Source organism: Protomyctophum parallelum (genome assembly GCF_964188405.1).
Source record: "Protomyctophum parallelum genome assembly, chromosome: 7".
NCBI lineage: Eukaryota > Metazoa > Chordata > Actinopteri > Myctophiformes > Myctophidae > Protomyctophum > Protomyctophum parallelum.
The window spans coordinates 47,647,327-47,719,415 of NC_139705.1; the positions used below are offsets into that span (position 1 = coordinate 47,647,327).

Consider the following 72,089-nt stretch of genomic DNA (forward strand, 5'->3'; position numbering starts at 1 on the left):
GGTTCCTTTTGTACACTTGATTCTACTCACTGACTGTTGTATGTCTAATCTCTACGGGTCAGTCAGTTTTAGTGTCGTCATAAGTATGACACACAGGACATTGCAAGTGAAATGTGTGGTTAATCCAATCATGTCACATCATGTGACAGCCAATAAAGTATTATATTCATGTAACTAAATAACTATGGCTCGCAGAATGATACATTTATCATATTTATTTTTGTGATTTTTAGAGAATAAGGCATCTCGTGTTCAAGAGGGTTTAGGTCCTCAATCACAACACAAAACAACAATTCAACAACATAGGCGTAGAACAAAACATAACAAGCCATTAAGGCTCTTCCACCACGAAATGAAAACATATCTTGAGGTAATTGCTTATCCCCCCAAATCACGAAGGCTAATGGGACTTATGGGCAGTTCCCGTTACTGCACTCACTGGGCAGTATAATTTAATAGCCAACACAAGGGAGTAGTGCCTACTAATTACTAAAGTGAAAAGTAATGTCTAATGATTATGTCCCCTGTTCTATAGCCTTATATAATATTAGCCTCGATACCCAGGCTTTCAGTTCCGTCGGCACAAAAAAGGAAGTCTTATATTAACCTACTAACTAGCATAAACTAAACACATGCGCACACACACACACACACACACACACACACACACACACAGGCATAACCATGTTCACATGACAGTCATGTTTCAGGGCTAACACGGGCAGAGCAGATCAAATCAAATGCATACACACACCTCTGAACTTGCTTTCCCATTCCTGCAGCTCTTGGCGGTGCAGGTAGTCGCACACATCGTCCACTCCCCAGCCCATGAAGTCCGCGTCCTGCGGGACAGAGGACACCCGCTTCACCGGCGTCTGGAAGCCGTCAGACGGCGCTCCTTCTCCGTCGGCGGATCGCTGACGTTTCCCTTTCCGACTGTCCATGGATGTTGTCGGTTACAGTTTCGTGTCCCAAGTTAACAACGTCAAAGTCAAGCGGTTTACCCGGCTCCCACGCGGTTCTTCAACGCCAGATATCGTTCGTTAACGTCGTTTACTAAACTATTTGGCTTCTAAAGCACCACCATACACCCTCACTCACACACTGACGGAAAGGAACTGTCCGAAACTGAATTTTCGCTGCTGGAAAATGCCGGGTTTTGTTTCGCTTGCGTCACGTAAGGGCGGCCCCTCGTGTTGAGCCGAAGATCGCAGATCCACAAGCTCGCAACGAGTCGTGGATGCCAGAGGAGAGCCTTGTGGATGCGACGCGCTGTGAGCTTGAAGATCTGCTATTTTTGATCAGGGCCGGCGTTTGCTAACTGTTACGTCGACTGTAAAGCCTGGTGACGCGAGGTTACGTCGACTGGGGGCGGTAACTGTCTGCTACACAGCTCGTTTATGGTGCAGGTCTGCAGGAATAAACACCAAAAAGAAACACAAAATAATTTGAATAAACAGCTAAATAACTAAACACACTATTTCCAGTTTTTCCACCTCTACAGAACCATTCTATCCAGTGCCGGTTCTAGGAGTCAAGTGGCCCTATGCAAGATTATTTTGTGTGCCCCCTGCCATGCACTATGGGAGTATGGGGGTGTAAGGCCCCTGTGCTCCAGGAGAAAAAAATGTATTGTTAGATTTTCCCCGATATAGACTGAGTTGATAGACGTCACTTGTACAAGTAAAAAGGTTTATTTATAATCCAGCAGTCCAACAAAGGTACAATCCAAAAGGTCATGCAATAAGCATAGATCGGCCGTGAGGCAACCTGCGATCTGGTTGACTCCCGTCCTCAGTTTCTCGTCAGGCTATACACTCTCAGGTCTGGCTATGAGCCAAGCTCTTCGCACGCTACGGTCCTCTGTTCTCCCGCCGGCTTGTTTATCAACCCCTCATCCTGGCTCGATCGGCACCGAATGTCAGTTTTGGCGAGACTCGCGGGTGTCAAGCCGCCGATATTCGTGTGAAGGAGCCGTTAATCTTATGTTGCAAAATAACAACAACACCCCAATTATCTGAATCGTGCGTCATATTTTGCAACATCTCCAATGCTCAGATGGTTACGGTTAGGGTTATTGGCTGGCATTATTACTTTTGTGTTCCCGGCCCGAGGCTAGTAAAGGATCACATCTGCTCCTCTTTCCACAAGCTGTAATTTATTGATTACAGCTCTGCCATTAAAACCATAAGACTCCCCCACCAGGCTGGCTAACAAACTGGCAGACCTGGAACAAGACCCTACAGTGTATTATAGAGACTAACATGGGAGTGGATTTTCACTCCTGTCCTGTCCCACTCTCACAGAAAGAATCCTGTCCTGTCCCAATCCTGCAGGGCCAGAGTTTAAAAAAAATCCCATCCTGTCCCACTCCTGTAGAATGACTCCTGATCCCATCCCACTCCCACTTGAAATTACTCCCGCTCCCATCCCTCTCCTGTTTAAGTTAGTCATTAGAAAAGGCAATTGATTTTGTGTTATATGGCATTTTGTGCTAATAGTGGAGGGCCAAAAGCCCCAAAAGTTGACTATACCCCTCCACGAGGTATAACAAAACGGGCAGGGGCGTCACTACCGTGACGCAGACAACGCGATTGCGTGGGGGCCCATGACGCCTGAGGGCACACCCACGTCGGGAGAAAAAAAAAAAAAAGAGGTGGCAAATTTAAAAAATAAAAATAAACGAGGCGGCCGGGCCCCTTAACAATATATTGTTAACTGAGGTTGATTTTACGTCGCAAACCATTGTAGAAAAATACAATCACGACTTAATTCCCCATTCAACTTATCATTCCGTGAGTGCCTGAGAGACAGCATTAGTTAACGTGAAGACCATCCGAGAGCTCACAAAACTGCTTATTGTGGAGAACAGCAGCATTAGTGCTAGTTTTGGCTCATACTTCAGTTACTCAGCACATAGGCAATAAAAAATATATCTGAAAGAGATAGTTCCAAGAAAATTCTTTGTCATTTTTTACCTGCTGTTTGTTTTTACATCATACTTTCACAAATTGTCTGCAGGTAGTGTGCCTACATCCCAGAACAATCAGAATGCCAATATTTTGTTCTATTGTGAATCAGCAGCCTTTTATATAAGGCCTTAACACATTCTGACCTGAGATCAGATTCATACGAGGTTTCCACTGGACACACATTGGTCTGATTGACCCATTCTGACCTGAGATCAGATTCTAAAAAATGTCAGTCGTTCTTCGATTTTTTTCAAAAATAGCAGATCTACAAGCTCATATGGCGCGATACGAGCTTGTAGATCTGCTATTTTTCAATAGCTAAAGCATAACATGATGCTGACACCAAAATGGGTGCCCGGTCAGAATGGGTTAAATAGGCGGAAATAGCTAAAAGTTAACTTTACTGAGCAACATTCACTTGGAATTTTGGTCCTACTATTTATCAATAAAATGTGACTTTGTTTTTTCATATCTTTAAGATGTCCTCTTCATGAAATGGATGGTCAGACGTTTTACGTTTACTGCAAAAGTCATTAAATAAAAAATAAAGACCTCATCAGTACATCATTCATTCCATATGTTGATCTTGATCTGAGTGTGTGTGCGAGGACATACACATCTCAAAATCAAACCAAAACAGTATTCATGTATATGAGGCAACCACTTCATATACATGTAAACACATATGTATGTGAGCAGGAGTGGACCTGGTGAGACGTAGGAGGGGCCCGGACAGGAGACAACCCACAGAGTCTAGTCCTTCCATGGGTAGCAAGACCACTCGCCCTTGGCGAATCGCCTAGACCACTCGCCCAGGCGATTCGCCAAAACGTCAAGTCCACTCGGACCAAGCAGAAGGCCATTCGCCCCGGGGCGAGATGACTTCCCCTTTTGGCGACAAGTCTTCACTTTTTATTATTTATTTTTTATTTTTTACAAATATTCCATTATTGGTTCAAAAGGATAAAATGTAAAGGTTTTGTCATTAAGATAATTCATGATACAGTAATTCATGTCAATATTGTCTTCTTCAGAAGCCATATATGTAACATTTGTGTACCGTTTGTGTGTGTTTTCCCCCTATAGTTATTACGGTGTTTCTGGAATTAAACATTCTAAATTATTTTCTCATGTTTAACAGTATTTTGCGCAATTTATGTCCCCGTTATTTATTTGGTTGCAAAACAGTTCATTAAGTCAGGTTTAGTTCATTAAGTCGTTTTAGTTCAGTATGTATATTCTCTTTTTAGTGATATAGAACAGTGATGATGTAAAAATGTACAAACTTGCTCTGTGCAGTCAGACACATATCAGACGATCCGAATTAACATCTGTTTATTTCCTGTGCCTCAGGAATGTTGTACTTTCTGTTAAAGGATCACATCTGCTCCTCTTTCCACAAGCTGTAATTTATTGATTACAGCTCTGCCATTAAAACCATAAGACTCCCCCACCAGGCTGGCTAACAAACTGGCAGACCTGGAACAAGACCCTACAGTGTATTATAGAGACTAACATGGGAGTGGATTTTCACTCCTGTCCTGTCCCACTCTCATAGAAAGAATCCTGTCCTGTCCCAATCCTGCAGGGCCAGAGTTAAAAACAAATCCCATCCTGTCCCACTCCTGTAGAATGACTCCTGATCCCATCCCACTTCCACTTGAAATTACTCCCACTCCCATCCCTCTCCTGTTTAAGTTAGTTATTAGAAAAGGCAATTGATTTTGTGTTATATGGCATTTTGTGCTAATAGTGGAGAGCCAAAAGCCCCAAAAGTTGACTATACCCCTCCACGAGGTATAACAAAACGGGACATAGTTTTTTCATATCTTTAGGATGTCCCCTTCATGAAATGGATTGTCCCGAGATTTACTTTTACTGCAAAAGGTTTGAAATTGATCCATGAAGTTACTCACCACATAGGCAATAAAAAATATATCTGAAAGAGATAGTTCCAAGAAAATTCTCTGTCATTTTTTACCTGCTGTTTGTTTTTACATCATACTTTCACAAATTGTCTACAGGTAGTGTGCCTACATCCCAGAACAATCAGAATGCCAATATTTTGTTCTATTGTGAATCTGCAGCCTTTTATATAAGGCCTTAAATAGGCGGAAATAGCTAAAAGTTAACTTTACTGAGCAACATTCACTTGGAATTTTGGTCCTACTATTTATCAACAAAATGTGACTTTGTTTTTTCATATCTTTAAGATGTCCTTTTCATGAAATGGATGGTCAGACGTTTTACGTTTACTGCAAAAGTCATTAAATCGGATAAATCCATACATGATGTGATCCCCACTGCAAAAAACACCTACCCTGAAAGTGGGTCAATTCCAATGACACAGGCCAAGTTATTGTGAAACATACTAGTTGGATATTTCTGAATTGAAATGGCACAAGGGACCCCCACAAAAAGACCACCCCAAAATGGTGCCCTTTTATGGGGTTTGGGCAGCTTCCCCCTCAGTGCTCTCTGCCCCTAAAGCAACCAGGATGCCAATATTTGGTTCTGTTGTGAATAAGCAACCTTTTATATACTGCCACCCTTAGATCTATATGGAGCTGACCTGTTCTGACATTCTATATGTTGATCTGACCTCATCAGTACATCATTCATTCCATATGTTGATCTTGATCTGAGTGTGTGTGCGAGGACATACACATCTCAAAATCAAACCAAAACAGTATTCATGTATATGAGGCAACCACTTCATATACATGTAAACACATATGTACGTGAGCAGGAGTGGACCTGGTGAGACGTAGGAGGGGCCCGGACAGGAGACAACCCACAGAGTCTAGTCCTTCCATGCACCAGCCCAGCCCTGGCAGAGTAGTTCTGGAGTAGTTCCAACGGATTGAGGGTAGCTACTGGGACGTAAGTCGGGACTTGACTTGAATCCCTGCTGATTCACAATTCAAGCCTATTTTAACATAATGTTCTGGTTGCTTTGGGGTGTAGGGTAGACGCTACTGTCTACAGACACCTGTAGACACTGGGGACACTGTATGCACATTTTTTTGGTGCAGAAAGTTAATTGAAGAATTGCATGACTTTTGCAGTAAAAATTAAATAGATTGATGGTTGATACTGTATAGTTAGATGCTTTTGGCTATTTCTGCCTCTAATAAGGCCTTATATTAAAGCCCACTGATTCACTATAGAACCAAATATTGGCATTTAGGTTGCTTTAGGATGTACCTGACTAGACCATTTGTGAAAGCATGACATAAAAACAACCATGCAGCAGGTAGAAAATGACAGAGGACTTTCTTGGATCTCCCTCTTTGGATAGGCGTTTTTTCATTATGTGGTGAGTCACTTCATGGATTAATTTCATGACTTTTGCAGTAAAAGTAAAACTTGGGACAATCCATTTAATGAAGGGGACACCCCAAAGATATGAAAAAACTATATCCCATTTAGTTCTACCCCTGATAAAGAGTACATAGGACAAGTGAATGTTGCTCAGAAAAGCTATTTCCACCTATTTAATACCTTATATAAAAGGCTGCTGATTCACAATAGAACCAAATATTGGCATTCTGATTGTTCTGGGATGTAGGCACACTACCTGTAGATCATCTGTGCAAGTATGATGTAAAAACAATCAGCAGGTAGAAAATGACAGAGGATTAAATTGGAACTACCTCTTTTAGGATAAGCGTTTTTTGCCTATGTGGTGAGTAACTTCATGGATTAATTTCATGACTTTTGCAGTAAAAGTAAAATCACTGACCATCCATTTCATGAAGAGGACAAGTCAAAATGCTGAAAAACACTGTCAGGCTTTGTACTACCCCTTATAGAAGATATCACCAGGATTACAAGGGAGCATTCCTCAGAAATGTAATTTCCGCCTATAGAAAGTCCTATATAAAAGGCTGCTGAATCAACATAGAAACAAATATTTGCATTCTGATTGCTGTAGGTTGTAGGGACACTACCTGTAGACAATCTGTGCAAGTATGATGTAAAAACAAGCAACAGGTAGAAAATGGCAAAGGATTTTCTTGGAACTCCATCTTTCAGAGTAGGTGTTTTTTGCCTATGTGGTGAGTAACTTCATGGATCAATTTCATGAACTTTGCAGTAAAAGTAAATCTCGGGACAATTTATTTCATGAAGGGGACATCCTAAAGATATGAAAAAACTATGTCCCGTTTTGTTATACCTCAGGGAGGGGTACCTCGAAAACTAAGCCTCTTTTTGAGGGTTTGGCCCTCCACTATAAACCCTCCACTATAAATGGCAACAGGAATAGTTAATGTGTGGTTAATATAACGCCTTAATCTATTTTAAACAACACAAATCCTCAAAGGCCCAACACATAACAGGGTTTTTGCACCATTTTGAAAGTAAAATTTAAGTATGGAGGGGGACCGGCAGAGGACCACTGTGGCCATGCCAGTCAGACCGAGGATGGTTCTGTAGTCTGTACACAGTGGGGAACTCTATGTGTTGTTGGTGTTGAACAGACCTGTGAAGATGAATATCCTTCGGGACAATAAAGATTATTATTATTATTATTTAATAATATTGGAAAATTGGAATTAAATAATAATTTTGCTTAAGCTAATATCAGCTTTTCATCTTTTAGTGGCGCCTCAATGTGTTTTTCATGTCAAGGACACCCAAAATGATATGTATTTGGCTGCAGACCCCCATCTCCCACTCTCTTGGTACCCAAAGACGCTTTACAGAACAGACAGTACAGACATTTTTATTAGAAAAACTAGTTAAAAGGTTAAAAGGTTAAAAACTAGAATAAAGGGGGGAAAAGGACAAACAAGAAGGGTTTGTGTGTGTGGGGGGGGGGGGGGGGGGGGGGATTATGTAGAGAAAGCCAGTTTGAAAAGGTGGGTTTTGAGCGTGCTTTTGAACATTTCGAAGGTGGGGGCAGCTCTGATGTGAGTTGGGAGTGAGTTCCAAGGAGAAGGGGTGGTCACTGCAAAAGCCCTGTCTCCCCAAGTTCGTTTGTTGGACTTGTGGAGTTCCAGTTGGTTGGCAGTGCTTGACCTGAGGGAGCAAGAGGGGACATGGTGTTTGACGAGTTCAGAGAGGTAGAGGGGGGCCTGGTTGTTGAGGGATATATATACAGTATATATATATATATATATATATATATATATATATATATATATATATATATATATATATATATTCAAATTTATTTAAAGATTAAAGTTTTCACAAATATATATATATAGATATATATTCTTTTTTTTACCAGATCTACAAGCTTATTTTTGAATAGCCAAAGTATAGAATATGGTTAAAGTGGTTAAAATGATTTTGATGCTATATTAACTACTTTTTCTGGATTGGAATCCCCACTTTGAGAATCAATGCCAGGCCCAGGCATGGTCATGGACTCTATAAAAGGGGTCCTCGAGGTTGCTCGAGTGGCCAGAGGATGTCATTGTTGTAGAGAGGATGTCATTGTTGTAGAATTAGAATAGCCTACCTGTATATTCAGTTTGTTTTGTCGCTTTCCAATCTCTGACATGCTTTTCATTCTCTTCAACAATAGGCTACTTCACCCAATAGAGAGAGCTCTCGTCCTCTTTACTGGAACTTACCAGACCAAACAGGGCAGGTATAGCCCTCTACAGTACATATACAACAACAGTGTGGAATGCAAATGATTTTAACAAGTGGTTACAACAGTATGGAATGCAAATGATTTTAACAAGTGGTACCAGGGTTGGGCAGCCGCCCTTTCAATGCAAACAGGGCATACACAATTATACAAACCCCCCCTGCCCCTCCACCTCCACCTGCCAATGGCATGTACCCTGCCGGACCCCCACCTGCAGCCAGCTACTCCTATACAAGCCCCGGAGCTCTTCAAGGTACACTCTTAACATAAACGTTTCAAAACGAGGCATGGGGTTTGATTTTAACGATTTAAGCCCTATACTTCTTTGAACAACAAATAGTGTAAATAGCAGAGCTACAAGCTAACAACACTATGATTTTTACTTTACAAAAACAAGTTAGATAGTGAACCATATAAATGTCAAACATCAAACAGTCTACATTTCCCAAAAGGAATTTATGCATGTATTGAATTCAGTCTGACCAGAAGCAGGGATAAAACATATCCCCACAGGAAATAAAAACAAATGGTGATATCAAAAGCCAAACCCCCAATCGCTCCCCCCAAATCCTCTCAATCCAAAGCAGGCTCAGTAGTCATCACCCCGGCTCACGACCTCTTTGCAGGTGGGCCTGAGAAGGATGGTGTGCTCAAACTGAGCAGTGTAGCAGCCCTTGGTGTCACAGAGGGGTGGGTAGGCTTCCACGATGTCCAGGTCACACAGTTCCTTCAGTGCTATCAGGTACCTGCTCTCGCCCGCACGGTCGAGCCAGCGGCGGCAGAAGGCCAGTGTGCCAAAGTTCTCGTTGATCACTTTCAGCAGGTGCTTGGCTTTGGGGAGCCTGGTGGGGATGTGGCCGACGCCAAAGTTCTTCATGTAGTGAGAACATTCCATGTCCTCGTGGACCATACCTTTTCCTGTGCTACCGAACGTCTCGATGGCATAGACCTCTCCTTCCTCCATCCTTGTCGCTTCCCCTCCCTTAACGATGGGCACGGACTTACCAGCATGTATTCTGTACTGAGCGATCGCGTGTCCACTCAGATTTCTAATCGGTTTCACTTGATACGTTTTCCCGTCGAGCTCGACCTCGTACGACTCCATCACTTCTTGAATTGCCTCTCCGATGTCGCAAAGACGCACATCGATTCCCGCTTTTCTGACCCCAGTGTTGGTGGCGTCTTTCACGGCCTCCAGCAGCCTGTCGTACTTTGGGTTAAACGTGACTGTGAAGGCAGAGTCGATGATCCGCCCGTTGACGTGCGTGCCGAAGTCTATCTTGCAGACGTCGTCGTACTGCAGGACCGTGGTGTCTCCCGAGTTGGGGGTGTAGTGAGCGGCGCAGTGGTTTAGGGAGCAGCCTGTTGGGAAGGCCAGGCCCGCGTTCAGCCCGTTCTCCTTGATCAGCGTGCGAGAACATTTCTCCAGCCGCTCACAGATATCAATCATGGCCATACCGGGTTGGATGAAGCCGCGGACGTGCTGGCGGACCTGCCTGTGGACTTCGGCTGCCTGTCTGAAGTCGTTCCACATTACCTCGTCGGCATTATCCCGCATGCGCCTCTCCTCGTTGGTGGTACGCCAAACTGCGCTACGACCATCCTGCACCAAGGGGTATTCACATTCCTGTCCAACGGGGAATACTAAGTTTGGGTATAACTCACAGACTGGCACAGACGGGGGGTCGGTCTGGGTTTTAGGTCCTTTCTTCTTTCTTCTTTTCTTCTTTTTCCCTGCAGAGTTTTTGCCACCATCTCCATCATCCTCTCCATCACCCTCCTCTTTCTCCCCGCCATCCAGAGACTGTTCCTCCAGCTGTTTGGTTATGTTAGGCACTCCATCTACCTCTGCCTCAGTAGCTGCTGGTGTTGCAGACTTGCTCTTCTTATTCTTCTTCTTCTTGGCCTTCGTCTCCTGGGCTGGGTCAGTGTCCTTGGTGACCACGTGTAGGAACGTGTCCTCGTCTGGCTTCTGGTCTGGTACCTGGTGCTCCTCTTCAACATTCATCATGAACACAGGTGATAGTGGAAAAAATGCAATTTCTCCACAAAAAATATTTTGATAAAGTGATGTAGTACATCTATGTAATATATAAGGTCGGTTGCAGTTGTCATAATAATTAGTGCAGTAACTGTTACCGTTAAGGCCAGTTTATACATCATATTGATGATGTCAGGGATCTCCATATATGGGCATAAAAGGTCATAGACAGACAGACAGACAGACACCATCGATACGCTGGCATTGGTACATATCTTCATTACGCAGCTATGGACATACGCATCAAACGACCCAAGTAACAACAGTATACTGCTAATCAACTTACTAATTACACATACATATATACAACTTACATACATGTATACATAGGGGCATTACCTTTAATCCACCCGACAAACATATAAAAATTAGAAACATATAATTATTACGTCACCATTGAGAGCCAGTTATACCCTGGCATTGGTACATATCTTCATTACGTCACACGCAGCTACAGACATACGCATCAAACGACCCAAGTAACCACAGTATACTGCTAATCAATTTACAAATTACATATACATATATACAACTTACATAATATACATGTATATATGTCATCTTTATTATGTCACCATTGCGAGCCAGAGATTTGAAAGTTTGTAGCGGTTGACAGTACTTGCGCACTCTGTAGGCACTCGACAGAGTGCAGTTCTAGTTCTAGACCGCTGAGCCACGGTCCAGGCGCTATAGCATTCTTAAATGGGAGTACAGGTACCCCTAGGGGTATGTGGAGGTACTATAGAGGGTATGTGTGAGAGTGGAAAATTGCACAAATTGTCACAGTTAGCTTGGATTACAGCAATTCTGTGGAAGTGGAACAGCAGTGAAATCCACACAGTTCCACTGGCATCGATGTACATCAGAAAACAGCATGGACATTCAGTGGTTCAATTTGTGTAGTGTGTGACGTCATATCAGAACTCTGGTCAGATAAATATATACAGTGCTGTTGATGTTTTTAAACACTGACTTCGTCCAAGGATGATAAAAATAGAAAATAAAAGACAGTGAGACAAAGATTGAGATTGAAAGAGACAGGCAGAGAGAAAAAAGGTACAAGCTGGTAAATTTGCAAATGCTGAGAGACTCAGCATTTGAGAGACAAGTAGAGTTTCACATAACAACATTTAGATTTTTTTTTTAATATAAATATATCTATATTATATATAATTATTAGTCCAGGTGGAGCACCATGGACTGGGGAGAGGAATCCAAAGACGATGATGCACTTTTCAAGGCTAGACTGAAAGAGAGTAACATACCTAAAAGCCTAACAGATGAAGTAATGGGGGATGAATTCTACATGAACAGACCTAAAAGCCTAACAGTTGAAGAGATGGGCGATGAATTCTACATGGATAATACTCTGCACAGACCTAAAAGCCTAACACATGAAGAGATGGGCGATGAATTCTACATGGATAATACTCTGCACAGACCTAAAAGCCTAACACATGAAGAGATGGGCGATGAATTTGACGTGGCTAATGCTCTGAACGGGTATAGAAGAGTAACAGTTGATATGGGCGATGAATTCTACATGGATAATACTATGAACAGGCCTAAAAGCCTAACAGTTGATGAGATGGGTGATGAATTCTACGTGGCTAATGCTCTGAACACGTCTAAAAGACTAACAGTTGATGAGATGGGTGATGAATTCTACGTGGCTAATGCTCTGAACAGGTCTAAAAGCCCAACAGTTGATGAGATGGATGGTGAATTCTACATGGCTAATGCTCTGAACAGGCCTAAAAGCCTATCAGCTGAAGAGATGGGTGATGAATTCTACATGGCTAATACTTTGAACAGACCTAAACACCTAACAGGTGAAGAGATGGGTGATGAATTCTGCGTGGCTAATACTCTGAACAGACCTAAAAGCTTAACAGGTGAAGAGATGGGTGATGAATTCTGTGTGGCTAATACTCTAAACAGGCCTAAAAGCAGAACAGATGAAGAGATCGTCAAAGAATTGCATGTGGCTAAAACTCGGAACAGGCATAAGAGACTAACAGATGAAGAAATCCTCAAAGAATTGTGCATAGCTAATGGAATAAATTATTACACAAAGGATTTTAGCTCAATTGCTTCCCTGGAGATGTTCTTCAATGGTTTTCCCAGGATGGCTGGGCTTTGCCACTTTACAAGGCTCTGCCAGCTTACAATAGTAAATCAGAGCATAAGAAAGATCCATGGCCTCGAATGTTGCCCCCTGCTCAGAGAGCTTTGGGTGGTCGAATGCCGACTGAAGGAGATATCTGGGATACAAAATTGCCTTTCCCTACAAAAACTCTATCTTTATGATAATCAGATCAGTGAAATTGAGAATTTAGAGCTGCATGTTAATCTTCAAGTGCTGTGGCTCAACAATAACTACATCACTGATATTGGGGGTCTGAATGCACTTAAAGAACTGAAAGAACTAAACCTAGCTGACAACTGTATTGAAAACATTGGTCATAGCCTTGATTTGAATATGAACCTTCAACACCTTAATTTAACTGGGAACAAAATCAGCTCCTTTAAGGAGCTTACCCTGCTAGCCAATTTGCCACATCTCATAAAGCTAGAACTGAAGTGCCCCCTGTCAATCCCCAACCCGGTGTGTCTGCTCTTTAACTATGCAACCCATGTCCTTTACCACCTGCCTCGCCTCCGGCGGCTCGACAACTATGATGTCTCGAGCAAGCAAGTGAAGCAAGCAGCCGGGTCCACAGTTATGAAAAAGATTATGTATTATAACATGCGTGTCCGCACTGCTCAGAAGAGGAAACTGGCAGAGATCCAGGCCAGTCTTCTGGAGCAGAAGAACACTGTGTCAGAACTGCCCGTGGGGCGCATCAGGGCACTACTTTATGCTATCAAAGGTCTGGAGTGTGAATTCTCGGATAGGCTACACTGCTGCAAGAAGTTACGCTGCAAGATGGAAATACTGAGGGGGAGGCTTGAACATTGGGACAGGAAGTTGGAAGAGATTGAAACCTGGTATAAGCACAGATTGTCACAAACTACTAGCAGGAATGTGTTTATGGTCAACTGCCTGTTGATAGAGCTGCATACTTTGGGAAATGTTCGTTTTGAAGAAGGTTGCTCTGCAGACCCTTGGTTCATGTCCTGCCATGATCTTGTGCAATCCCGCTTTTCAGCTCCAGACTACTTGCATCATGGCATCACCGGTGTCAAGGTCAACCACATTATCCGCATCCACAATCGCGCTTTGATGCTTCGGTTTGATGACAAACTTCATAGCCTCTTAGAGTTTGAAGGATTATTCTCCGTGTTCTCGCAAAACTCTAAACAACGACTGGACTACTTGTTTTACGAGTCTGACCCTGAATGTACCACGGAGCAGAATGGAACTTTATACATTGCAGAAGAAGGCTTTCAAAATCCAGAAATGTATAAGGCCTTAGGCAGAGAGGGTGCTGTGCCGTTATCCAATAGCCTATTTGTGGCTGAACAGCCCAGAATTGAGTATGCACAGCGCCACGCCAGTCAGAGCTCCTCCAGACTAAACAAGGATACTGTCCCTTTCAGATATGGTCAGATCATTCTTGCCAAAGTATTCTTTGGTCGATACTTCCCTGTCCAGGAGGGAGACCCAATAGACAGCAGTTGCTACCCCAAAGCCCACTCGGTATATCGTAGTGTGCACAGTTGCTGTGCGGCATCAATTCTCACACAAAGTCAATGGTTTGTGTTTGACCATGAGTTGGTCTTGCCCGAGTACATCATTGACTTTGAGTATATCACCCAGGACCCAGCTCCGCCTGCCCTCCCTAGCCTTGGCATGGATCGAGATCAGATCCTCCTCGATGAGAATGCCATCAATATGGAACCTGTGCTCAAACCTCGGCCCAAGATGTCGAGCCTTGATGAGGAGATTCTGCTTAAATTGACGAAAGCTGATGCACTCAGTCAGATCACTGTACTGAATCTCAATGGCAACAGCCTGAATAAGCTAACGGAGATCTCCTGCCTGCAGGCACTGCGGCAACTGACTGTCAGCTTCAACAAGCTCACACACCTAGATGACATCTCTAATATGCCCAATCTGGAGTTTGTGGATGCCAGCCATAACCACTTAGTCACCCTGGATGGGATGAGGGGGCTGGGACAGCTGAAAGAGCTGGACCTGAGCTGGAACCAGCTGACAAAAGCACGGGAGGAGACGACTATGCTCAGAAAACATGCCCCCTCTCTTCAGAAACTGGACACTCGGCACAACCCTTGGCAGAGGCCGGAGACAGTCAGAATGACCATATTGGGTCGTCTCAAGGACCTAACACACTTGGATGATATATTGGTGGCAGAGGACAAGGATTCTGCTGTTCAGAGGGTTGCTGGCTCCATAATTAACCAGTCATCTATTCTAGCTCACTGTCGTACAGACAGTGATCAACCATGCAGCCTCAGCCTGCTTTCAACAGCTCAGCTCCTATGCCAAATCAGCCCAGCACCCTGGGACCTGAACAGAGAACCAGATCCTGGCTGGATGTACAAGATCACAGCCCTGAATCTTGACAGCCAAGGGATCTCCAGGCTGTCAAACCTGGATAAGTTGATCAGCTTGCGTTGGGCTTCCTTTAACAACAACAACATTTCTAAACTGGAGGGACTGGACAACTGCCTGCGCCTGGAGGAGCTGTCCCTCGATGACAACTGTATCACCAGTATGGATGGGCTACCCAAACTGAGTCACCTGACTAAACTCAGTTTGAATGGTAACAAGCTGTCTCGTCTGGAGGCCTCTGTCCTGGGCCAGCTTCCGTACCTACACTTCCTGTCCGTGGAGAGTAACTACATCAATTCCATGTCTGGCATCCAGAGGGCCCGTTCCCTCTTTCAGCTTTACATTGGCAACAATCATATTTGCACCACACGAGACATCTCACATTTGAAGCCACTGAGAAAGCTTGTCATTCTCAATCTTCATGGGAACCCTTTCGTGGAGAAAACAGAACACTATCGTATTTATATGGTATTCCAACTGCCCTCCTTAAAAGCACTGGACGGTATTGCAGTAGACGTCACTGAGAAGGAGAATGCAAAGGATGTGTTTGGGGGCCGTCTGACTCCAGACCTAATTGCAGAGAAGCTGGGCCACTCAAACTACTCAGATATTACTCACCTCCGTCTTCGCTCCTACTCCATTAGGGTGGTGGACCTGGCTCCGGCAGACCTCTTCGAAAACCTGCATCATGTCAACTTTGATCACAACAACCTCAAGTCATTTTCAGGCCTGATTGACCTGCCTAAGGTCAAGGTTCTCTCTCTGAATCACAATTCCATTGATTCTATCCTACCCAGGCAGCAGATTCAGGCACACCTGACCAACAGACAGGTGTTATACCAAAAAGTGACCTCCAGTGGCTATGGTCAGCAGACCAAGGGCAGCAGAGATGGCCCGACGGAAAGCTTGGAACCACTGATGGACAGCCTAGAGGTGCTACATTTGAGTCACAATGGCATCTCCAATATGGCCAAGCTACAGCTCAGCAGGTTCAAGAATCTTAAATCACTCTTCCTTGAAGGTAATGACATCAGCCAGGTGGAGGGCTTGGAGGGGTTGCAGAGCCTCAGGGAGCTGGTGCTGGACAGGAACCGTATCAAGGCCTTCAGTCATAACTCCTTCATAGGCCAAACAGCACTGGTGGAGTTGCGCCTGGCAGAGAACCGCATCCGAGAGCTAAACTATTTGGATCCAATTGTTGAACTCTGTCGCCTGTTCCTTGACAAGAACTGTCTAAGGGACGTTGCAGAACTTGACAAGCTAGAAATCCTTCCCTCGCTGACTGAACTCTCTCTTACTGAAAATCTGGTGAGCAGACGCTCCGTACACAGAATTGCGCTAGTGCAGCGTCTCTCCAAACTGCAGGTCCTGGATGGAGTAATGGTCACCCACGAAGAGAGGGCCGGGGCTGAATTCCTCAATACGGACACACTGTGCCCTTCAGCCTCTATGCCTACACTGGATATGTCTCTGCCCGGAAATATGTCTCTAAAGATGACAAGCCTGAGTGGTGGACCGCAGAAGGGTATGTCAGAGGAAAGAACCCAAAAGCAGATGGCAAAGTTAAAAGTCTTAAAGCCACCAACCAAATCCAAATCAAAAAGACAATTCCAGATTCAAATTTTAGGGCAAGAGGGGCCAAAATAGGAAGCTCGGGCATGCAAGCTAAGACAGTAAAAACAAAAGAAACAAAATAAAACACATAGTATCTGACAGAGAACAGAGGAAGTGAGCTAGTTTAAATATACATAGTTGTATGAGGGAACAATCAAGCACATGTTTAGGAATGCAGAGCTGACCAGATCTGACTGGTCGAGGTGAGGTGCAACGACTGGTAGTGAGCTGCAGGACGGACAAGGGAGTGGAGACCAAGCCCCCAGGAAGGCTCTCCAATGTTGAAGCACTCGGCCCTACTGGTTAGAGGGTGAACTGCATGCAGGTAGCATTGAGGTGAGCAGAATGAACTGTGGGTAAATGCCAGAGAGACAAACAGAGATAGACTGTGACTTGTGACATCAAAATAATTTGGTGCAGGACTTAAGCCCAAACCAGTGCAACTGGTCTCCTTACAACAAAACAGTTTTAAGGTCAACTGCACCAATGCAACTCCTTGCAACCGTCGAATTGGAGAATGGGAATAAAGGTTGCAAGTAGCTGCATGTTGAAAGGAGTTGCATTGTGATTACTTGGTGTGGTTTGGGCTTTATGGTTTGATTATAAGCAAGGATTGCATTTAGGAAACATGCTCTATTCTGGAAACGGAATTAAACCTTGGATTAGACAATATAGTGTTGTTATACATACGCATTACTGAATTATCATGAAAACACTCCACTACCTAAAATGTTTTTTTTTATTCCACTTAATGTATTTATACTGGAGTTACTGTTTTATTGTTTTCTCGGTTTTCACTCACTTTCCCTTCTGTGCGTACAGTTTGAAGTTAAGGTAAGCCTGTGATCATGCATAGAGGAATACAGTTAGAGGGGAAGATATTACACATTTATAAACAATTACATTGTACTAAATGTATATGATTATGAATGACTATGGCTTGATCTCTCGATCATTATTTATTATTTGCTATTGTGTTTGTATCATGGGGGTGATCTCCCTAAGCCATGTACTATGGTGTTTTGAATAGTTGAAGAAGTGTATCAAAGTAGCTCTCTTACCTCTTCACTTATCTGATCACATAAGTATTATTATTTGTTTGCTAGCAGCGATAGGATCCTTTTTGAGCGGTGCAGCCGCTCCAATGCACAGCTTTGTGTGTATGTCTGTCTGTTTAGCACGGAATGTGGTCATATGATTGGACATTGTGTTGTTTACGTCATCAGACGTCATCATTGTGATGAAAGGCACCACTCACTTCACACAAGTGTGATTTTTTGTGAATCACTTGCTCTACTATAATGAGTTCCATTATCATCACTATTAGTTTTTTCTTATGTCGATGATGATTAGGACCCTTGTTTCATTTTTATTATATTATTATTTATTTTTGAGAATCGCTAAATAAAAACACTGACGTACCGCTCCAAAACAACCACTGCAGGGTCCTAGTGCCAGTAAGTATTAAGCGTTGGTATACATTTTATTTATATGTCATTTTTAAACATGTTTGGAGTCATGTTAATGTCTCCTCTGGCTTTTGTGTTTCACCCCAGGCAGTTTTTAAGTTGCTTGATTCAGTATTTAGACATTTTATTTTCATTTTTATCATTGTCCACCTTACCAAACCCATTGCAACTTCAAACTCCCTTTTAACCATGCTAGATTAATCAAAACCACCTGTCATTGGTAAAGTTCTCCTAACACGTGAGGGGGCTGTGTATTTTCAATTACTTTTTTCATTTATTTTATTTATTTTTGATGGGCTATGCACAGCTTTGTGTGTATTTGTAACACGAAATGTGATGATTTGATTGGCTGAGCACGGAATGTGATGATTTTATTGGCTGAGCACGTCTGATGATAAGAGCGCCCCTTACTTCACACAAGTGACTTTCTTTCTTTTCCCTGAACTTTTTCCCATTCCCCAAAAATAAAATATTGAAAAGATACGGCCCCCTCACTTAGAAAGACAATATCAGACACCAGAACCAAGGATGGGTGTTTTCACTGAATCTAACAATCTTACAATAAATGCACCGTGCACATTTCTGTACGTATACGTGTACATACATCTGTCAAATTTGACACACGGATTCCACACCACCACAGGGAGTGCAGTGCTCGGCATTGAGTTGGTCAACATATACGGTTGTCCAGAACCGCCACAAAAGGCTCTGGTCAGGCTCTGCCGGTGGACCTAATGAGCCTCCACACCTATAGAATTCCCAGACTCTGCCTGAGCCAATTGATTGCCATGGCAACCTGCCTGAGTCTCATCCATATATGAGACTCAGACAGACAGACGGTTAAAACAGGTACTTTGACAACGGGTATTTTATACTGGAGTGTATGCATTCCCGATTATCATTGTTCCAAATTTGCTTTGCTCCCAAGTATAGGCCCATGCCCAGTGCACAGTGAGTGGTTAATTAATTTAAAATGGAGATTGAGGGCGGAGATGATGTTTTCACCAATGTTTGTCTGCCTCTCTGTCTGTCTGCATCTAATCTCGCAAACTAGCAGCAGTTGAGTTCATAGGGCTCAGGAGGTAGAGCAGGTCGTCCAATGATCCTGGGTCGGCGGTTCGAATCCCGGCTCCTCCTGTCCACATGTCAAAGTCTAAAGGGTTATTTCTAAATAAGTACCGGTAACCTAAACTGTGCCTTAAATCAAACTGTAGACTGACACTGAACAGCCATATGCGGTGATACAACATAGGTTGCCAATTTTAAATCTTAATTGACCGCTAAATAAACATACGATCGACCACACTGTAGTATTATTACACATTATAAAAATATATATGTATATTTAAATCTTTTTCACAGTTTTTATGACCATAGGCTACAACTGTGGTTCGACGCAGCGAAACAGACATCCGCTTGTAACATTTTGCTAAAACAATGGTTTGCGTTTGGAGCAGAAAACTAAAATATTACATTACACGCAACTACACGTATCTCGCCCGCTTACTTAAAGTTAGGATCAATGAATCAAAAGCACATTTTATTTCAATGGAAAACAACAGCAGACAATTTCTTTCTGTTGGAAGTATGTGTGCCAGAGAAGGATTCGCAGACAAGATTGTTAAATGAACTGCATAGGCACCTGCACAAATTGCCATTGTTAGGCATCCAGTGACAATTTGTTACAGTATATGAGTGACATCTGTCTTTATATACACACATATATATATATAAAAATATATAAGGTGTCGTAGAAACCTTTACGCATCAAAGTTATTCCGATGATGACAGAGAGCGTCAGTGGCGGCGTGAATGACAGCGAGTCAGAGAAAAGTAGACAGAGCATGCGAGAACTTCTTGCATCCAGTCTATACAGCACCACTTCAAGGTCCCCAGAGGGGTTAGATCTCACTACCTTGGACAGCTTCCGTCATATAGAGCGGAACTGAACAGTCCCCAGTGGGGTTAGGTCATGCTAACTTGGACAAGGGCATCTCCATGGCTCCCATCACACCCGTAGGGGCAGAAGGGGCAGATGCTCCTTTGCCCCAGACCACAAGTTGCCCTCCAACCCTCCTTCAGCCTACACTACCACCCGCCACAACCTCTCTAGACATCAGCATCTACATGTCCTCTGGGGAAATGGATAAGAAGAATGAGGGAGTGGAGCTGATGCCGACCTTCCTTAACTCGAATGGATCTGTTCAGTCGGCCATCCTTGCCAAGCACCTGGACGAGGTCAGACGTGAGAACACCCCTGAAGGAGCATACGAGCTCACAGAGGTCACCTCTGTCATGGACAGAGCAATTGAGACTGATGGCGACAACTGGTCAGAGATAATAGTGAATGCCAGCCAGAGCAATGAGAGCATTGTCACCAGCACCACCGACCAGAGCCCCGAACCATCGGTTCGACCACCGAGGTCTCTGAATGAGACCTCCTTTACTATCCTTTACCAGGTAGTGTTTCCATTCCTCTTGGCCGGGTTTGGGACCGTGGCAGCGGGGTATGTACTAGACATCGTGCAGCACTGGAAGGTGTTTACAGATGTGACCTATATCTTCATACTGGTTCCAGGGCTAATGGGGCTCAAAGGTGATTTGGAGATGACACTGGCTGCAAGACTCTCAACAGCATCGAACATTGGTCAGATGGACATGGCTCAGGACATGTGGAAGAGAATCATAGGCAACTTGGCCCTCATCCAGGTCCAGGCCACGGTTTGTGGTTTCGTTGCCTCTATAGTTGCAGTTATTATTGGCTCTATCTCAGAGCAACAGTTCAGGCTGGGTCATGCCGTTCTGCTGTGTGCGTCCAGTGTGGCCACTGCGTTCATAGCCTCTCTGCTGCTAGGGGTGATGATGGTTGGTGTGATCATTGCATCCAGGAAGGTGGGGATCAACCCTGACAATGTGACCACACCCCTGGCTTCCAGCCTGGGAGACCTGATCACCGTTTCTCTGCTGGCAAGCATCTCAACTGGACTGTACAACATACAGCTGGAGAACAGTTACTATGTCAACCCGTTAGTGTGTGCACTGTTCGTGGCATTGTGTCCATTGTGGGTGCTCATCGCAAGTCGTGTCCCCTCCACCAGGGAGGTGCTTTACTCTGGCTGGAAGCCTGTCATCATTGCTATGATCATCAGCAGCATTGGCGGTCTCATCTTAGAGAAGACCGTCTCCAATCCGAACTTCGATGGTATGGCCGTCTTCACTCCAGTCATCAACGGGGTGGGAGGAAACCTAGTTGCAATTCAAGCCAGTAGAATCTCCACCTATCTGCACATGAACGGCCTTCCGATGGGAGACCCCAACCACAATGCCAGGAGGTGCCCCACACCTTGCACCACCTTCTTCAGTTCCAAGTTGAATTCTCGTTCGGCCTGTGTGCTCCTTCTCCTCGTTGCCCCGGGACACCTGGTCTTCCTCTACACCATCACCGGTCTGAAGGGAGTTAACCCGACGTTTGCCTTCGTCACCTCCTACTTAATCGCGGCACTTCTGCAGGTGATGATCCTGCTCTACTTGGCCAACTGGATGGTCAACTGGCATTGGGGCCATGGGAGAGACCCTGACAGCAACTCCATCCCCTACCTAACAGCCATTGGGGATCTGCTGGGGACAGGCTTTCTAGCCCTGTGCTTTTGGATCCTGTTGCTTATTGTGTAATTCTGTGCTGTTTTTAATATCCTGTAATATCCTGTGGCTTATTCGGGAATAAACACGAAGATGCTTCAGCAAGGCATCTGGATGAGTATACTTCAACAATAGCATGCTAGAATGGACAACACACTGAAGACGACGTGCCATGGCGACCACCAGATTCATTTCATCAGCATTCACCCTCCCATATATGAAACTGCTTTATTTTGTTATTCTACTAAATAACAGTAGTGCTACTTTTTTGTTCGTCATTATTCGTTTTCATTCGGACAAAGATTTTTCTATTCTTGGTAATTGCACATTTTATATGAAGAATGTATGTCTGCTCTATTTTAGTAGGGCCAGTTCCATTCCTCAATATTTTCAATGACTCTCAAAGCCTGTGATAAAGTATAACTAACTCAAATTCAAACCTCCCATGCAATGTCGATCCCACTAAGCAAGATGAGGATAACATCAGTGCGAGTTGAGTTGAGTATGTAACTTTTACAAAGGGGGTGCCTTCTGAGTCCCTCTACTCCCATCATGATTGCGTGTAGAAGTCAAGTTAGCCAGGAGTGGAGCCTGTAGCTTAATTTGACTCAACACCTGGCCCGGACAGCTCTTTCATGATTCTGTGGGTGGTGGTGCATGTGGGCCTGGCTGCTGATTAATGTTTTTAATTCCAAAAACGTGAATATGGGTTAATGATGCAGACTGTGTTGAGTCAATCATTAGGCTCCTAAAGAACCCTAAAACTAACCTTAATCCTATTTGAACACATTGAATGCCTATAGGACATGCATTCACATCCTATCAAATAAAAACATAGGATGCCTACGACATGTATACGCGTCTTAAGATGTTTTATTGATTAGTGTATAGGTGCCGGTCCCTAAGCCACATCTCGTTAGCTCTGGAATGCTAGAGCGACAATGACCCGAAAATCTAAATGGCCTCGCCCATTGAGTCACTGTCTGTTTACCTTTACCAGATGCTTTTATCTCAGATTCTAATCCCAGATTCTGATTCTAATCAAAACGAGCAATTTGTTTACGGCTGATTTTGGCCACGGGTGCAAGGTTTATGTTTCGGGTGACTTAGATATGTGATCCGATCCGGTACTTTTTGCCTCAAGCAAATCCGCTCCGAATGGAAGGCATTGGCAGGGGCGAAATAATTAATTAATACCACACAAAAACCTATGCCTTATTAACCCTAACCTCACAAAAATATACCTAAATCTAACCATAACCAGGCCTAAACCTAACAACAACAGAGCTTCTTAATACGGCACAGTTAAGAAGCAGGAGTTAAACTATGAATATGATGTCCGTGAGCTCAGATGTAGAGTTGCTGGCTGGCATCATATATGCAGATCTAGGTGATGATCCGGTCATTAGGTCAGATCATATTTGAACTGGGTCCACACCCTGACAAGAACTTGGAATTCACCATTTGTCAGCCTTCTGATTGGTCCCTGACTGACTAACCAGCAGGCTCTTTCTGCCTTGTTCCGCCCTGGTTCCGTCTTGTTTGTGTTGAATTTGCCAAAACATCATTTAAAAACATCAAGCTGCAGAGGCTTTGTAGCCAGTTCCACCACAAGGCTCCTGGAGGAAGTAGTGATCAAAGAACTTTCCACTGCGGCAGAATGGAGCAGTCACTGGCTGTGGCTGAAACGCAGGGACGCAACATGGGCTTCCAGATGACCACGTGGTGCCACCATGCGACACACATCCAGGTGACCACGTGGTGCCACCATGCGACACACATCCAGGTGACCACGTGGTGCCACCATGCGACACACATCCAGGTGACCACGTGGTGCCACCATGCGACACACATCCAGGTGACCACGTGGTGCCACCATGCGACACACATCCAGGTGACCACGTGGTGCCACCATGCGACACACATCCAGGTGACCACGTGGTGCCACCATGCGACACACATCCAGATGACCACGTGGTGCCACCATGCGACACACATCCAGGTGACCACGTGGTGCCACCATGCGACACACATCCAGGTGACCACGTGGTGCCACCATGCGACACACATCCAGGTGACCACGTGGTGCCACCATGCGACACACATCCAGGTGACCACGTGGTGCCACCATGCGACACACATCCAGGTGACCACGTGGTGCCACCATGCGACACACATCCAGGTGACCACGTGGTGCCACCATGCGACACACATCCAGGTGACCACGTGGTGCCACCATGCGACACACATCCAGGCGACCACGTGGTGCCACCATGCGACACACATCCAGGTCTGGTCAGCCTGTGGTGGGCCAACCTCGGCAGAGGGTGTCTTGTGATAAGTGGCCGAAACATCCAATGAGGTCGGTGGGCCGGGCACACAACTGAAGATGTGTCGTACTGGTGGCACCACGGGATCATTGACAATTCCACCCCACCCAAGAGGACATCTCCAATCAATTGTTGTGCTGAATATTTAGGGATATGTCCAGTCACCATGCTGCATTGTTCCTTTTTACTGACAGGTTTAAAATTAAAATTGAATACACAGAATATCAATAGAAATCAACAGAAAGAGCATCAGAGAGGGTTGTGCAGACAGTGGATGTGTCCTTCCCTCCATCTAGGACATGACATATAATGGACTTGTGTCAGCAAAGCCCATAGAATCATCAACGATCCTATACCTGTGGTGGAACATTTCACTTAAGATAAAAAATAATTCTACCTTCTGAGGACAAGACAAATGATAAAACAGTGTCAAAGTACTAAATAACTGTATTCAGAGCTGTTCATAGACAGCCTAAGACAGGGCACTGGGCAGTAGCAGCAGAGTAACTGTGCTCTCATACAAGCTGCAGACTCTTGTACCCCTGGGTTGCTTGCTACACTACACTGTTGCTATGCGATAACTAGACATAAGTACCAAACTGCCACTATACTTGACCTGCCGTGAACAACAATACCAGGATGTAGTAAATCAACCCAGTACCCTGGACATAACACGTAGCTCAGTGCCCTTGTGGTTAGAGTGTCCACCCTGAGACTGGGAGGGTGGGTTCCATCCCCGGTCGAGTCATACCAAAGATAAAAAAAATGGGACCCAATTCCTGAATGCTTGACAGTTCAGCATCAAGGGTTGGATATGTGTAGCCTACTCATACAAGATGTAACAATACCAATCTTGAATCTTGGGACAGATCTACAGTAGCTCAAAACAAATATTCTCCCACAAAGATATAACTCACGAATATTGATTGCAACTCTATGGAAAGCCTTGCTTATCCTCTTTGTAGGCCTTGTATCACAAGAATCCACCATTGTCATGTTGAGCATGTTATGGGCAACTTTCCACCTACATTACCTGTGTGCACTGATTGTTGCCACATCTGAGAGCGAAGTAAGTGGTTTTGGCGAACACTCATTTTAATTACGGCCCCCTGAAATTGCACGAGCAGAACATTGATTTTAAAACTAGAAATGCACTCTGACGAGCTGCAAACTTGCGCTTCGCACACAAGTTGACCATGAATGGCCTACTAGTGCGCGAGCAGAGCGCAACTTATCTCTGACTCTTGTCAACTTACTGTCCCTCCCTCTATAACATATAACAAACTAGAAAAAGTGCCCCTCGGGGCACAGGTCTCCACCAGGCCAGGTCAGGTTGTGGCCTCCTGGTGGCGCTATAGGCAAATGTGAAAAAGGTGCCATTTGTTACGCCTTTGATGGCAATTGGATTGGATTTGCATTTTGTTCTAAAAATGGGTTGTGCAAAAATCCACCTGTTGGTGGCGCTATAACAGGCCAATGTGAAAAGGGTGGGATATATTCCTCAGCCTAGTAGGAAAGTGTGTGATTTCACGTAAATTGCACGCTGCATTCAAAACGGGCCAATCCTGCACCTGCAGACTTTGAAAGCCAATGTTAGCCAATTAGCCAACCAGGGAAACTTCCCCCTGTCAGATGTAAAGGAGCTTGAACTTGGACGCATGAGTTCAAGTCTGTTGCTCTCCCCATGTCCCCCATATATGGGGACTAGGTTGGCAGAGGGTGTGTAGAGTCCAGGATCACATTAGATAATTGACACAGGGGTGAAAAATGGGTTACAAAATCTCGGGATAAATATTCTAGAAAAATAAAAGGATGGAATATGAAATATCGGACGGATCCATCTTTTTTTTTTCAACTTAAAATTTATTCATTTTTCATGAACAGAAATAGACAAGGACATACAGAAAGCAAAAAGACAAACAATTGAACATTACAGTATGTGTTGCCAACTCAGTAAATAAAAAGTAAAAACAGTAGATAAATGCTATAATTGTAGGAGATCACACACAGACAGGATAATAATAAAATGCAAACACTATGTGAGCGTACGCGTGTACACACACACACGCACACTGTCATAGCTGGCTCATGCTATGGCAAAGATTGGGAGGCAGGAGACAGCGCAACAGTATAAGAAACTGTATTTATTGTATAGACTAGACATGAACTTAATTAACGGAACTATAACATAATGGAAACAGGTATGAGGTGTGGAGTCAGTGAATCAGTGGTGTAGGTGTGGTGTATGGATGTGTGATACATGGTGTGGTGCATGTGTGGATGGAAAGAATAATCAAACATATGAACGGAGACATGGAGGCTAGTGCAGGGAGTGGAGGCAGCAGGTCTGCCTCCTCTGGATCTCTCCGTGTGAATGGCAGGGACCTTGCTTTTATAGCTCACTGGAGGCACCGGGCCCAGGTGCTCTCCAATGAGAAATCAAGACGTGCCCCACCCAGGCTCACCTATAGGATGACAGTTAGGCATGCAGGCACATCCACTACTATATGTGTGTCTATATGCGTGTGGGGCATCACACACACGCACACACTCACACGCATACACCCCCACACACTCTCACAGTCATACACACACCCACACACAATAATATTGGACAGTAAAGTACCGTATATAAAGAAAATAAATGACATCAGTTACCATCCCATCCATGGGGTCACCCTCTAGAAATATAAGCATCTATGTATCATAAACATGAGTAGACAGATCCATCTTTAGCACATAACTAGATACTGTGTAACGATTTGCGGGATGAAAATCTGGAATATGGCATATATATGCAGCATATAGGCTATATTCTGCATATACTTGCCATATATTGCCATAATATGTTAACCCATTCTGACCGGGCACCCATTTTGGTGTCAGCATCATGTTATGCTTTAGCTATTTAAAAATAGCAGATCTACAAGCTCGTATCGCGCCACCGAGTGGCGCGATACGAGCTTGTAGGTCTGCTGTTTTTGAAAAATCGAAGAGCGACTGACATTTTTAGAATCTGATCTCAGGTCAGAATGGGTTCATCAGACCAGTGTGTGTCCGGCGGAAACCTCGTATGAATCTGATCTCATGTCAGAATGGGTTAAAATATTTCAAATAAAACCATAGCACCACCATTAGACCACAAGGGGTGTAGCCTACGGTACGCACCACAGTTTGGGAACCACTGGTCTAACTCATGTTGATCAGGACCCTCAGGGAAGAACTGCAAGGGCGTCTGTGCAAATCAGCGTTGTTAGGCATGCTCAGCAACCGTTTGTGTTGTGTTTGACGTCAGACCAGGTATCTAAGTGTATAAAAGATTTCACAATGCATTGCACTGCCTCTGTTTGTAACGACTGAAATACTAATAATGACTAACGGCCTGGATTACTTTGTGAACAATGTACAGCAGTTTGCAGCAGAAAGAAAACTTGACAAACTCTATGATTATATAAAAAAACAATTTGAGGTGCTGCAGAGACACATAGCCTCCCTGAACGACGTGATGGGAGTCCTGGACATGAAGGAACACTCCATGGGGGTGCTGGCTGTTCTCGTTACCAAGTTCTCCATGCCAAACATCCCTGACTTTGAGATGCTCATGTCCAAAGTCCAGCAGTTCCTGAGTGTCTGTAGTGAGGACCACATCAGAGAGGCACCAGACATATTTGCTACTCTCTGCCACAAATTGACAACTGCCCTCATAGATCGTCAACAGCCGCTGCGGGGGATAGCCTTAATAAAACAGGCAATCATTAAAATGCAGAACAGCCCAAGCCAACTTACCTCCGTTCATACAGACCTGTGTACCCTGTGCTTGAATGCAAAGTGTTACAAGCCGGCCCTGTCCATACTGGACCAGGATATAATGGAAATATGCAAGGAGAAGTCAAAATACGACGGCAAGGACTTTCTGAAGTACTACAACTCCGGGGGTATGATTTACATTGCTCTGAAAAACTATGAAAGAGCACTGTATTTTTATGAACAGGCATTAACCATTACAGCCAGTTCAGTGCACCCCACCATGAAGGAGGCCTATAGAAAGTACATCCTGGTGTCACTCATACTCCATGGCAAAGTGCAGACGCTGCCCAAATACACTGCGCAGATCGTTGTGAGGATCAAGCCCTTTTGCAGCGCGTATCACGACTTGGCCCAGGTGTACACCACCAACAACCACGCTGAGCTCCGCAGCCTGGTCAACAAACACAGCGACACGTTCAAGCAAGACAACACCACGGACCTGGTCAAGCGGTGTCTCTACTCCCTCAATAAGAAGAACATCCAGAGGCTAACAAAGACTTTCCTGACGCTCTCCCTGCAAGACATGGCGAGCAGAGTGCAGCTGTCAGGCCCGCAGGAAGCTGAGAAATATGTCTTGAACATGATTGAAGACGGCGAGATCTATGCCACCATCAACAAAAAGGATGGTATGGTCTGCTTCCTTGACAACCCCGAAAAGTACAATAACCCTGCAATGCTCCACAAAATCGACCAAGAGATGATGAAGTGCAAAGAGCTGGATGAGATACTAAAGCGAATGGATCAGGAGATCACAACGACCGAATCATTTGTGCGAAAGAGTATGGGGAATCAGGAGGAAGATTGGAAGTAAAGGTAGTGAATGGACATAAAGATCCTGTTCTGTTCAAGACTCACTTGCCAGGAAAGAACCAAATTAACGATCCTCATTCTGCATGTTTTTGGCGGTCCGTAGCAAAACATCAAGTTACTACTTGAGAGGCACAGAGGTGGGAAGGAAGAAACTTTTTTTTTTAATGCTGTGGCTCTCTCTAAGAGGAGCGTGCACTGCATGTGAGACAGGTTTGTTTGTCTGCCTAACCAAGGCTAATAACACGAAACCCCTGGAACGATCAGCACCATGTATCTTTGCCACAAGGTCAAGGAGGCTAAAATATAATAATGGAAGCAAATGGGTGTGGCTCAGATCAGTATGAAACCTTGCCCAAATATAGTCATACGCAGAGATGGGCAAAATACATTGAAAATGTATTTTGATACAAAATACAAATACTGGGTCAAAAAATGTATCTAAAATACATTCAAAATACAAAATACATCTTCCATCCCAGCGAAATACAAATTACAAAATACAAAAAAAGTATTTCAAATACGTATTTCAAATACATGTATTTCAAATACAGCCCAATACGTCAGATCAGTCATAGATCACTGAGATCACAAACTGGCCACATGAAGTCTGAGAACCACTCGCAGCCACACCATTATTAGACATTAGGACAGTGGCTTTGCAGGGGATGCTAGCTGTTTATACGAGGGTCTGGTGTGTGTTTGTCAGGAGATAATCTTGCAAATAGCAAGATTAGACTTTTTATCAATATTATAATTGTACAATAATATAATGGATATAAAAAAACACATCATTTTACCGTCACCAATTAATGTAGGCTATATAAAAAAAGGGGCTTGGATAGTCTGAAACATTGCCCAAATTTGGAATCATACTTCATACAGTAAATACGTCATAGACGACTGATGTCACAGCCTGGCCATGTGAACTAGTCCCAGATCTAAATTGGAGCCATGCCGTTCGCATGGGGATTTCAAGATCCTCAAGATCTTGGCTCTGCAGATGTCTAGATAAGTCTGTAAAAGGGGTTTGGTGACTTTGGTCAGTGCCAGATTTATTGTGAATACTGCCAGAAGGCCACACACTTTCTTTTCTTTTAAATATTCAACTTAAAATGTTTAATGTAAAAGTCAAATGGAGCTCTGATCGGGGTTTGAGTCATGTCATAGATGACTGACAACACTGGCATGGTCACATGCACTTTTATGTGCGTATATGAAGATCGCCGATGCCATCAGTATATTCTGTGCCCATACAGTATATGGAGCTGACTGATTTGTTTACGCCTGATTCATGACGGCACATGAGGTTTCGACGTACAGTACCTGCATTGGATGCCAACGGTGCACCTTTTTCATTAAATCCCATGGTGCCCTGGACATCTTTTACGTATGTGATGGACAAAATACAAGTACTGGTGGTCATAGTTAGTCCCTTATGGTGTCACCTTACCTTACTGTGTGTCCAAGTGTGACTTCTCATTTTGCCTTGGAAGGACAAACACATTAGGGCTCCGCTTTGCGTCGATGGTTAATCAGCCTGTCTGTGATTTATCTATAAACAATGACCACTCAGCCATACATTATGCCTTACATAAGTGCTGGTCATAATGCATAAGCCCAGTGGAACAGCACATTTAGAATGCTTCATAAATGTGAATGCATTATGACCAGCACTTATCAATTATAAGTTATAATACTTCATGAACATTGTTACAAGTTGTTATGCATAATTCAACTGTTAATGCCTTATAAGTGCATTATATAGTTTTCGATTATTAGAATACTCGAGAGTCGAGAAGCCTTCATATACAATGCATTTAATCTGTAGCATACTGCACTTTTCATGGGGGGGGGGGGGGGGGGGGGTAACTGTCTAACTCTGAGGACCTATGTCTGGCAGTGGCTGTCTAACTTTAACAACGTAGAAGAACTGGCGTCTGGCGACGAGCTGCAGACAGGCCTGGCTCTTGTAGGCTCATCAGGTGATTGCAGACGAGGCTCAGGTGGGGTGGGGAGGTTGTAACTGGAACAACTTGGAGATCATATTAACCTGGGGCACAGGTGCTGTAGAGTGCTCTGGAGCCCTCTAGTGGCGCTGAAGTGCCAAGAACAGTTTGCGCTTGAAACACTTAAAACTGTCCATTCATTGTCAACTCAATGGCATTCAATGTTGTGTTTGTGTTAGGACAATGTTTGTGTCTGAACAAACCCTCAAAGCTGGACATAGGAGAGGCCTAAAAAAACCCCATAAAGAAACAGTCAGTGCTAAAGGGGGACAAAAATGGTAATCAAATCAAATTGAATATTGCTGACAATAATGAATACAGAAAAAGCTTTCCATAAAAAGGTTCTTAGGCCTATCTTAAAAGGATCCCTGGCCAATAAGCCTTATATAATACGCTAAAATTGCTCTAGTTATACAGGGCATGTATTAAGGGCCAGGCATGAGGCTTATTAGCCATGTGATCCTTTTAAGGCTTCATCCACACCTACATAAACGTAGCTTTTTCGTTTTAGTTTTTTTAAATCTCTCTGTCCATACGACACGTTTTTTTTTTTTTTATCTCTCTGTCCATATGACCAATGGCAAGACCCATGCAAAACTCCGTTTACATTGTCCACACAGGGAACACACAGGCGGAGTTTTTAAAAAATACACTGTGGCAGGAGTTTTCCAAAAGATGCGTTTATATGGACCAAAAATGCGTTTGCGTGTGGGCGACCCCCCCAAAACGCATATAAAAATGTATCTGTTTATCCGTTTACCCGGATACATGTGGACAAGGCCTAAGAGTCCAGGGTCTGAGACTGTGATGCTCTTAACCCTAGAACACTAACATTTGAACACATGACATTTATGTTTATGTGATTTTCTTAATGTTGCTGATCTCTGACGTGGGTGGGTCCTTTTCTACAGGCAGGTGTTCGGCAGAGCGGTAACCAGGCTAGGTGTTCGGGTGTATTTCACCCAGCCAGCGTTAGTGATAGAGGGTACAATAAATAAATATAGCACACTCCCACAATGGGCAGTTGACGCAATTAGAGTAGACTGCCTTCACTGGACCATTCTCACATGTCCCAGTAATGGGTAGGAATATTTTTTTAAACAATACCCACATTTCTCACCGATTTTGAAATAGAAGCTATAGCTATGAAAACCGCAAATATAGCCTATCTACAAGCTCGCTGCTCTCACAATTAATTTTCAATGGAAGTCACATTTAAACATGTTTATTTTTTATTTACAAATATAACAAATAGATTTGTAAAATCTACTACGAACACAACAAATGTGATTAAGTGTCATTTAGAATATAGATAAAATCAAATAAATCAAATGCAAGCTGTTTTAGAACTCAGCTGTCCTCCTTGGGGGAAAAAAGGTAGTTTGCTTTTCTGGCACCATTTAAACATAAATTAATTACACAGGTATTTCAATGAATAGGCTACCTACCTGCCTTTCCAAAGGCAATCATCTGTTGCACATAACCAGTGACCATGACAAAAATTGTCTATAAAGTTCAATTTGGCCAAAACAGCACAAATATACAGTATTTCCAGTGGATGAAAGGTGAGTCAAGCTGAAGTGACAGGAGTACTTGTTTTTGTGATGTGCATCACTGTCACATGAGTGAAATCAGTGATGCTCTGCTGGGAAATCCCGGTGATGTAGCTCAGCTCTTCCACCACCTGTCATGCATGAAAAGAAAGAGTAAGTGCCATGCTTATTATAAGCATGGGCTTGTTTTCTGAAAAATGTAGTTGCTTATTTGGCCGTGCTTCCTAATGTTTAAAGTCAAGGACCCCCAATTAATATGCATTTGTCCACGGACACAGATTGCCTTCAATCACGACAAGTTATGTCTTGCCTGCAGATACTGCCCCTACCATACCAACATGTTGTGGCTGCGTATTGATCTTCCAGATGATACTGAGTTCCCTATAAAACTTAGTATAAAATTAATGAAGTGGCCAACATATGCCGTTCCTTTCTTTATCACTGTGGGAGAGTACAATCAATAATAAGCTCAAAACTAGGGTGAATACCAACCATTTGCAAATGTTTGAAGGCGCTACCCACATGTTTAGGACCTGTGTTGCTCATGCCAGGATTGCCCGATCCTTACAAGCTATACCTCGTTGTAGAAACTATATACAATACAATACCAATTGGTATTATTAAAGGGGAGAAATAACCGACCAAAGTTACGTTTCCGAACTTTTTGTGCTGAGTTTAGATGTAAGAGGTACGGTCATTGAAATGGTTGGGGTACATCAAGCATGAATGCACTCATTAAGAGTCATGGTAATCCAATCCAATCAGATTTCAAGATAAACACACCTGCAGGTCACTCACAACGAGAGCGATTACCAACAGAAGCATATTGGAGGATTTTGCGGCACTACCCACACACTTAGCTGTGTTGCAATGCTCATTCCACAATTGCACAATCCTTGCAAGTTATACCTTGTTGTAAAGGTGACAACAATAACAACGAAGAGAAATAATCGACCATTCATGTAAATGGTTATGCTGAATGTTTCACCTGTTCCCATTTGCTGATGTTGAGGATGTATGTAGCCACTGCGATCACGCCAACGCTGAGAAGCATACAGTCTTTAGTCACAGGTACAAATTTCTCTCTGTTTAAAAGAAATACATATACAGCATATAAATCATTCTAATACTATAGGAAGACAATGATGTATCTGTAATATACATATACTGTAGTAGTAGTAGTAGTACACACTGCGTCCAGTTACACGGTATTCGATTGTTTAATTTATTGTGTGTGGGTTTTTTTCCACCCTAAAACATGATCATCAGGTCTTATTGTTATATAATGAGGTATATTTATTTCCAAAAAGTGTACAGTATTTGTTAAAATGTTGTTTTTATGTGGGCACGCCCACCAGTTCATTAAGTATGCCTGGTTTGGTGGTGATACACCTGAACTGAAGCCACACCCACAGCTGTAGTTGTATGATAAAGCGGGGGTCACTATATTACTGTTTATTTCATTGGCCCGTTTGGCTGTTAAGGGTTCAGCCTCCAGGAAGAAACCCTAAATACAAAGTAAATACACCATTGCACATGAAAACGACTCCAGGGTGTCTAATGAAGTACTGTCACCTCATAGACTCATGAAAAACTGGAAACATGTGATGGAGTTTAAATTAAGCTTATGCCCCCCCAAATCATCCAAACTTTGCAGCATGCAACCATTCATAAATATAAAAGGGTATTACCTCTGCTCTCTAGATGGAGTGAGGCACTCAGTGGTGGCCATTAGCAGGGAGTCATAGATGGCAGTCTTCTCTAGGCAAGTGAACTTGAGAACATGGCAGCACAGTGGATGTAGACGCTCAACAGGGATCGATGACTCGTTGTGTCCTATGAAAGTACACGTTTTTCCATATCAATGTGGCTGCTTTCTATATGATTAAAGTTATGATTTTTTTTTTCACCAGGAGATCAGGCATTTGCCCCGTCTGTCTGTGCGTCACATAGTAATGTCATATTTATTGTACACGCTGCCAACAGGCCAAGGACATTCATTATTCAACTGTCATTTAGAAAACAAATTAATGATTGCAGAGCAATTATCAATTTGTGACCACGAACCCCCAAAATTGCACATTAAACTCAAGACTGTCTTAAGGTGAGTCTTTACACACTTTTACAGAGTTTACAGTGCCAACACTCATGCAGCAAAGCAGAGTGAAAGAGTTAATGCTTACTCAGCTAAGCTTATTCCGATCTCGCTGACTCTTGTAAGTCACTCTGATTATTATTAATTATTAATCAATTAGTTAATTATAGCAGGAGAGGGAGCAAGACAACAGATACGATGCACACGCTTTCATGGCTGTAGATAGAACAGACGTCACTGTTATTATTATTACTATTATTATTTCATGCCTCCTGACAGAGCTTTTGAGGTTTGCTGGGTGCACCTAGTTTGGCTTATCATCGTATAAAGGCTCATACGTAGTCTGGATTTTCGGTGGAGAGGTGACCAACGCTCCGGTGGTGAGCTGACCACCGGAGCTGAAATAACGTTGAGCGGTGGTGAGTAAAAACTGAGAGAAGGGCTGGAGCGGTGGCGGTGGTTTGCTCTTCACTGCGGCTCGTGACGTCATGTTGTAGTTCGGTGGTCACCTCACCACCGAAAACCCAGACTTATGTATGAGCCTTAAGACAATTAGTCACATCCCCCTAAGTACACAATGTCAATGAGACAAATTGACACATCCTGTTACTTTGTGTAGGCTAAATTGTGTCAAGACGTGATAGCTTACCAAGCACCTCCAAAAGAGTTTCCACAGATGTCAGAGCACTTGGGACATTTAGATTGAATTCAAGTGTTTTCAAGATCATTAATTCTGACTCCAGAAGGGCTTGCTTGGAGACTGTTTGGCCCATCGAGTGAAGAAACCGCACCCCAATATTGAGGTCAATAATCTTGACAAAGAGAAAATTCTATTTTAGAACTCGAAGCCTGGTAAAGATGTACAAGACCTTGAAAGTTGGTGAATTGTGGGACGTGTCACAATAACTTACATTAGTGTGCAAAGACAGTTTACTTGCAATCTGTACACAAGAGAAGACAATCAGTGTGTATTCGTTCCTCAGCTTTTCAAAAACAACATCCTCGTGGTTTATTGGCTGATCTGCAGGAGCTCCTTGAGCTCTCAGAGTAGTGAACAAATCGGCAAGGTGCTTGATCATGAACCTGGAGGGACAGTGGTTTGGATAAAGGCAAATAGTATGATAGAATAGAAGCTACATTATTGATCATTTTTCACCTTACCTTTCAAGTATTTCAATGGCATGGTATCCAGCCATGGGATCAAGTTTCAACTGCTCCGTCATCAGGAAGATGCATTCTGGGAGGCACAGTGGGGAAGAGAATCAGGTGACCATACAGTAGCCAAGTAGATAACTGCATTGTAATAATAATATTATGGTGTAAGGTTCAAGGTTCAAGGTTCAAGGTTCAAGGTTCAAGTTTATTTAGTGTCCCCGAAGGGCAAATTGGGTTGCAGCATAGACAGTACATTAAACAATGAATGAAACAGTACAGACAACAAACAGTTCACATAGCGGATACCAGAGTAAAAGGTGCACACAACCATTAAAGTGCAGGCGTTTAAAGTGCTATGCGATAGGTCATAAAAGTGCGTGTGCATAGACATAGGCACAAGATAATACAGTAAAAAGTAAAGTAAAAGTGCTCATCATAAGGTTATATCCTCGATCTACGCACAGCAGCATTCAGTGTGTGAATAGAGACCGGGACAAAGGAATGTTTGTGCCTGTTTTTTGTGGCACAGGGGGCTCGCAAGCGAAGGCCGGATGGGAGAAGGATGTACTCTCCGTATAGTGGGTGAGCAGCATCAGATCGGATACACAGGGCTTTGTTAAGTACCTGTTTCTTAAAGATCTGGTCTAGGCCGTTCATTTGTGTAAGACTGTAAGTCATGTAATTTCATGCCGAGTTTCAAGATTCCTAAAGTTCTCTTTTCTTCAAATCATCTTGTTTATAAAAGCCAGTTCAGTCCACATGTGTAAATGTACTTCCATACCATTACATTTTTACAATTACACCTCCAGAACCTCCAGTCCTTATTGGTGCCCCGGCTAAATAATGAATAGGAACCATAAATGGGCCCTTATGTGGGAACTCTGGATATGTAACTCAGGAGGAGAGTTTGGTTCCATTTGTACACTGGAACAATGGCATCAAATTGACACCAATTTGTTCCATTAGTACACTCTGAGTTAAAATAACCGAGGAGAAGAAAATGGTAGTGTCATAGCTTAAAGCTTAGTGTCGTGCTGTCTGTGGCCTATAGTTCCATACAAACTCGGGGTCCTCCTTGAAATGATAAAGGTTGAGAATCACTTGTCTTTAGAAGTTAGCATATAAATTCAAGCCATGGTTCCAGGGTGACCAGGTCCTCCAAGTATCGCTTATACTTATACCAGCGATACTGGAGTACCGGGTTAGCAAGTTAACTTACTAGAGTTGCTATTACATGCCTTGATGTCATATTCGACCATAGGCCTATTGGCTAACTCCTCTGGTGTCTCACTGTCACATCTTGTTTAAAAATCATGCTTTATTTTTATGATATTTTAACAGGCTTAAAACACATCTTGCAGCAAGAGACTATAGGGGACTAACTATTAAGGCATTTGAACACTGATGCCTGCCAGTCACAATGTGGGACAGGGTCTCAATTTGTGGGACGCCTGAAAAGTCTTGTCCCACGCAAAGAGGGACAGTCACATCTGGTCACCCTATTCCACAGTCATTTTTCAGGGCTACTCGATCTATACATTAGCTAAGGCTTTAGGGCAGTCCCCAGAATGAGGGGGTCGAACATTTCTGAAAATAGCAAGCCTAACTAACTGTCTTGTGGCATGGCATGCCCGCATGCGGATGCCACAAGAACTTCAACAAGTAAGGACATTAAATTCGCCCTCAATCATAATGTTACTCACCAATCATCTTCGCGTTGTCTTTAAAAGCACCGTTACATTTTAACAAGCTGCTGAGGCTATCTTTGTTTTGCTTGTTAACAACCACGAGGACGTCCGACAACATCTCACAAGACGTTTCACCAAACTTGAGACTTGGGCTTTGGGAACACAGAAATGACTTCGCCATTTCCAGGGTGAGCAACCGTCAGAGACCTAACTAAATTTGCGTTTGCGGTTGTGTTTACTAATAATGACCTGGTCTGGTCAAAAACAAAATACCCTAAAGACCAGGTAAATTAAGGTAAAGACCAAATTGTTCACAACATTTGTGTCGAATTATCCAAATTAACAATTCCCAAAAGATGGCGCTGTTGTACTTTAAACGGTTCGAAAGGGAATCATTTGGATGTTGCACCTGTTTGTCTCCCACTATAGAACGTCCGGGGGGACTACCAGACTGTAGCAAAGAGAAACAGTAGGATAATATTAATGGCATTAAATGTTTGTGTTTGGAGACAAAACAAACATTAAACTCTGTCCATTGTCAATGGCGTTTTTAATGTTTGTCTAGACAAGACAAACATATTAAACCTGTGTATAGGAGGGCCCCTCAAAAATAAAATATAAATAAATCTTTAGTTAAAAAAACACATAGGCAACCCTGTCAAATACATTTTTATCAGGCTTTCTTCTATATATGACTGTATATTCGTGGTCAGCATGATCACTCACTAGGGGTTTATAGAAAATAGCTCTGGGTTGTCAAATATCGCACTGTACAAGTGTACAATTAGAAAACAACTTTCTTGAAGTTTCCAATATTCCTTGAATCCTTAGGCCAATTAACATTGAGGTATTAGGATGATGAACTCCAAAGGCTGATATGTTTTATGCACCTTTGTGATGGAGATTGAAACTCAAGAGTAGGCTATAATGTACACCTAGCTGTTTATAGGCCTACTGTTCTAATTCCACTTGCACAAGTTATTGCATCCTCAATTCCTATCAACAGTAATCTTGAACACATTCAACATTACTGTGATTTGCATTTTATAATATTTTACCTGATTGTAGGCATATAGCACTTTGAGATTAGTTTCAAATGTAAAGTGCATTAAATTGCAAATACAATTTGTCTTATTAGCCAGGGATCCTTTTAACAATTTGGCCAATGTTTGACCATGCTTTATAGTAGCCTATAGTTTTGTATTACTTTTGATGCAGTAATGGTCTTTATAATTTTTTAGAGGCATTAAACATGTCTTAAAATGATTTAAATGGTCACTTTAGAAACGTGCAGATATTGGTTTGTTTTACTGTTGAGTGAGAAAACAATGTGTCATATTAACCCATTTAGACCTGAGGCTGATTCTTTAAAAGAAAAAGCCTTTTAAATCCTAAAACACAAATAATGTGTGGGTCCCGACCCACAGGTTGAGAACTACTGAATTAGATAAACTGAAGTTGTGGGTGCATTTGCAACATTGCAATGTTGTAATGTGTGTAATAAATCACACACAACGTCCCAATGGAACACATACAGACTTTCTTTTTTCTTTTTTTGCCATTTTAGTGTATTTGTGTAATGTTACTTCTTCCTTCACAGGTGTTACTCATGATACACTAAGGATTTATGTTGTGTTCCATTGAGGTCAAAGAGAGTCAGGATGTGCTGCTATTGTTGTGCATGTTGGCCATAGATGTTGCCTCACTGTATTCTCCTGCACTAAATAGAACAAAGACTTAATTAGCATCATTAATAACACCTAACTCCTGTGATGGAGGTAACATTACTGCTGTGAATAAGGTCTATTGCAAACATATAATTGAGCTATATAGTTCACATAGTAGCAGAGTGGCTAATATCTCCCCCGGCCAAGTGGGAATTTCCCTTAGGCGTTTGGCTTTAGCCATCTCTTCCAGCGCGGAATAACCAAAAATGCGATGGATGGTGCACCTCAACAACTTAACCACTTAAACCCCAGGATCCATATTATGAGGAATTTAGGAAAACCTTTTGCAGAAAATAGCAAATCTACAAGCTTGCACAAGCTTGTCGCTCGTCTATTCTTAGAGAATATATTTAAAGAACGAAAACAGAAAATACACAAGTATAGAGCCCTGAGGGACACCGCGCAACCATATTTGGTTATTTGCATGCCAATTTTTGGGCTTGTCTTAAGAGGCGAACTTTAGGCAGAAATAAAACTAGCCGATCTAAAAGCTCACAGATCAGCAAAATTTGGCAGAATAAAAAAAAAGTACCGGTAAGGTAGACAAAGTGAGCCCTGGGGGATACAAGTCGCATTCGATGAAGTATATAGGGTTTAGTGGTTATTAAGGGTTCTTTGTAGAACCATTAAAATACTGGTTATTCAAAGAACCTTTGTCTAAAAGGCTCTGTCTGGACTCTGGAACCAAAAATGGTTCTTCTATGCTACGGCATCATTCTGAAGAACCAGTTTCGGTTGCAGCTTGGCACCTTTATTTTTCTGTGTGTACTAACTAGGCAGCAGGTGCATTGATTTCCCCATTCAGAGCTACTGTACATGCTGCTATACAATAGCTTCATCAAAACCCCCCTGTGTTTTAGTAAAGAGGTTGTTTCCATTTATACCATGCGCACCATTCTGCATGCTCAAATAGAAGCGTTGTATAACACAGTGGTTCTCAAATTATAGATATGCAAGCTCACGGCGTGGCACACCTTTAGAAAATGTTTAATTCTTTTGAATTTTTAACACATATCTTGATTATCTTTGCTTCTGGTGGTCCATGACACAAACCACTGGTATACCATAGCATGCATAGCCTACATACATATTTATCTTTAAGTTACATTATACAGTACAGGTATGTATTGTATAAAGGGGTATCGTGTGCATGCAGACATGTGTGCACACGATACCCCAGGCTTAGCATTGTGTCCTTGAACCAGACACTGATCCCATGCAACCACTCCCTCCCTGGGCACTAACAGTATTAATAGTGGCTACTGCTCCTAAAAGTTTAGGATGGGTCACTGCGCAGAGGATGCCATTTTTGGTATGTGCAAAGGTATTATATAGAAGTTCACAGTTCCCACAGGCCATTTTTGATGTTATCCATATATATATGAACCTTTATTGAGAAAAGGATATCCCTTTGAGATGTATCATCTCGTTTTCGATGGGGTCCAACAACATACAGCAAATACAGAACAATACAACAAATACCTTCATGCATATACATAAACGTAACATAATAAAGGACAAAACAAACAAAAAAAGCTCTCCTAAAACTAGCCACTCCCACCCGACCTAATCACCCGCAACATAGTATCAATATATTCATGTAATGATATAAAGATGTAAAGATAATGAACATTCACCGGAAACCAAAGACAGGCCAAAAACCATAACAGACCACAACAGAATCCCCTCTGCCAGTGGGCCTAATCAGCCTAAATCCCCTCACCTGTGCAATTTCCAGCCTCTGCCTCAGCCAATTGATTGCCATGGCAACCCCACACCTGACAATTGATTACTTGACCAGTCCACTTTTCACAGTAAGTCAGTTTGCCCTCTTCAGACACAGGCAGACGGGCAGATACAACAGAGATCTCCATGTGGGACACAGACAGACACAAAACGGGTGCTATGACAAGTTGACAACGGGTATGCGTCGTTCTCAAGTAGGCCGGCACGTACAGTACAGATCTAGTTGTGTTAAACAGACCTATTTCACATTGCAACGTTATACATGTTGGCAAGGGTAGCCTATAAAGCTTTTTAAAACAAATAGAATAAATCTTTTGCACTCACTTTTGGGACAATTAGAGCAGCATTTTCCCCAAAATGATTTAAAATACTATACTAAAGCAGGTCAGAGGTCAACTAAAATTCAATATATAATAGTTGTAAGACTAGCCCTGCGATTCTCAACCTGTGGGCCGTGGTACTGGTATGCTGTGAGTTAATTATTGAGTGAATTAAGTGCATGCAAATGTATTTACAAATTCACCCACAGTCTCCTTTTGTCCAGCAGGCTATGTGTGAAAACGGTAAATGTGTTATGTATGTGTGCCATCTGTTTTTGCTTATTAGGACTTTGGTATGTGTAATTGTTGCGAGTTGCGACATACTGTCAGATTAGATTAGTCTTTATTTGTCCCAGAGGGAGATTTATTGTCCACACATAAACACACACAGCATATAAAACAGCTACATACCCAATACACATAGAATCTCAAGGAACATCCAGGCTTCCTCACATAGCAACACTGTCAGCGAGGTAGTTAAATTAAGACCTGAGGCCGATTCTAAAATGCTTTCCAAGTGAGTAGTTTTCAAAAATAGCAGATGTAGTATTAAGCTGTACGTATATCTGCTAATTTAGAATAGCCAACTCTAAAATCTAAAATGACACAGACGCTGACCCGATTTAAATGGGTTATTACTTCTATGACGGAGTAGACTAACACTCCTGCAGTTTTTACATTTTGGGTAGATGGTCAATATTTTTGACACACACACACACACACACACACACACACACACACACACACACACACACACACACACACACACACACACACACACACACACCATAATTATGCAGTGCCACCACGATGCAGACGATCCTATCTACAACGCCCCGCCCTCTGTACCTATAGCGGGGACGCTCATTGGCTGGAGGCGCCAGTATAAAGTTCCGCAATGTCTCTGTTCATTTAGGTCAGTGAGTGAGAAGTGAGTAGAGTAGAGTTCTTGTCGTCGCTTCTGTGGTCGGTTGGCGAAGCATTCAGCATTCATTCAGCACCACTGAGGAGGACAGCACCGCCACACATAGCTACGTGCATGCAGTCAGAGGCGGAGAATTTCGGAGATACAGCGCCGGCCGCACTGCTCGTGAGAGGAGAGCCTACTGACGGACTGGCTGACTGAGGCATCGATATCATTGCACATTTTAATCATTCTGACTGTCCTTTTTGGCCGCGATAGTAGCCTATATAGTCCAGTTTCTGTTGCTTCTTCATAATGAAGGAAAGAAGAATTAGCCAGCCCTTTGTAGCGAGGTGTAAACTAGTGCTCGTCGGGGACGTCCAATGCGGTAAAACCGCAATGTTACAAGTCTTGGCAAAGGATTCCTATCCAGAGGTAGGTTTATGTTTTATTATATATATTTGTATTTGTAGGTAGGCTAAATAGCTGTAATAAACAATTTCCGATAAACGTGACACTACTATAGCAGGCTAATGGGTGGATGATAGTACAGCAGACATCATTTTAAAGTTTTAAGTTAGTCTGTCATTTTCTTGTAAAGTGAAATAGGCCTACAAATCATGAACGCTCCCATGCAGGCATCCTAAACTCATTGCATTGTCCATCCATAGACGTATGTACCTACGGTTTTTGAGAACTACACCGCCTGTCTGGACATTGAGGACCAGCGTGTAGAACTCAGCCTTTGGGACACATCAGGTGAGGATCATATAGGCTACTCGGTCTCCTAGCTGTCATGTCAAACTCATACATGTCCTTTTTGGTCCTTCAGAGTTAATTAATTGCATTTTTTTTAATTAATTAATGGGTGCGATAAGAGTGCGCACCTCTACTGCGTAGAGGTGCATCCAATCAGATGCGTGATTGGATGTAGGCTACAGGTTTTCTAGCAATCTTTAGCAATTACAGAAATATTAGACCTAAACTGTGAAATGTTCTGAACATTTCACAATGTAGATCATGTTCTAATCACGTATACTTTACATTAATAATTGTTTTTCAAATTCCAATTTTTTTGTAACACTTATTTGGAGCAACTTTTACATGGAGATGCTTGCACACTCATTATTTTGCTGGTGGGGTTAAATGTTGTTTTGTGAGTCGTGACCACCTCTCACACTAAGGGGGGGGGGGGGGGACAGGACAGGACCCCCCTCAAAATGTGGGTGGGGGGGGGGGGGGGGGGGGAGTAAAATAAATATAAGCCCAGCTATTTAGCTTTTCTTTCTCCACATGGTCTAATAATATAAGTGGTTGGCCTATATCAAGTGCTCAACCAGGAAAGATCAGAAGGCAGATTCAGGAACATTCTGACTTTAAAGACTTAAAGGTATCTACTGTGAAACCCATCAGTTTACCCTTCCCAACCTCCAGACAATGCAATCAGTCACGAGTTGGTAAACAAGTGCAAATGAAGGTCTATCGCCTCTGTTGTGTCTTACTGTCTTGTTATCTTTGCAGAGACTGGCTTTTAGTGTTCTTGGTGTTTCTGTTGATCCAGTTACAACTTACAGTATTGTTCTGCTGTTTAGCACCTTGGTGAGAGTCTACATTTGGCCTGGCTTTGGCGAGGCAGCACAGAGTCACAATTCAATTCAAATGGGGCTTTATTGGCACGAGAAAACATACGTTTACATGGCCAAAGCAGATGTGAAATCTGAAAACTAAGAAAAGTATTCACACTTAAAAGGTAATAAAGGAATGTGCAAACAGAGCTGTCACACTGCAACACACCTTGCAACTTAGACAAAACTAGCTTACGAAACCATTACAATTGTGTCTTTGCTGTTAGAAATAGTTGTAAGCAAGGATAACAGATTTTAAAACAAATAGCGGTATTTCAAGATTTTGCAGTCACTGGTATACAATGGTTGAGACAAATTAAATTAAATATTTCAGTAAAAATGTTGAATTGCCTTCTGTTCTCAAAGTAACGATGTGATTATTCAATTCACCACAGGCCAGATAGACCATGTCTCGACCTCTTATCTACACTGTTTTACACCAAACCTAACGCTCTGCAGTGATATGGACTGCTCTTTACATTAATAATTCATAAGCACCACCAGCACCCCGTTTTTAACATTCCACACAGCTCCCAAAGCCCAGCATTAATTTGGAATGCAGCAGCGCTGTTGTAGCCTATTCCGAAGACTTGTGAGATTGTGGCAATTCTAGATAGGATACGACAGGAAGCACGCACATCTCCAGGAATTCTACAGGTGCTGGTCAAAAATATGCACAATGAAAAAGGAAGGGATGTCCGATGTCCGCACACTGAATTGAAGCTCCCAGGAAGATTCTTTATTTGTAACAACGTTTCGACCTCTGTGCGTCTTCGTCAGGTATGAGTATACAACATCAAGAGGCGTATTTATATACAACAGCATATGGGCAGGTCTACAAGGGACAAGCTCTGTTACAATGATGACAATCAGACACATGTCCTCATTATTTTGTACTGTAATTACAGTACCCTACTAGTTATTTTACCTGTAGGCAGTATTTTTTATCCTTTGCAATGTTTTTATTTGGTTTGCAGCTAACTATGTCTGCACCTTTATACTTCTTTTGGGCTCTAAAAAGTTTGGCCTTAGAGCCACTATTGTTCAATATATTTATATATATACAGAGTCCTTCAGCTTGACACGCCCTACATGCTGATTGCAGCCTCATCCTTTTAGATGCGGTGGGCGTGTCTTAGCTTGATTGTCATCATTGTAACAGAGCTTGTTCCTTGTAGACCTGCCCATATGCTGTTGTATATAAATACGCCTCTTGATGTTGTATACTCATACCTGACGAAGACCCACAGAGGTCGAAACGTTGTTACAAATAAAGAATCTTCCTGGGAGCTTCAATTCAGTGTGCGGACATCCCTTCCTTTTTCATTGTGCCAATTCTAACCACATGTCATGTCCCCTTAGTACTAGCGTCCCTATTTGGGTCATGTAATGGGCGAACATGCGAACATGTGATGCTTTGTGATCGAGTTTTTTTTTTTCTGCAAAGAGATTTGTTGTTCAGGGAACAAAGTATAGACCCCTGGAGAACCTCGGTCAAGTGAAGTAGGCTATATAGAGTTTAACACATTACTGCCAGGTATTAAATTCATTCATTCTTCCACCACTGCCAGTGTTTTTCAGTGCAGACCCTTATTTTGACTTGAGCCTGGAAGTATAAAACAAACAAACAAAAGAAAAGAAAACGCTGTGTAGAGTGATGGACGATTGTCTTTTCTTTCACAATATAAATCAGGTCACACAAAAGTAGCAGATATGCAAGCTCAAAACGAGTTTTGATAGAATTTTCTAAATCCTACAGGATCCTATTTTTTGACTAGGGGAGATCACTCACGAGAACAAAGGTTACAAAGTAACCGAATGATATGTAAGATTATGCTCTTCTTTGGAGCAAATGTTGTGATAATGCAGGGTCAGGTAAAAATAGATCATCAACATTGGTTGTCCTTCCTGGTACCCTTTAAACTCATTGACCCTATAATTAACCTAATTAGACCTCAATAATTAACATTACACATGCATCTATAATAACTACCTATCAGGGAAACAAACGCCTGTGGTTTCCAAGGCTAGGGAAACATTGATAAGCAGGAACTTGCACTTTATTGAAGCAATCTGATTCTAGCCTAAAAGTATATATATTTTAAGACTATATATCATGTGGCTCTTATGAAATTGTGTTGTGAGTAGTAAGGAGACATATCAATATACAAATATAATGCAACTATGAATTGACCTGCTGACACAGTGACTCTCTCATACATGCATACGGTATCTATCTATAAATGCACAAATACGTCTGTACGGCTGTAATGTACGTAACTTGAGAACCGTTCGACCCACCGTCTTCAAATTCGACACACGCGTTCCACACCCCCACAGGGAGTGCAGTGAGTCGGTCGGACCAACGGTTGTCTAGAACCGCCACAAAAGGCCTCTGCCCGGTCTCTGGACAGGGCCCTTGTCCAGGCTCCTTACTGTATATGGATCTGGCCTGTTCTGACGACAAAAATGTTCTGACATCTGCATAGACTCCATATTTGGGCATGCCTGACAAATAACTCCATATATGGGCATAAAAGGGACACATCCATAATAACTGGGTGGGGCATGCATTTTCAACTTGCATCGTCGAGTCGGTCAGATACACGGTTGTCCAGAACCACCACAAAAGGCTCTGTCTGGTCAGGCTCTGAGAGTGGACCTCACCTGTACATTCCATGACGTCACATTAAAAGAGGGTCCCAGCCCTCAGTGTGTTCTCAGATAACTAAATAAAGGTTGAAATGAAATGGAAAAAAAAAAAAAAAAATAGATTAGGCAAAACACTTCATATTTGGGCATGCCTGACACAAAACTCCATATATAGGAATAAAGGGACACAGATGGGCATAAAATGGACACAAACAGCTGGGTGGAACGGGTACTGTGACACGGGTACAACGGGTATTGCATAGCCAGGTGGGTCATGGATCTCCAACTTCCATCGTTACTGACTCGGTGCTCTACAGCCTAGTTGGTCTAGTTTGGACAAATTACGTAAACCAATGTTTCTCAAAGTGCGGTCTGGGGGCCCCAGCAAACGTATACGATAATATAGCATAAAAAAATATCTAATTTCTTTCTGACCACTTTAACCCTATTTTATGCTTCAGCTATTCAAAAACATGAGACTTCGCTGTGAGCTTGTAGATTGGCTATTTTATTATTTGTGAAAAATTGCAAGAAATTAAATAATTCTGAACAAATCTTCTCTTAGGGGATCAGTTCATATCACAAAAAATTGGGGTCTCGTGGCCAAATACATAATTTGGTGGTCCTTGACATGAACATGTCTGAGAACCACTGACCACTAAACAATTTATCAATAAAGAAAAACCAAAACAAGTAGGATAGCTTTCATAACAGCCAAGGCATTCTGGGTAGAGGAAGCAGGACTCTGCCAGTTGGCCAGAGCTTGTTGCACAGGGATGAGGGTTGCCTCGCACACGGGGGGTGGAAGTGTGTGTGTGTGCGTGTGTGTGTGTGCGTGCGTGCGTGTGTGTGCGCTCGCACATGTTATTTTTGACGACTGCAAACAGAAGGCACAACGGAGGGATACCAAGCAAGGAGGACATGCATGACCTGCCCACAGCCTCACACTGTGCACTGACCAAAAACGAAAACAGACATTATTATGTAAAAGAAACTGCTACCAGATTTAGGCTTCACTCACACCTTTCGATCTAGCATACAACATTGATGCATGCTAGATGTATGAGACTTGTTTACTGATGCAAGCTCCCAATGCATTTCGGCTGTGTTTCCACTGCCCCCCTCCCCCTCATACAACAAAAATGTTGTGTCAAACCATGTCACTCCCATTGGAAATGCATTGCGAGCTTGCATCAGTAAACAAGTATCATGCATCAGCTATACATCAATCTGTTGTGAAGGTGTGAGTCAGGCCTTGGTGTCCCTATTGTCTTAGCCCATTAAGACCTGAGGCTAATTCTAAAAAACTGAAAAACCTATGTTGCTATATCAGTGGCGCTTTACATGCCAACGCCCCACAAAATGTTATGTTTTTGGCCGCCAACCCCTTGTCGATATAGATATGTGTGCAGTAAGATATTCCATAAATGGTATATCTTCAAGATCACAGCACTGCACGCTTTCCCGGATTATATGGGATAATAGCCAAACAACGCGTTGCATTTTGACTTGTAGATAAGCTATTTTTTATTTCTTTTGAGATATTTTTGGGGCTTTTTGCCTTTATTGATGTATGTAGACAGGCAACGGGGAGACCGATGGGGTGGGGAAGACACACAGTAAAGTTTGTCAAGATCGGGACTCGAACCCGTGGCACACTGTCATGTTGGATTATCAGCCAAAGTTTAGCCTTTGCATATACCTATAAGGATGACGAGGCTAGTGCTACGGCTAAGTGAATATGGAGATAGAAGGTTCCTGCCCTGACAGCAACTCATTAATGGTTAATTCTTGTGTCCTTTTCCTCGGATGGTTTGCTCCAAACAGTTCAGTGGGTTCATGTGATGTGTTGTTGTGTAATGGAGAGATGCTTTAGCCCCATTTAAATTCTGTGGTACAACAATGGTGTCACATGTTCACTGTTTTTTGGCAAGCGATACCGTTCGCATGATGGGAGTGTACATTTTGAAAGCATAGCCCTATATGTTGTACATTTTGTTTTCCCTACAGGTTAAAAACTAAAGAAGGGTAAAAAACCTGACAGTCTGTCCTTATTGTACAGCGTTATGTAAGCAACGTAGCTGCAGCTGATCATCATTAATTCTGGGTTTGTTCGTTTTATTTATGTGTGCCGATCCTTTCTTGTGCCAAAGGCTAGCCAGACTTCTTTTTTACCTTATTTTTTAAATCTTTGCTAGTGTGATCAATGCCCATTCAGAATATATATCTGTTCAGTTATGCAACCTGTTGCATACAAGCTTTACGAGACCCATTCATTATCATCATAGTACATACAGTAGGCCAGTCTATGGTGTCAGTACTGTGATGTCTTATTGATGATGACATCAGGGATCTCTATATATGGGTTAGGGATTTTTGAGGGGTGCTAGCCCCTCTTATGTCCAGCTTTGAGGGTGTGTGTAAGCACAAATATTGAAGACGAAGGTGAGGACGCAAATTCTGATTCTCATTCTACGATGATAAGAGCGCCCCTCACTTCACACAGGTGTGATTTTTAGAAAGCTGATGATCTGACCGGGAACTGTACTCCATCTGGTCCTCTGCGATCATGAGACTCACTCTTCCGCGATGGGCGTGGTTTTGATGTTATAATTCTGTGAGGTTAGGGTAAGGGTTAAGGTTGGGCTTAGGCATAGTTTTTGTGGGTTAAGGTTAGGGTTAGGTTTATGCTAAATTAGCCACACCCATCAGGTGTGGCTTTAAGCTCCGGGAAAGAGGTAGTCCCCCTCTGCGATACACACACCAATTTAGCCAAAAGTCGACTGGTCAGACGGTCCTCGAGAAAAGCGAAAGAGAAACACGCAGAAAGACATTCATAAAATCTGTAATTGTATTTGGATAGCAGGAGCATTCTCATTGGATTGACATTGATCTGTATTTGTTCAAAGAAGCCCACTAAAGCAGTCGCATGATTGTCAGAATTCAGATCTGATGTGTGCTGTACATTCTCTCTGTCTCTGTGTCAGTCAGTGTCTGGTTATTAGAGTTGTACCAGTATCGTAATAGCTGCCAATACTGCCTGAAATTCTGGCATCAGTATGTTCTAAATCTGATGGCATGTAATTTATGGTAAAATAAATGGTGCATTAATGCATTTTATCCAAAGCGCTTTACATAAATTGTGAAATGTATCACATGATGATGACTCATTTACAACAGGATTTTGAATTCAGTTTGCTACAGTACAGACTGCTAATCTGCTAGCTTGGCTGATATGCAATTATTGTTTGACCTGCTTATTATATCCTTGTTATTTTTAGGAAGCTACTGTAGGCATATAGTTGGCTCCCTGTCAGAGTAGGAAATTAGCCACTTACTTGGAATTCTTTAGAGGCTAATAATGACATGTCCAAAATAGACATGCCATTACCATCATTAGCGTGCGTGCGTGTGCATGCGCAAGAAGAAAACACAATAGAGAACAGACGGACATCCTCTCACTCTCGTTTTAGCACAGCATACTTCCTGTGAGTTAAGAGGGTCACACATACTGTAGTTGTGTGATTTATTAAAACGCAAGAATAAATCAGCTTATTCCTTCACAGTAGGAAGTATGCTCTGCTCTTAATAGGACAGCATTCGCACTACGCTACAGAGCAATGGTATTTAATCATGTACAGTATCTTTATCTTATAGTGTAAGTATATTGTCTCTGTCAGGCAGAATCCACATTTTTTCATAAATGAATGTCCTACTTGATTGGGTCGGCGGTTCGAATCCCGGCTCCTCCTGTCCACATGTCGAAGTGTCCTTGGGCAAGACACTGAACCCTACATTGCCTCCAATGAGTCGGTCGGTGTGAGCTTGCCACCATTGGTGTGTGAATGTGGGAAGTGAGGACGCTGGCGCCGACTGTTCGCCGCTTCACCTCCCAATGTATGAATGAATGAACCATTGTAAATCGCTTTGAGCACTTGGAAAAGCGCTATAAAAATGCAATTCATTAGAGACCCACCTGGATCTAACTGTGTCTGAATCTACCTAAACTCTCGAGACAATCGTAGCAATATTGTGCTTTTAACAATCTGGCAGCATGAGTAATACGGTCAGCTCAGTCAACTCACACCACTGTAACCACATATGCTTTTTTGATGGGGTTCCCCGGGGGTCTATACTTGGTCTCCCCCTTTCCCTCCTCTAGTCTACTCTAAATCTCAATCATAGCCGAACTTCAGTTCATTTTACTCTCCGATGTCAGGCTACAAGATCAGCCGTAACACAGAGATCTGTCTCTGCTCTCCTCTCGTCGAGTGGGATTTCCGACTCAAACAGAAGATGTGTAGTTAGTTATGTTGCTGTGAAAAGGAAGCAAAGCTTCACTGAGGACACGGTGAACTGATGTTCCCAGTTCTTTATCTGTTATCAGTTGTGTACAGTTGTGTTGTGCTTGAACCGTGAGCATGTGTGAGCAGAATGCTTGATGGGTTTATACTGCCTACCGTTGTAGCTGCCATGGTTACCAGTTTGGGCGGTGGGGAGGGCTGGTCAGAGAAAGACCTGTTATGCACATATCCTGGCAACTTCAAAGTGACTACTTGATGCTCTTATGGTGTTTGTACATATTGTATAGTTCCTTTCCACATGGATAACATGCTTGTTTTATATAAATCACATTAACCTTGGTGTTCTTTGCATTTTGTTTATCTATAAGCTCAGAATGCGTCACATTGTGTGAGCTGGTAAATTGCCTATCTCTGCTGGTACAGTAGCTGTTTGGCCAAGTATAGGCTATCATCTTTGTTGCGTGGAAACCTCATATCTTTCTTTTAATATTTTATTTAACTGTCCTTCATATTTGAAAGGTACACCGAGATATGCACTTAATAATACAATATCCCTATTTTATTGTTCCTCAAATCCTTTCTGAAGTTGGACGCAGGTCATTCCACTACAAAACTCCATTTGACTGGAACGATCATCCTCTTTCGCTAAGATCTGTTGCCTCTCTCGGCCACTTCAGGACCTCATTAAATATTCACATCTAGAAACAACCTGTTCACTTTTAAAATACCGCTACTGTATGTTGATTCAGGTCATTGTACTGTATTCTCCATGTCTTTGTTTAAAATGAGTTGAGGGCTGGGGGTGTGTGGGAGAGGGTGATCAAGCTAACTCTAAAATAGTGCTTCACATTCACTGCCGGTTCTTTTGTCATGGGCTACTGATTCTGGGTATCTGACACAGAAAAGCAAAAGCTGTCAATGGCAGGGAATGTGGGCGTGAACCCCTTTTGGTGTTAGCATTATGTTATGCTTTAGCTATTGAAAAATAGCAGATCTACAAGCTCATAGCGCGCCACCGAGTGGCGCGCTACGAGCTTGTGGGTCTGCTATTTTTTGAAAAATCAAAGAACGACTGACATAGAAACATAGCTTTTTCAGAAAACTGTCAGGATGTAGAAGTCATTTTTAGAATCTGATCTCAGGTCAAAATGGGTAACTTTCCAAACCAGCACACTCTCTTGGTCTTTCTTATTGAGTCTTTAACCCCTGCTTTGTGTGTGTGTGTCTCTGTGCAGGTTCTCCCTACTACGACAACGTGAGGCCGCTGTGCTACAGTGACTGTGACGCAGTGCTGCTGTGCTTCGACATCAGCCGTCCAGACACAGTGGACACTGCACTGAAGAAGGTATGTGGAAAGTAACTAAGTACATGCACTCAAGTACTGTACCTATGTACAATTTTGAGATACTTTGACTTTACTGGAGTATTTCCAATCTTTTACTTCTACTAGTTCTACTAGAGTATGTTCATTGTTGCGTGTAACCGTATGATGTTTATGTGGACCATGAGTCCGCAATAAAGGCTTTCATTAATTAATTAATTCCCTTAACAGTGGAAGGCTGAGATCCTGGATTTTTGCCCAAACACAAGGATCCTGCTGATCGGCTGCAAGACAGACCTTCGCACAGACATATGCACGCTCATGGAGCTGTCCCACCACAAGCACACGCCTGTCTCCCACGACCAGGTTGGTCTCTCTTCCTTTCCCTGCATGTCTTATCTCTCTGTTGGCCCTTCGAATTTCTCTTAACCCATTTTATGCGGGAACCCATTTTGGTGTTAACATTATGTTATGCTTTAGCTATTGAAAAGCTCATAGCTTGTAGGTCTGCTATTTTTGAAAAATCGAAGAACGACTGACATAGAAACATAGCTTTTTCAGAAAACTGTCAGGATTCAGAAGACATTTTTAGAATCTGAATTTGATCCTGGATGGCTTGATTCTAGGCTTAAAGTAATTTATAGAAATGTTTTTGGAAATCTCTATGGGAAAATGAATATCCCTATTTTGAGTGGCACCACATAATGGCCGCCTCTATACTCAGCCATCCCTGAGCCATCCCAGCCTATAGAATAATGAGCATAACTGTAATGCTTTCTCGTCTCCTTGTCGCAGGGCTCGTCCTTGGCCAAACAGCTCGGAGCAGAGGTCTACCTGGAGTGTTCGGCCTTCACGTCGGAGAAGAGCGTCCACGGCGCGTTCCGCACCGCCGCCCTGGCCTGCTTGAACAAGCTGCAGCCGGCCGCCAAGACCAGCCCCGTGCGCCGCCTCTCCAAGAGACTCCTCCACCTGCCCAGCAGGGTGGACCTGCTCTCCTCCACCTTCAGCAAGGACAAGGCTAAAGGATGCACCATCATGTGAACAGGAGCTTCCTTCACATGACTGGTATAGAACTCTGCATTGGACCCCTGTGGACTTCTGACTGCTTCCTGCAGTGGGAAGAGAAGGGGCGTGTAGTAGGGGAAGCATAATCTACAATTATTTTTGTATTCCTTTTTTCTTTTTCTTTGTTATAATCGTGGAGAAGAAAGGAAATTAAGGGCAGAAAGCTGAAATCGAAAAATCTGGGGATGTAGCAATTATGTAGTCAATGCTCCGGCTGTAATTTAAAGAATGGTGTAAGGCTTCTCTCTCCTCCCCAGCCTGAGTGAAAAACATCTTTATGGAGGCCACTGCTATCAATGCCATGACTTGCTACTGATGATATGCTGGTGTCGTTGTTCATCAGTTCAGCTTGTGCTTCAGACTTAATTTTTAACTTGATAAATTGCATTCTTTGTCTCTGTTTTACTGTGAGAGTCGGCTGATATTACCTCACTTCTGTTTTCTTCTCCAAGGGGAGAGATCAGATGTAATCATGTAAATTACATGCATTTCATTGCATTACTTCTTCGTTAAGAATGTGATTTCAGCTGAGTGAAAGGGAGACACTAGGATTGGGTACCTGGAGTGATGTGATTCAATGTAGGGGGATTTCAAACAGAGAGGTCCTGTAATGGTTGAATAATTACCACGTTGACCCTTCACAGTATAGGCCTATTTCTCTTAGGATATTAAATGTGTCTGCGTAGACTGGAGCGAGGCATGGGGCGCGGCGTAGACTGGAGCGAGGCATGGGGCGCGGCGTAGACTGGAGCGAGGCATGGGGCGCGGCGTAGACTGGAGCGAGGCATGGGGCGCGGCGTAGACTGGAGCGAGGCATGGGGCGCGGCGTAGACTGGAGCGAGGCATGGGGCGTGGCGTAGACTGGAGCGAGGCATGGGGGCGCGGCGTAGACTGGAGCGAGGCATGGGGCGCGGCGTAGACTGGAGCGAGGCATGGGGCGTGGCGTAGACTGGAGCGAGGCATGGGGCGCGGCGTAGACTGGAGCGAGGCATGGGGCGCGGCGTAGACTGGAGCGAGGCATGGGGCGCGGCGTAGACTGGAGCGAGGCATGGGGCGCGGCGTAGACTGGAGCGAGGCATGGGGCGCGGCAGGGAGATTTGGCAAAACGTGGTGCGCTTTTAGCGAAGGCGAACACAGCAGGCACATGAGAAGGAAGCGGGAAACGTGACTCAACTCAGCAGACTGGGACAATAGACATCCAGGGCCATACACAGTGAAATCCTCAGTGTTCATTTAACTCAGAGAGTGCACGTGCACGGGTCCATTTGGTTACATTTGTACTCTCTCTGAGTTACAAACTGTGGGTTAAAGAATGTATGAAACCCTGGTTTCAACCATGCCTGTTTAGCTCATTGTTATAGAGCGTCGCTGTCCCGCCCCCCATTCATGACGACGCCAGGCCCAGGAAATGATTCCCCAATGCGTTTTTCCCATAGACATTTCAAAAAGTATTTATTTAAAGACGTTTTAAGCGTCGTACAAAGCCAACTCGAGTTGTAACAAATCATGACGATAAACACAATATTTTGGACCAAACTAATAATTACAAAGAGGAAAAACACGACGTGACGTAACGTGCCTTTTATTTGTTTTTGTTTTTTTTGGCTTTCGCCTTTTTTTTTATGGAGGGACAGACAGTAGGCTGACAGGAAATGGGGAGAGAGATGCGGGGGGAGGGGATGACATACAGTAAAGGCCGTCGGGATCGGGAGTCGAACCCTCGGCACACTGCCAGACTGGATTACCAATAGCCAATAAGGTGCCTGGACCGCTGAGCCATGGCCCATGCCAACCTGCCGTTTTCTTCTTCTTTCTAATTTGTTCAGCCCGAAAAATTGTGTTGGCTTTTTACGAGGCTTTAAAGGTCTTTAAATAAATGTCTATGTGGAAAATGGACGTGGAATCATTTCCTGGGCCCTGGTAGGGGGCGGGACTGCGACGCTAGATACACGTCAGGCGTTAAACCAGCACTATGAAACTGTCCTCTTCTACCCCAGATTTGAACCCGGTGCTGCATTTATTTTTTAACATTGAGCTACATTTATTATTATCATAATTTTTTTGTATCTTTATTTATTGTTTTTTTTGCATTATCATGTGGGCAGCAATAACAATGATGTCCTCAATCTAGACACAGGGGATCTAAATGTTATATTTTATTAACCCATTCTGACCTGAGATCAGATTCTATACGAGGTTTCCGCCGGACACACACTGGTCTGATGAACCCATTCTGACCTGAGATCAGATTCTAAAAATGTCAGTCGCTCTTCGATTTTTCAAAAATAGCAGACCTACAAGCTCGTATCGCGCCACTCGGTGGCGCGATATGAGCTTGTAGATCTGCTATTTTTAAATAGCTAAAGCATAACATGATGCTGACACCGAAATGGGTGCCCGTTCAGAATGGGTTAACATACTCGGACAGAATTACATTTTATTCATTTAAAAAGAGTTCCATAGTTCTGCTTTATTAAGCTGTCTCTCAATCTGTTTTAGGTTGTGCATGTGCATTGTCTTTCTTTTAACTTATTATACTGTAACGCTGCTTCATGGATACCAGTGTCTGATACTTGTACCAGCAAAAAACATGTTTTTGTATCCATGTACTACCACCTTGCTGGATTTATTCGATATGCTTAAGAGGGGAATAAAAAGTCCAAATAACAAGCTGACTTATGAGATAGATTGAATCCTGCAGGGGGAGGGTGGGCAGTTTCAGTTTCACACTGCTGATGGCTGCTCAGGTGGTCATGATTTGGGGGGGGGGGGTAATTGCACAGGGAGGGACACTTGAAAAATCTATCTATACGTCCAATTTCTAAACACTGACTAGGTTTCTGTGCCATTACCATTGTCACTGATGCCATATTTCACAGCCTGGAAAAGAGCTGTCATTAATGCATAATAATAATAATAATAATAAAAAGAAAAGTCCTTCGGCTGAACAGGGTGATATAATTGAAACAGGCCGGTCCTGTTGTCCATTCCCTGTTCATTTCTACGTTTTTTTTGTGATAATTACGCTTTCCCCGGGTATAATACCCCTAATTGCTTGTCCTCTCTTTTTGAGCGGTGCCTAACCGCTCCAATGACGAGCTATGTGTGTCTCTGTATGTATGTCTCCATGTCTGTCTCCATGTAATGTATGTATGTCTGCTTGAGTACGAGTTCCCCTGGGTTACCTGGGGTGGCACTGTTGAGCAGACACACACACAGACCCATTGACCACTGCAGCGTACACACACACAGCCTGTACCGCTCAGTTCAGACGGGTCTGATTTCTTCATACGCATCGATGTGTGGGTGTTGTTGTATTGGCTGGAGTCTCCAGGCGTTAGCCTGCTTGTTGTTGACAGCCAGGGCTAATGGAAGGACTCGTGATTTGTAGGCTTGTTGCACAGGAGCACCGCCACACAGTTCTCTGAGTCTGGACATACCCGACCAACAGTGGAATTGAATGAGTTGCCTAGCAACCCTGTGCGAGAATGAAGCCTCACACAGAGAGAAAGATGGCTCTGTCCCTGAAGATGCCATGGCATCACCTTTATGTGTTGCTTTGGGATGGGAAGAGAACGACACCCACAAAAAGGTGACGGGCTGGGTTTTTAGAGAGACAAATGTATCGTTTACCCATTTTGACCTGAGATCAGATTCTAAAAATGTCTTCTGCATCCTGACAGTTTCCTGAAAAAGCTATGTTGCTATGTCAGTCGTTAATAATAGCAGACCTACAAGCTCGTAGCGCGCCACTCGATGGCGCGCTTTCAATAGCTAAAGCATAACATAATGCTAACACCAAAAGGGGTTCCCGCCCAAAATGGGTACTTGAACCCCTGTGTCCCTGTTCTGGGGAGAACAAGCACGTTTCAAAAGAACAAACAATGCCGAAACTGTGTTTGCCTTTGCTTTCATTACTACGTCTTGGCTGGTGTATTAAGCTACTGTATATTATTCAAACAAGATCTATTTGTTGAATGTCCAAGACAGTCATCACTTTGCTAGTTTTGTCTTGGTCACAGACACATTTGTCTGTAGACACATTTGCTAGTACTCAACCACAAAAAAAAGTTCAGAAATCGTTTTTAAATGTTCACCTATATAATGACATGCGGAAGATAGCCAACCTACAACCTACTAGACACGTTGTGAACTTAAAAAATTTGCTCCTTTTGTGACATGCCCAAAATAGGGACACTATAGGGCTAACGGGGTTTATTCATAGCTACATCCATAGAAAATAGACGATCTTCTGTTCATCCAAAATATTCTCAAAGAATGTTACTGTGGTTTATGTTAATTTATTGATTCAATTCTGTACTAGTTATTTTGGTATAGGCCTGCCCTGTACTGCTTTGTTCATAAAATCTTTTTTGGAATAAATATTTTCCTCCTTGCTTAAAGGAGATCTTCACCCATTTTCAACCTTATCTACTCAATCTGTGTCTCATTGGTGGGGCTTGTGGTGGTGATGTCGACGGTAGGCAGGTTTCCTTTACTTACTTTCTTTCTTTCTTTCTTTCTTTTAAGAGAATTGTTTGGGCTTTTCTGCCTATATTGATATAGGACATAGTGGAGAGAGACAGAAAACAGGGAGAGAGATAATACAGGGAATGACTCGTAGCAAAGGTTGTCGGGATCGGGACTCCAAAACACTTTGAAATGCACTTCACATTCACACACTGATTGCGGAGGAAACCAGCAGCTGTTCAGTGTCTTGCTCAAGGACACTTGACTTGTAACCTGCAGGAGGAGCCCGGGAAAGCCCAGGGTCTTTAACCCATTCTGACCTGAGATCAGATTCATACGAGGTTTCCACTGGACACACATACTCGTCTGATTAACCCATTCTGACCTGAGATCAGATTCTAAAAATGTCAGTCGTTCTTCGATTTTTCAAAAATAGCAGACCTACAAGCTCGTAGCGCGCCACTCGGTGGCGCGCTATGAGCTTGTAGATCTGCTATTTTTCAATAGCTAAAGCACGACATGATGCTAACACCAAAATGGTTCCCCGCCCCAAAATGGGTTAACAGAGAGTTGATAAAGTTCAAGGTTCAACTTTATTTGCAAATTAAAAGGCACATGAAATTCATTGTGCGCTAAATAAAAACGAACACAGCAGCTCCATCGGTCTCGTCTCGACGAAGAGTAAAGATGTAAGACTGTGTGTCAAATGTGATCTGTGTTAAAAAAAAAAAAAGCTGCTTTAAATAAATAAAACATTATATAAAGAAGATATCTAAATTACACATACAGGTGTAAAATAGCTCAAGTGCAAACTGCATTGTCATGCTATAGGTCCAACTTCATTAGCCACAGACATGTGGCCATATCGTGTGCTCATGAGCAATAAGTATAAGTAAGTAATTAATTACAATTTTGAGGTACGTTTACTTCACTGGAGTATTTCACATTTTAATACTTTTACTTCTATACTTCACTACATCTCACTTATCTCAGAGGCAAATATTTGTATTATTTGAAAACTTTAGCTACTATAGTTACTTTTCAGATTTTGATTATTACAAAACATACATTAATACTCACTTGCAGATGTGCTATTTTCAAAAGATTTTATACAGTTTCTAGATTTGAAAACTTTTAGATTATTTCTAGGCCTACATATTGCAGTGTGGATACTTTTACTTAAGTAAAACATTTGAGTATACTTTTTCCACCACTGTTCATAAGTTGGATGGCAGCCAAGAAGAAAGTGTTCCATTGTCTTTTTGTTCGGCTGGCAAGGCTGATCCCGCTGATAATGAATGGCTATGGCAAGAAAGGGGGGGAAAAGTCATTTATTATTAATAGCAACACATCGATGGTCATTTTGAACTACGTCTCTGAAGTCAGAATCTCCTGACTCACTTTTTGAGTGGTGCAACCACTCCCTTACGGAGCTGTGTGTGTGTGTGTGTGTGTGTGTGTGTGTGTGTGTGTGTGTGTGTGTGTGTGTGTGTGTGTGTGTGTGTGTGTGTGTGTGTGTGTGTGTGTGTGTGTGTGTGTGTGTGTGTGTGTGTGTGTGTGGACTGTGTGTGGGCACTGGCTGGGTGGGTGCCTGCCTGGCTGGGTATGAGCACGAAAACAGCATGGTTGTTTTTCACCACCTGTGCGCAACCTAACAAACACACACACGCATATATTAACTGTATATATGATGATTTTGGGTGTGCCAGTACAGTACAGTGACAGTACAGTACAGTATAGAGGGACACGGTAACTGTCGTTCCTGGGGGTCTGGAACTTTTCTTTTGTTGATCTTGTTCGCAGGCTCGAGTCCAAATCCGGGTGGCCTTTAATGCCCATCTCTCTCTCCCCATTTCCTGTCTACTAAATGCCCAAAAACGAATCTTAAAAAAAGAAAAAAGAATTGCGTTTCACATCAGCTACGATAGGTTCTTCAAGAAAAGGATGATTCCTCTTTCATATTACATAATGTGCAGTTATAAATGTGCAGGACTTGTCTCATTTGTTAAGAATGAATGGGGACATTCTTCACTTTGGCCTAGATGACGTTCATGCAAATGATAAGTAGCTGCGTTAAATTTGTACAAAGGTATATTTGGGGAAACACGGCAAATTCAAGGCCCCCCATACTGTATGTGAACGAATGTCTGATAACTTGCCAGTACATTGTGCATGTGTTTTGTCTGTAAAAGAAAGATTGATGTTACATCATTATCGCTGAGCCAAGGGCACAGTAATGTTTCTCCACCCGGGTCCAAAGACCAAGGTTACACAGAAACCTCTCATCTCCATATTTTAACTTTTTGTGTTTCTTCGTCCTACTTGATCATACTACATTCATTGTCACAACAAAAGTTGCTAAAGTAGCAGATCTGCAAGCTCGAAGTGCGGGTCGAAATGTGACACGAAGCAACGCTCTTTGAGCTCATAGATGTGCTGTTTTTTAATTTGAATCCTGAAAAGTAACAGTTTCCACCCGACACAGATCACTGGATGTCTAACTGCACAGCAAACTCATGGTACACTGAATCCTGTATTATAATCCATCACTGACTTTTACTAAATGACATAGTGGAAACTGTCATTTAATTTCAGCATAGAAGAACAGTGGAGGTTCAAGATTCAAGGTCTTTATTGTTAATCTTGTGTACAGGACTGGTCAGGTACATAAACCAGTGGCCTTGTGGGTAGATTGTCTGCCCTGAGATTGGGATGTCGGTGTTCAATCCAAAGACTAATAAAATGGGGCCTCCCTGCTTGGCACTCAGCATCAAGGTAAGTCCCTGCGACATAGCGTCATGTCCAGGGCATGTGTTTGACTCCACAGCAGGCAGACCTGTCAAAATGCACACAAAATGCAAATTCAGAGACATGCCACCACCTATAAATTCAAACCCACCTCTGGAATATTGCTATCTCATTCCACTTTAATTTATTTTATTCCATAGTCTTAGTTTTTCTCTAATAAAGTTGTTTTTATTTGTTTTCTCATGTTCTCCTTGAAAAGTGTCTTTAAGTACTCAGAGAAGCATTATATAAATAATATTATTATCACTTATTTATTACTACTTGTTTCATTGCCTATGCTTATGTAGAAAAAAAAAGCTCACAGTTCAGGTCAAATAGGCCTATTGATATGCGATTAAAATGTGATTAATTGAGATTAATTTATCACAAAGCCTCCAATTAATTAGATGTTTTTTAATGGACGCATAAGTGTTTATTATTTAAGTTGGGTTTTGCCATAATCATGTCTTTTGCCATAATCAGGTAGCTTTACAACATAGATGTATTCGGCTATTCGGTATTCGGTTTTCGGCCAACTGTTTCCTATATTCGGTATTCGGTTTCGGCCAAGAATTTCCCTTTCGGTGCATCCCTAGATATTACCGGTATATGAAATAGCCTATCATACATTTTATTTTTATGTTATTATTTGCATCTGAACTCTCAGTTGAAGTTATATACCGGTATATTTGTGATCATTTGACTGAGGGACTGCCATTGTATTTTTATTTTTTTCATGTCATATGAAAGCAGGGAATCATATAGCTTCATATGACAATGACAACCTGTCAACCTTGATTCCAATGCCAATGTATTAATACCTGTAGCTATAGACCTTTTATTTAAAGACATTTTTTTAATTTTGACTAACAATGGACTAAAACCTTTTACTAAAATGACTAAAACTGACTAAAACCCTTAGGAGTTTCCGTCGACTAAAACTATCAAGGATATAAATGACTAAGACTGACTAAGACTAATGAAGCATTTTTCCAAATGACTAAGACTGACTAAGACTAATTAAGCATTTTTCCAAAAGACTAAGACTGACTAAATCTAACAAATGCCTGCCAAAAACAACACTGATACACACAGTGCTTCCCCCAGTAGGCTATACCTTCACATTCAGTATAGTATAGTCCTACTAGACCACACAAAATTACATCTGGCCACAAAAGATCACAGGATCTAGTAAAGAATAAAAAAAAGTAATCACTATACAATGTTGTAAAGAAATACATATTTAGCCCCATGCTTGAATTAACACTCATCTTTTACTTTCTCTCATAACAACCTAAAACATGAACGGAATCATCCTTCACTGACCATATACCCCCTCCGCGTATGTCACGCACGTTTCACATGCACGTCACAAGCACGCAAAGACCACATTAGGCCTTCCCTAATATGTACAATTTTGGGCCAACGCAGACTGTCGATTGGAGGGAGTCTCGTTTGAACGCACACACCACACACACACACACACAGAAAATGTAATGGTCTTTGTTTTAAATTAGTAAATCTAATTAATGTTGTCGCTTTTAGAAATTAATTAGTATGGAATGCAATTTAGTAACATTTCAAGTGCAATGTGTTTGTGTTTGTGTGCGTGTGCGTGTGTGTGTGTGTGTGTGTGTGTGTGTGTGTGTGTGTGTGTGTGTGTGTGTGTGTGTGTGTGTGTGTGTGTGTGTGTGTGTGTGTGTGTGTGTGCGTGCGTGTGTGTGTGTGTGTGTGTCTGTGTATTAAAAAGAGAATAATAACACATTTAATTTAATCCCCTTAAGGGGAAAAGTCAGGACAATATTCATAGTCAGATTGGGGTGAGGGGTGATGGTGCTCAGGTGCAGCAACAGTCCCCCACAATGCAGTGGGGGGACCGTATGATAGGATAGCCTGGCTAATAAGCCAGACTCAAATCGTGTCGTGTGGTATTTGAGTCTGGAGATGCTGTGTATGGATCTTGTTTCCCGGGGGGGGGTTCAAACATTTTCTCTTTGACGCAGTTGGTCAGAGCTACTGTCAGTCAAAGGTCTCAAGCATTGAACGTCACTGTACCAAAGCCCACTCATATTGCATACCGTGTCCCGATTGGGCACACCAGTTCTATGGTGTAGGAAATAGGCGTACAATTGAGCCTCTCCAGACCGTAATCCGCCGGCAGGCAATTCGGCTGATTCGGTCTGGCTCCCCCACTGTCTGCCACAGCCACAGCCACATCAGTGGTGGGAAGTCAATACATTTTCTCAAGTACTGAATCTTAATGATTGAGGTGCCACATATGGTTTTGTACTTTTCCTGTTTTGTATATTTCTATGGAGTTAACATTACTGTAGACTAGAGTCTAATAGACCCTGGTCCCGGCGTGGTTATAATATGCAAATATGTCTTCCCTGTGTATTATTGGGAAAGCTAAAAGTGTCACGATATCTGTCTGTTGTATACTTTTATTATGTAGTCATGTCCTACTGTTTCCTGTGTTGTCTCACCTCCCTGTGATTACTAGTTTTCTCCACCTGTGTCCTGTTAGTCTCCCAGCCCAGTGTTGATTGTTAGTTCTGTTCACCTGTGTATTGCTATCCCTGTGTCTACTTAAACCCTCAGTTCCTTGTGTTCCCTGCTAGTGTATAGTTAATGTTATGGTGTGTCCAGCCCATGTATGTCCTGTGTTGGTAAATACATCTTCATTTAAACTTCATCTGCCTGCCTTCCTGTGTGGTTCTGCACTTTGGAGATTCTTTTTTTTATATATATTTTTTATCCCACGATTCTTTGTAACCCATTTTCACCCCTGTGTCAATCATCTAATGTGATCCTGGGCTCTACACACCCTCCGCCAACCTGGGGAGAGCAACGGACTTAACTCATGCTTCCTTCATGCTTGAGTGTCCAAGTTGCTCCTTTACACCTGACGGGGGGGAGTTTCCCTGGTTGGACGTAGCGCATGGAAGGAACACGTTATTCCAACCAGTTCCTTTCCCCTCCCACGGCTGGCCAGGGGGAGGCAGTTTAGAGACCAGGATTACTGCATGTTTTTGTGGGGACCCAGGGAGAACATGCAAACTCCACACAGAAAGGCCCTTTCGCCAACCCCGCCTTCGGGTATGGGCACTGATGACGCAGAGGAGGAAACACGCCGCCAGCACCCACAGCGCCCCGAGCGGGAATCGAACCCAGGACCTTCTAGCTGTGAGGCGACAGCACTACCAACTGTGCCACCGTGCCCCCTATATGAGGGGGAGATTCTAGATTGACTTGAGCACATACTGAGGGTGTTGTTTAGATCAGGAGAGATGGTGTAGGGATGATTTTAGCTTAGGAGAGACATTGTAGGATGATTTCCAGGAGGGTTCTCTGCCCCTCTCCTCTCCCCACAGTCTGAGACCCTGTCTGGGAGGAGTCAGGGAAAATGGACGCTCATTATACCAAACAACCACAATGTCATCTATCATATTATGGCAGGGCAGACGGACACCATGCATAATAATAACACACACACACTCACACGCACGCAGTGGGCTCACACTCACACGCACACAGTGGTTTGTATTAATATGCCTGTGAGGACATCAACATTTTTGAACATTGCATTTTATTAATGCTAAAGAGTTTTTAATGCACTTTGCTATTTTTAACCGTAAGCCTAAAGCCGAAAAATAGCAGATCTACAAGCTCACAACGTGTCAGTGTGACACGTTGTGAGCTTGTATAGATCTGTTATTTTGACACTGGCACGCTACTATGTATAAATCATGTTTAACTCTAATTCCAGCCCCCCCCAAAACCAACCTTTTCCATAGGCTATCACAAACATATCTCTAAAAATACCATAATACCATAACATAACCATAAAATACCATATACCATAACGTAACCATAAAATACCATATACCATAACGTAACCATAAAATACCATATACCATAACGTAACCATAAAATACCATATACCATAACATAACCATAAAATACCATATACCATAACGTAACCATAAAATACCATATACCATAACATAACCATAAAACGGTCCTCACAATTATTTCTCAAATTCTAGTACAAGTGTAAGACAAGTTGTGGAGACATTTGGCTCCTCTAGTTAGACAAGCACACACACACACACACACACACACACACACACACACACACACACACACACACACACACACACACACACACACACACACACACACACACACACACACACACACACACACACACACACACACACACACACACGCACACACACGGTACACCTAGTATACTGTATGAGATACAGCACTGCGACAGTAGGGTGGTTAGATGGCTGCCTGCCGAAGGGGAGGGTGGGGGCTGGGGGGAGGGGGGAGGAGGAGGGTGGGGGCTATCTATGCTGCAAGATTACTGATGAGCTATCTGCCAAAAGAAATACTTATTCCACCAGACTGGGACGAGTGTAGACAGTACATGCACACACACACACACACACACACACACACACACACACACACACACACACACACACACACACACACACACACACACACACACACACACACACACACACGCACACACACAGTGAGCTTTATGCCACAGCTGGCCTGACAGTGACGGTGTCATAACTCCTATGTAATGAGGTTCTACAGTACTGCTGTATGTCATTGGCTCGGCAGAGCGAGGAGCCAATGAGAGACTGACTTACACCTCCTGAGTCGCTGTCTGTCTGCTACAATGCACACACACACACACACACACACACACACACACACACACACACACACACACACACACACACCCACAGACCCCACTTAGAGGACTTTGAGATATTCTGTTTGAGTTATCGTTGCCCTACAAAGCCAAAGTGCAATAACTTAGCATAATAGCATATAATAACTCTGGGCCGTGGCTCAGCGGTCCAGGCACCTTGGCCGGTATAGTCCGAGTCTGGCAGTGTGCCATTGGTTCGACTCCCGATCCCAACGGCCAATTACTGAATGTCAGTCCCCCAACTCTCCCCCATTTCCTGTCAGCTTACTGTATGTCCCTCTATATAAATAAATAAATAAATAAAAAAGGCAAAAGCCGCAAAAAACATAAAAATAAATAAAACATAACTGATAAATGGGTTTTAAAGTGTTTCAACTGGTCAGCCAATCCTGCATATACAGTAAGTGATATTGCATTAAATATGTTCTTGAGGCAATTGTTTATCGCCCCAAATCATGAAGGCTAATTTGACCTTTGGGATAGACAGATAAGTCGGTGTGTCCAAATACAGTTACTGTGGCTTTGTAGTTGTCTCTACTCCACACAAATGCTACAATACTGTATATAATCCCAATTAGGCCTGTCACAATTACGTCTAATCGCAATTATTTGAGATAATTGCAATAATTTTGCATAATTTTGCATAATCATCACAGTCGTTGAAATGTTCATACATTTCCAAACATTTCCCCAAAATTGCAGAAATAGCAGTTGTACAAGCTTACAACACGTCACAAAGTGACACTTTGTGAGCTTGAAGATCTGCTATTTACACTATTAAATTTGTATCTCTTTGAGTACAAAAAATATGAAATATGTCAGTATTTTCTTAATATAATTAAGATATTTGTCATGTCATGCCCTCGTGCAAGGTTTCATTATACGAAACCTATAAAGGGCAAACAGAGAATACATTTTTCAAGTTCAAAATGTCAATAATGATCAACCTACATTTTGTAATCCTGACAGCCCTATACAGTATATAACTGCACCAAAACCAGCCAACATGTATTTCTGACTGCCTGTACTTATTGATCGATGCAAACAGAGCTTGATGTACAGACAGTACAGTATAACACAGTCAGGCGCTGAAGTACAGGCATCCCCAAAACAAACGTTTATGCCAAGGCCTGCAGGAAGCCTAAAGGCTGAACCCCATGAATAAACCATGTCACACTATAATTATTGCAAATTACTTTAGCTCAATGATTATTTCACGAAAAAATGCATTATTCTGCGTGCATGCGTGCGTGTTTGTATGGGCTTAAGGGCAGTGCATGGGCATGGCCATCCATGCATGAATATGTAGGCTATATCATTATGTGTGAATGTGGTTATTATGAATGTATGTCAGTGTGTAAGTAAGTGTGTATGCTAAGCAGTTCATCTGGTTTGTAGGAATGATAATTCTACATGCTGCCAGACGCCACCACACTCCCCTCGACTGTTACCCCCATGCAGCCTCGTCAAGACCCATCCCCCCCATCCCGCACCCAGCGAAGACCCCCTCCCTCGCACACTATTACCCCCTCCTGCTCACTCTTACCTTACCCCCCCCTCTCACACACACACACACACACACACACACACACACACACACACACACACACACACACACACACACACACACACACACATGCCCATTGCCCACATGCCCCATGTGACATGCCCAGAGGGCATGTTAAGATTGAATTCTCCTCCTGGCTGTTTAATTAGACAACCACACTATTGCATTGGGGAATTGAGGGTGGGTTGGGGGTGGGGGAGATTCCGAGGGGACGTGAAGACATGGGGCACAGGAGGTGCTTGGGAATGGGTTTTGAGTGTAATTAGAATGGGGGTAGAGGCTTGTTGTCGCCGCATGGCCGAAGTTGTGGTGCCGATGCACACAAATACACACGATAGGCCTACTGTGCACGCATGCATGCATGCATGCACACACGCACGCACACACACACACACACACACACACACACACACACACACACACACACACACACACACACACACACACACACACACACACAGGCAGAGTCAAAGCTGAGAGGAGACAGTGAGAGACAGACGGTAAAGCTGAGAGGGAGACAGTGAGAGACAGACAGTAAAGCTGAGAGGGAGACAGTGAGAGACAGACAGTAAAGCTGAGAGGGAGACAGAAATGCTGAGAGGGAGACAGTAAAGCTGAGAAGGAGACTGAGAGACTGTGACAGTTCACCCTGCCACTGACTGTATTTATCAGACTACAATGTATGAGTTTCCTGTGTTATTTTATCTTGGGGTGATATTTGTTTGACACTATATTGTATGATTGATGATTGATTGCTAATTGGCTCCAGGGTAGGGAGCATACTAACTGGGTTTGTGTGAGGAACACACCAACTTGATTTTGTATATAGAGACACTTATGTTTAATTATATTATGGAGATCATTTATATTGTGTATTATGTGACTCTAAAATGTATTATGAATGAACTGGTTAGATTGTGGAATCGATCCTGGGTTGCTTTGGTCCATGGGAGGGGCCTGGCCTTTTTAAGAGGGGGACCTGCTACTGCACAGGAGTCAATGTAGGACTGCCCAGGCAGGAGAACAGACCTGTAGAGCCAACCAGGCCAGTGAATGTAAATTCTTAGTTTGTCTTGTAACAACCATTTCATGTGGACACTCAAAAGGTGAATAAAACACTTGGATGTTTTCTTAATATAAGGACTCAGACTTGCTATTTTGAGTATTATTCAGTATTTGAGAGAGGGAGACAGTGAGAGACAGACAGTAAAGCTGAGAGGGAGACAGTGAGAGACAGACAGTAAAGCTGAGAGGGAGAAGGAGACAGTGCCATTGCAGGCATGTACGTTTTCTAATAAAGTAAGCTCACAACTCATCTGCATTGAAGATGTGCTGTAAATGTAATAGTTGTATTTGATTTAGAGATCATTTGGCAGACAAACAACAAACTTCCCATTTTGCATTGTGCAGTTGTTGTTGAAATTCACTGTGTTGTGCTTGGTCAGTGTGTGACCTTTATGAACAGTAATGCTTGTGGCCAGCTACTGCCTTGTGAATGCTCTTTTCTCTCTCTGTGTGTGTGTGTGTGTGTGTGTGTGTGTGTGTGTGTGTGTGTGTGTGTGTGTGTGTGTGTGTGTGTGTGGCGGGGCCCGGGGGGTCTTGTTAAGGTGTTGTTCTTCCTTGTTTTCCTGCACAGTGGCAACCAGCCACTGACAAACTCAGTGTATTTATCTTAGTTATCGTATAATGTTATTTTGATTATGTAACTCATCAAGACAGGAGAGGAATATACAACACAGAGATTACTTGTAATCACGTTTCCAAGCCTCTCATCCTTGTGAAGTAAGATGGCTACAGATTCCATGCCAGACTTGATAAAGAAGGTGAGATATTACAGAGGACAGAGGAGGGACACTGAGGACAGTGGACAGTTGGACGAAAGGGAGGGACAGACGGAGGAGATAGTGGTGGAAAATGATGATGAGAGTGTGGATGACATTGTCTCAGGACCACAGGAGGACATGAGGGAGGACACAGCAGAAAGACACACTCAGAGTGAGTTTGACAAAGTTGTTAATCAGTGATTTATCTGTTTCATAAGTGGAAAAAGACTATGCCTATGCTTACAACTGGTTGGCTAGCATGGTCCACTTGACAGAATGTTGAGTACACCAATGTTAGAAATGTTGAGTATGTATGGGTCCCCATGCAGAATGTATACTTCCGCATGCTAACTTGCATATGTTGAGCATCATAATCATAGCATCATAAAAAAATTAAATTTCATCAAACTAGGGGGTTTGGGCAATTGGCTATGGTGTGTTTTTGTTTGTGCAAAACTTATGCTTGGAATGGATTCAACATCATGAAAACACCCTAGTTTGACATGGGTCAAACATGGTACATAAAGCATGATGATTTTTTTTTTTTTTTTTGCCTTCTATAGGTTGTTAATGGTATGGTCACATATTATGCCAATTATGAAAATTGCTCAACATATGCAAGTTAGCATCCAGCAGTTTCTACATGCTGGGGACCCATACTTAACATTTATAACATAAAACAATGGGGCTCTATGGTCTGGCAAGTAGACATTTGAATTGTTTGGCATTTCTCATTCCCATATAAACATATTTTAGAGAGAATGTTGGTCAGTTTTGATTTCTCTCATGCAGGTGCTGACTGTACACCTACAGTAGTAGCTGGACTTTCTGTTTCAGGACAGCGCTCTAAAACTGCAAGAAGGTCTCTCGGAGTTGTTGCTGTGTGTCTGGGGATGCTGTGTCTTATCCAACTGGGTGTGATCATAGGCCAAGCTGTGCACCGTGAGTATTCCATGTCTCAGAATTACCATATCACTTCCTCAGATTTGTTTTCTGACATTATCTAGTTGTATCAATTACAAAATCCACCTCAGCATCAACCCACACCTCAATGTGACTTTTGTTTTTAACCTAGTTTCCCATTGTTTCAACTGAAGAGTCTTTTGTGTGCATTATTTCTTGCATATGCAGTATAATAAAGTGGTTTTATATACATAAAAAAAGCTACATTTTCCACACTGATACTATAGAACCAGTAGCAACAACTGTGGTTATCATTTTATTTTGCAGATAATTCAGCCAGTAACCAGTTAACGAGCAAGTACTACAACGTGATCTTGGAGAGAGATAAACTATATGACAACATGACCCAGGAGAGAGATCAGTTACAAAGTGAAGTAACGTTGCTTAAGAGAGAGATAGCAGGTATAAACCTTTTTGAATTCATATGAATTAGCATAGATTATTAATTACAATGCAGCAGTACCTATATTGTGAGGGGTACTATACTATGAAGTATGTAATATGACATCAGTACCAGTTGTCAGAGTATGCCAGTCTATGATATCAGTGACTGTGACTGGGAGGTCGGCGTTCGATCCCCGGCCGGCCGGGTGGAAGCCCAAGGTTCCCTGCACCCTCCAAAAGACCCTGAATGGTCTGGACATCTGGATAAACGAGCACAATATGAAACTGAATCCAAGAAAATGCAAAGCCATATACATGTCACTGGCATGAGACAGAAACCGGCCCTCCCAACACTCTCCATTGATCAAAACATACTAGAAGTGTGTGACTCAGTAAAGGTTCTGGGGGGGTCACCATTCAAGCGAACTTGAAATGGGACAGCCAGGTAGACCATACGTTGACCTCAGCCAATAGAAAGCTCTTTGTCCTATATGTCGCCTGAAGAAATGTGGGGTCCAAGACCTTGAATTGGTTTCAATCTACACAGGATACGTGCGCCCGGTGCTGGAATATGCAGTCCCAGTCTGGCACAGTTCCTTGACTGCCAGCCAGACTAAAAGTCTGGAAAGAGTCCAAAAAACGGGCTTGCAGAATCATTCTTGGCCGGAGGTACTCGGGATACACAGGAGCTCTCCGCACCCTCACATTGTGCACCCTAGCAGAGAGGCTATGCCTTGACTTCGCCAGGAAGCTGTTCAAATGTAACTTCAGGAACTGGCTAACTCCCCTCAGGAAAGAGATCTCTGGACGTCAAACTAGAAATGGAGATGACCTGGACACCCCATCATGCAGAACTGAGAGATACAGAAAATCACCAATCCCATATATGTGCGGACTTTTAAACGATAGTGGATTTTAGATTTGAGTTTTACACCATTTGGATTTTTAGATAGGCTATTGCATTTTAGATTTGAAGTTTTATATTTGTGATCGGCAAAATAATTCAGTGTTTTTAATGGCACCTCTGTCTTTTAAAACCTGTGATCATGCTGAAAGTTCAATAAACATAAACAAAGGGTCATACCAAAGACTATAAAACGACTATATCCTTGCTTGGCACTCAGCAAGAGTCAGCATCAAGGGTTGGATTGGGGGGTAAGTCCCTGTGACATACTAGCGTCATGTCCAGGGGGACAGAAACACGCTACAGAAACAGGAGATAGGCTCCTGCCCAATGGGCCTCATGGCTCGGCAAGGCTTATCAGTCACATATAACGATCTAACCATGGGGGAAATCTGCGTCTGTTTTTGAGCGGTGCAAACCAACCCAACACATGACGTTGTGTTTGGGTGTCGATTTATTTATTTATGGTAGATAAACTTTATGTATGCCTTGACTTGAATGGGGAAATGCCCCTGTGACATGATGTGGGTCAATATCATCATGAGACGTCATCATAAAAGTCTTAATAATGGTCACAGTTAGGCACCGCTCACTTTACACCTTACCATATATGGAATTTCAATGCAGCTACCGTATGCCTAAATATGGAGTGTGTTGTCTAACTTCAATGTGTCATGGCATGGCACATAGATGTATGGCATATGGCATATGGCAGCCGGCGGACATACTGTATATAGGCCGGAATAACACAGTATTTGTAATGTTTGGGTCATAGTGAAGGTCCACAATGTTCTGACACTTTATTTTATATTGAGAAAATGACCATAGACAATCACATTCTACTTGGAAATACCTGTTTATTTACAAACATACAATTCTGATATAGTCTATTACATCACTGTCACTCAATAGATTAGGTACATTATATAAAAAGTGTTTGTTTACATTATTCTAATTATTACTACAGTATTGATTATCAGTGCATTGAAAATCTACCAGTAAAACTGTTGTTTGATGCTCAGAGCCGTGTTCCAAAGGATGGAAGAAGTTTGGATGCAGCTGTTATTACACTTCTACTGAAAGGAAGACCTGGGAGGAAAGTAGAAAACAATGTCTGAAGACACCCGGAGCAGATCTGGTGGTCATTAACAGTAAAGAAGAACAGGTTAGTGTGCGTGTGTGTGTGTGTGTGTGTGTGTGTGTGTGTGTGTGTGTGTGTGTGTGTGTGTGTGTGTGTGTGTGTGTGTGTGTGTGTGCGTGTGCGAGGTAATTCTTTGATTATAGCTAAATATTTACAGAATGTTGAATGAGAAAAATTATAAATAAATAATAGTTCAATCATTGCTAATCATCAGGAATTCATCAGAGGATTGAACCTTGGGGCTGATATAGGACATTGGATTGGTCTGAAAAAGACTGGGGGCAGATGGACGTGGGTGGATGGAACACCACTGACAACAACACAGTGAGACATTTTACAACG

General features: G+C 42.8%; 6 protein-coding genes and 1 pseudogene across 7 annotated transcripts in view; 4 read left to right on the top strand and 3 right to left on the bottom strand.

Moving 5' to 3' along the window:
• samhd1 (SAM domain and HD domain 1) overlaps positions 1 to 1,097 on the bottom strand; it is an 18,888-nt gene extending 17,791 nt beyond the window's left edge. Inside the window, exon 1 of the mRNA XM_083768551.1 lies at positions 755 to 1,097. Within this exon, the coding sequence (XP_083624677.1) occupies positions 755 to 944 (190 nt within the window). The 5' untranslated portion in view covers positions 945 to 1,097. The remainder of the gene's footprint in view (positions 1 to 754) is intronic.
• An 8,072-nt stretch (positions 1,098 to 9,169) lies between these two features.
• Positions 9,170 to 10,588, bottom strand: LOC310862131 (methionine aminopeptidase 2-like; the record flags this gene model as incomplete). Its single annotated transcript, XM_083769867.1, has 1 exon — positions 9,170 to 10,588. One exon carries the CDS (start codon positions 10,586 to 10,588, stop codon positions 9,170 to 9,172), a length of 1,419 nt encoding a protein of 472 aa, XP_083625993.1.
• Positions 10,589 to 12,710: 2,122 nt separating this feature from the next.
• Positions 12,711 to 18,027, top strand: LOC310862132 (leucine-rich repeat-containing protein 9-like; the record flags this gene model as incomplete). The annotated part of the gene is made up of 3 exons (XM_083769868.1): positions 12,711 to 13,612; positions 14,315 to 16,665; positions 17,981 to 18,027. The coding sequence occupies exons 1-3, from the start codon at positions 12,726 to 12,728 to the stop codon at positions 18,025 to 18,027; spliced, it is 3,285 nt and encodes a 1,094-aa protein (XP_083625994.1). The 5' UTR covers positions 12,711 to 12,725.
• Positions 18,028 to 20,221: 2,194 nt separating this feature from the next.
• On the top strand, positions 20,222 to 21,895 carry LOC310862133 (solute carrier family 41 member 1-like; the record flags this gene model as incomplete). The annotated part of the gene is made up of 1 exon (XM_083769869.1): positions 20,222 to 21,895. One exon carries the CDS (start codon positions 20,222 to 20,224, stop codon positions 21,893 to 21,895), a length of 1,674 nt encoding a protein of 557 aa, XP_083625995.1.
• Positions 21,896 to 27,724: 5,829 nt separating this feature from the next.
• On the top strand, positions 27,725 to 28,829 carry LOC310862134 (COP9 signalosome complex subunit 3-like; annotated as a pseudogene). Its single transcript has one exon. The product of its transcript is annotated as a COP9 signalosome complex subunit 3-like (transcript).
• A 3,556-nt stretch (positions 28,830 to 32,385) lies between these two features.
• On the bottom strand, positions 32,386 to 37,328 carry cntd1 (cyclin N-terminal domain containing 1; the record flags this gene model as incomplete). The annotated part of the gene is made up of 7 exons (XM_083769870.1): positions 32,386 to 32,499; positions 33,357 to 33,453; positions 34,060 to 34,204; positions 35,113 to 35,275; positions 35,375 to 35,546; positions 35,625 to 35,700; positions 37,322 to 37,328. The coding sequence occupies 7 exons, from the start codon at positions 37,326 to 37,328 to the stop codon at positions 32,386 to 32,388; spliced, it is 774 nt and encodes a 257-aa protein (XP_083625996.1).
• A 4,990-nt stretch (positions 37,329 to 42,318) lies between these two features.
• On the top strand, positions 42,319 to 52,946 carry LOC310861412 (rho-related GTP-binding protein Rho6-like; the record flags this gene model as incomplete). The annotated part of the gene is made up of 5 exons (XM_083768840.1): positions 42,319 to 42,438; positions 42,675 to 42,762; positions 51,820 to 51,929; positions 52,137 to 52,271; positions 52,701 to 52,946. 5 exons carry the CDS (start codon positions 42,319 to 42,321, stop codon positions 52,944 to 52,946), a joined length of 699 nt encoding a protein of 232 aa, XP_083624966.1.
• Positions 52,947 to 72,089: the final 19,143 nt, after the last annotated feature.